The 72,089-nt window shown below is 42.4% G+C and overlaps 3 protein-coding genes across 3 annotated transcripts; all 3 read right to left on the reverse strand.

Annotated features, from left to right (window-relative positions):
• Window positions 1-9,684: 9,684 nt before the first annotated feature.
• LOC127299361 (rapid alkalinization factor-like) lies at window positions 9,685-10,419 on the reverse strand. The gene has a single exon (XM_051329315.2). The coding sequence runs from the start codon at window positions 10,338-10,340 to the stop codon at window positions 9,951-9,953; it is 390 nt and encodes a 129-aa protein (XP_051185275.1). The 5' UTR covers window positions 10,341-10,419; the 3' UTR covers window positions 9,685-9,950.
• A 7,312-nt stretch (window positions 10,420-17,731) lies between these two features.
• On the reverse strand, window positions 17,732-59,026 carry LOC127299362 (DNA-directed RNA polymerases II, IV and V subunit 6A-like). The gene is made up of 6 exons (XM_071819907.1): window positions 59,022-59,026; window positions 19,633-19,667; window positions 19,377-19,546; window positions 19,250-19,301; window positions 18,117-18,184; window positions 17,732-18,023 (listed from the first exon to the last, which is right to left on the reverse strand). Exons 1-6 carry the CDS (start codon window positions 59,023-59,025, stop codon window positions 17,954-17,956), a joined length of 399 nt encoding a protein of 132 aa, XP_071676008.1. The 5' UTR covers window position 59,026; the 3' UTR covers window positions 17,732-17,953.
• Window positions 22,864-38,559, reverse strand: LOC127299363 (helicase and polymerase-containing protein TEBICHI). The gene is made up of 28 exons (XM_051329317.2): window positions 38,450-38,559; window positions 38,061-38,368; window positions 37,791-37,959; window positions 37,690-37,743; window positions 36,728-37,600; window positions 35,725-35,789; window positions 35,410-35,515; window positions 35,120-35,320; window positions 33,222-33,422; window positions 32,430-32,591; window positions 32,106-32,345; window positions 31,541-31,753; window positions 31,068-31,418; window positions 30,843-30,995; window positions 29,699-29,890; window positions 29,309-29,527; window positions 29,103-29,217; window positions 27,757-28,748; window positions 27,406-27,603; window positions 27,072-27,331; window positions 25,300-25,489; window positions 25,105-25,218; window positions 24,665-25,017; window positions 24,063-24,171; window positions 23,851-23,991; window positions 23,672-23,768; window positions 23,451-23,588; window positions 22,864-23,260 (listed from the first exon to the last, which is right to left on the reverse strand). The coding sequence occupies exons 1-27, from the start codon at window positions 38,483-38,485 to the stop codon at window positions 23,518-23,520; spliced, it is 6,183 nt and encodes a 2,060-aa protein (XP_051185277.1). The 5' UTR covers window positions 38,486-38,559; the 3' UTR covers window positions 22,864-23,260; window positions 23,451-23,517.
• Window positions 59,027-72,089: the final 13,063 nt, after the last annotated feature.

Consider the following 72,089-nt stretch of genomic DNA (forward strand, 5'->3'; position numbering starts at 1 on the left):
AGCCAATCACTGCCTTCTCCGCGACTGCAAACCCACCCTTTTGTCCACCCGTACACCTCCAGTAGACTTCCCCCGATAATACGGCTTTACTCATGGTGTACTTTGGACAATCCTTCATAGATCGTAGAGCCATCATCACTAATGGATGGGGATTTAAAAGGCCATCCCAACCTACGGTAGTGCCTCCAACACCCCGCCGGCTCTACCAATCCGTTGGCGTGCAGAAGGGAAAAGATACAGCTGACTTCCCCAGAGCCATTATAGATCTTATGGATAACGCGATATGTACGGCGCTAGAATCACTAGACGGCATTGGTAATTAATCCTAGGGTGATATAACCCATTGCAATGGAACCTCCACCATATCAACACATACCATGGTTTCATTGCCCACCACATAGTCATATTCATAATTGTAAAATAATACTTTGCTTTTCAATGCATGAGTGATAAGTATAGTACTTTGCATATAGTTTGATAAAAATAATCAAATGACATGAGCAAGCGATGAACTTGCCTTTCTTGACTGCAAGATTATGCAGGCAAAAGCTTTGATACGTGAGAAGTCCAAATGCTGAAATACCATCATCGTCCGGTAAGGACAATGTTTAAAGAACTGGCAATAATGCTATAATGCATAGTATGAGATGCAATTGTCCCGAGCGTAACCTAATCCCAATGATTTAAGATTGATGAGTTGTAAAGATTTCTTTAGGGTGTGTTGCACTTTTAGAATGGTTCTCAAACAAGGTTCTTATTAGGGTTTGGTTATATTAGCATCATAATCAAGTGATATAAGACATCATAACAAGTACACACATAAAGAATAGTGGTGGAACAATATGTAAAGAACAGTGGTCAATTTTAAGTTCTATAAGACATGGTTGATAATTATTTATATTATACTTCAAAAGAATAACTTTTGAAGAACATGTTAATTAAGAACTAGCAAGTATTTCAAATAAGAACTATGGCTTCTATGGTTTGATTAACATTTGTACTTCAAAAGAATAACTTTTGAAGAACAGATTAAATAAGAAGATGAACTACTATACATAGGAGCTATGGCTTTCTAGGGTTTACTATTGGATTCATTTAGTTCACTAATAGGAACTAGTTGGGTTCTTTAAGTAGAATGGGTTTATATGTAGCAAGTATTGATAGGGTTATTACCATGGTTTCCCATATACACCATATTAAAGGATGGTTATTAAGATAGTTCTATAGGTTTGCTATTAGTTTTACTATGGCTTCACATTTGCTTTATTAAATAACCTCTAATGGTTTCTAAGCTAAGTGACTTATCATTTCCTAAGTAGGGTTTAGTGGAATAGGAGCATGGGTTGTGAATTACTACACAAGGTTGATACTAGGGTTCATCATTATAGTTCTACTAGGTTTTGATGGTTAAGGTTTATCCTAATGGTGTGGTATAATGGAGTGGTAATTAATGGTACTAATCCAATTAACAAGCTAGGGTTTCTACCTAGGTGACATTAGTGGATCATATAGGTTTTAATTAAGAATAGGAACATGAAATGATAATCTCATGTGACTTGGTTTATGCGAGTGGATCATAAGCATGCATTCATTGGTTGTTTATTAAGTTTCTACACCTAAAGGTGAGGTGGATATAATTGTATGGGCTAAACCCCTAGGGTTTCAGGGTTGCACTAATTTAGGATGATCACATGAAATAATGGGATCAAGGTCTTTCTGAAATTGAAACTAGGGTTTCTAAGCTATGGTATAACTCCTAAAATGATAATTGGTAATAGAGTTGTGGTTACTAATTACTTTGAATCAAAATTAGTGATGGTTTGATAGTTTATTAATCTTCACAAGATTTAATAATTAGAGTACTCCTATTTTGGTTTAATTAAGAATCAGGATTTAATAATTTTTTATTAGGGTTTAAAATAATTAACTTGTTAACTAAAGATGTTTAAGTAAATAAGTTTTGATTTACCAAAATATTATTGACTTATAATACTTTCTGGAGTTATTACTATTTAAAGAAAATAGAAAATAGTAATTTGCAAATTAGGGTTTATGAATTACCACTAATAATTAAGTTAATGTAAATATGATAAATAAAATTAATCTTACCATTTTACTTAGTTACTGAATAGTTAAAATTTAAATTTGAAATTTCACTAATTATTGAATTCCAATTGTATTTTGAATAAATGAAATGGCATAATTAATAAGGTTAAAAATAAGTGAAATTTTATTTTGACACACATTTTTGTTTTATATTTTATTTGAATAGAGTTTATTTTTGTGAGCATTTTGATATATTATTCATAGTTTTCTGAGTTAATATGAATTTTCTATGATTTTACAAAGTTTCAACTATTTACTGGATTTTGAAATTAAGTAAAAATACTAAACATACCGATTCGAGCTGTACCCATAGTCACTGACTGGTGGACCTGTTGACTGGGTCAATTGCCACGCGGGCAACGACCAGTCAACAGAGCTTAGGTGGCAGTGCCACGTTGATCTCGCCGGAGAGGACGCCGGTGACGCTCCGGCGAGCGACGGAATGGCCACCAGGAACCCCCAGAGACTATCTAACCTAGCGCGTTCGAACCAGGACTCGATACTGAGCTCGCGAGCATCAACGCCACCACCCAAAGGTCACCGGGGCATCGCCGGTGAACTCGTCTGCGGCGGCGCGACTCGGCCAAAATGGAAAACGAGGCTAGGATGCATGCTAGGAAGCGAGAGCTGGCCCTATAGACGCGCAAACTCACCCTGAATCTGATGGCGTGGTCGACGGTGACGTTGGTTGACGGAAACGGCGAGGACTTCGCCATTCCCGGCGATCTGCTGCAAAGGGAATCGAGGAAATTAGCCGGCTTGAGGAAGATCCAGGTCGATTCCTTCCTCCCAGATGATCTACGGCGCCAGGCGCTTCTCCTCGACCACGCGCCTGAGGCTGGGGTGGCCTGTACCACCGTGTTCTTCCTCGACTCCGGCGAACTGGCGCGGATGGAAACGAGAGATAGAGAGGGACAGAGAGGGAATGGGGTGGTGAGTTGAACAAGAGGAGCACGGTGATCCTCTTGGTGGTATTTATAGTGCTAGAGGAGGTCAATTTAGGAAGTTCACCGCCGGCGACGGCCGAGATGTGGCGGTGACAATGGTACTGTAAACGAGCACGAATCGAGATGCTTTTGGATAGGCTCGGACGCGAGAGGAGTTGGGCGCGGTTCTGAGAGGTCTGACGACGTCCGGGGCGTCCATATCCAACACGGTGAGGTGGCCGGGGTGCTCCTGTGTGCTGTCGTCGTTGGAGAAGACGACGATGCTCCTTTTCTTCCTCGGCGAATCGGTAAGGTGGGTTGGGTCGCTTGCTTTGGTGGGCTGGGCTGGTGCTGGGCCTGGTCAACGTGGTGGTGATGGGCTGCACGGCCAGGTAAGCCAGGTGAGCTTTCCCTCTCTTTCTTATTTCAAATTTCTATTTTCTGTTTTTATTTCCTGGTTTCTATTTGGTATTTGAATTCACATTTGAATTCTGCTTTGTTTTGCAGGTTTTAAAATACTTGAGTATCAAGATAATTTGATAATCATGCCTACTGCATGGTTTTGTTATTTTAAACAAATAGTTTGGTTAGGATTTAATTGAGATCTTGTGTGGCTTAAGTAAAATAGAAATGGTTAGTTACTTATTTTAAATTCCCTTTTTTAATTTAAAACTAGATCTATTTAAGTGGTTTGAAAATTTATAACCTGTGCATAATGAACACATGATTGGGTTGAGCTAGTACTTAACAATATGGATTATATAATTTCCATTATGGCTAGAGTTTAAATTAGTAGTGAAAATGAGGATGGAATTGGGTTCATTATTTTATGTGAGGAATTTATTTTTAAGAGTTTAAGAAGATGGTTAAGAAAGTTCTATAATCACTAATCTGGTTTTAGTAAACTTTATCTTGAACTAATTAAGATGGATCCTATGTTTATAATTAGCAATGCATTTGCTAATGATGGTTTAATTTATAGAACACTACTTCATTTGGTCTACTAGGATGGAAAGGTAGGGTTTAATATTTTATGTGAAGTGATTCCTATGTGAAAGGTTTAGGGTTTTGGTGATGCTTCACTAATTGAAGTATTAAATAGGCATGAGGCATGGCAGGGTTATAATTATAATCCAAAGTAATCCATGGGTTGGAATTCACATGTAGTTTAGGGTTTAAATTGTGATCACCAATATGATACACAACTAGAATTAGGATATGGCATAAGCTTTGGTTATGTTTCACTAATGGAATATGGCTCTCATCTACAAGATTAAAGATTGGTTTAAACAACTAAGATTTAATACTACTCTAAAATTCTCTAGGATAGACATGTATGGTTAGCATCTATAATCTCTCTCACTTCTCAATATCTTGGAATATCCTAAGATCCTACTCAAGAGATGATGATATGATCCTCTAAATATATGGTTTGCCTAGGAATTCTACCTTGCAATCTTATGTAGCTTGTTCTTCAGGAAATCTGATAAACCTGCATCTTGTGGTATGCCTCCACCTCCTAGCTTCTTTATCTTGATCCTAGCTAATGCATGGAGTGGCTCTATGTGTGTGCTTCCTTGTATCATGCTACAAGGTGATGAAATGGATGAAGGGTGTGGCTCTATTTATAGGCTTGGGCAAGCTCTAGTATCATGACACATAGGTGGTGACTCTTGTGTTGGTTTGATGAGTAAGGTGCTTGGCTGTCATGCCCTCATCCATAGCAATCCTTTGAGAATGAGGTGGCAAAGCTTGGAAAGCAAGTCATGTAGATATTTTCATCCTATGTGGCAAGATCATTATCCTCTCATATGATTTATTTTTGGATAGCCAAGTGGCATTTGCTACTAAATATCTTGTGGATGGTTTTATTATTGTTGATGAGTCACTATATTATATTTGATTGGATTTATATTATAATATTGATGAAAAGGTGGAAGTTGAAGGTTATTCCTCAAATTTGGATAGTTGTGTTTGATTTCACCAAGGGATGATCATATGAGTTTCAAAATACTCATAGTCAGTTTGATTCAAATAGTTTGAACTATAAATCGTAATGCAAATGGATTTAGTTTTATGATATTCCATATACTTAATAAGTTATGATTTAAATAAGAATGTGTGGCTTTTATGCACTTTAGACCCTGTGGTTTACCTTATTTGGTAATATGTTTAGAAGTGAATTAATTTACACACAAAGGTAGTTGCTAACTTTTAAGTGTTTAATAAGTTAGGGTTTGATTCTTAAAGAATGTGTTGTTGTAAATATAATTCCATTTGATCTAATCCATAGATCAAATCATCTCTACCCAAAACAAGGTTTTAACAAAGATCACAGTGAAGTTTATAGCGCTTGACTTGATGATCTACTTCAATTCCAGCAAGTCAAGTGAAACTTCAGTTACTGTGGTAAGTTTTATTTGAAAGCGCGAAAATTCCCCGGATTTTCTATGCATGAATGCAATGCACACTTTGGTGTTCTCTCATTTTATTGCCTCTAAACCTGGGATATTACAAGAAGTTCCGCGCGGAGGTCGTTGACTCCTCTTCCGACGAGGAGTCCGATCAGTTGACGAGACATTGGCAACTACTGCAGCCTCCATGATCCGTGAGTTCACCTCAAACCCGGGGCCGGAGCACCGGGGCTCTATGAAGGGGCGCTCCAAAAACCTGCCGCGCAACAGAGTGGCAGGGCAGGCCCGCCTCTACAAGGACTACTTCCACCTCAACAATCTGGTGTTCCCGGAAAAAGTGTTCCGGCGCCGGTACAGGATGTCGAGGGACCTGTTCTTGGTCATTCTACGGGGCGTCAGAAACTATGACCCCTACTTCCAATGCAGGCCCGATGCAACAGGTGCGCTAGGCTTCACCTCCTACCAAAAATGCTCCGCGGGTATTCGCATGCTCTCATATGGAATGGCTGCGGATATATTCGATGAGTATCTTCGAATGGGTGAGAGCACCTGCCTTGAGGCCATGTACAGGTTTTTCCGAGCCATGATTGCCGTGTTCGGAGAGTATTACTGTAGAGAGCCAACTGTTGAGGATACAAGGCGGCTCCTGTCTATCAACGAGTCTAGAGGGTTCCCAGGAATGATTGGCAGCATAGATTGCATGCACTGGGAGTGGAAAAATTGTTCATTTGGAAGGCAGGGTCAGTACAGCGGGCATGAGGAGGGACGGACTGTCATTCTTGAAGCTGTCATATCTCAAGATTTGTGGATTTGGCATTCATTCTTTGGCATGGCCGGTTCCAACAATGACATCAATGTGTACCGATCACCAATTTTCAACCGGCTCATGCAAGGCAAATCTCCCCGGGTGAGCTATGAGATCAATGGAAATGCATATGACAAGCCATATTATCTTGCTGAAGATCATGCATGAGGTGATGACATGCTGCGTGATCATGCACAACATGATCGTTGAGAACGAGCTCCTGATGGCCACAATGAGAACCACTGGAAATTCCAAGGTGAGCTGATTGCGCCACTTCCTGAAGCTTTATCTTGGGCGGACTATCTACATATGAATGTAGAAGTCAATAACGGTGAACGTCTGCAAACAGCTGCAGACGGATCTGATTGAGCATCAGTGGACATTGGCTGGCCATGAAGATCATACCTAGAGGAATACTATCTTATTTTTATGTAGACTTTTCAAAATTTAAATGTAATAACTATGACTTTGTTGAATTCCTTATTTTGTTGTTTGGAAACTTCATAATTGATGCAAATGCGGAAATGCGTCGGGCCGCTGGAGCCACCCCTAGGTGCAAACGAACGCGCGAATAAAAACGGTCTGTCTCGCTTCCGCCGCGCGACGCAAACGGATGCTGGCGAACACCGAAATGTGTCGCGCCGGCTGGAGATGCCCTAGTCTTTCAGTTGAATAATCAAGCCAGCTGAATGGCGAGTCGTTTCCGAAAGCCCAAAAAAGGGAATGGTTGAGCTCACATGCTCATGGCTGCAAAAATGACTTAATCTTCTCAGGTTTACTTTCCTCGCCAAATGACATTTCAGTACTTAACACGGAAATTCGAAAACTAATCTCTCCAAATCAATGGGTAACTAAGGGTGTGTTCGGTTCCAGAATATGGAGGAATGGGATGGAATCGTTCCGCACCTAGAGCCTGTTCTCGTGTTCGGTTCGGTAAAGGAACGGAATGAACTGGTTCCCCGAAAGGGAATATTCCTCAAATATGCGGAACAGCCTCGTTCGGCCAAATCGGCGGAATCGCGAGGAACGGCTCGTAATGCGAAACTAATCCCTTGTCGCGCTCCCTCTCTCCTCTCTCTCTCCTGTGGTTCTTCTCCAACACCGAGCAGCGCGGCGGCCAGGACAGGGTCGAAGCAGCGCGGTGGCCGGCGGGGGCTAGCGGCGCGGCGGCCGGCGAGCAGACGCGGCGACGCGGCGACCATGCGAGCAGGCGCGGCGGCGGCCGACGAGCAGAGCAGCACGGCGGCGGCCGACGAGCAGCGCGGCGGCGGTCGGCGAGCGTAGCAGCACGGCGGCGGCCGGCGAGCAGGCGCGGCAGCGGCCGGCGAGCAGAGCAGGCACGGCGGCGGCTAGAATCCGGCGGCAGCTCGCAGTCTCTGTTTAGCTCGCGAGGTTGTCCTTCTGTTTAGCTGCTGTGATTTAGAGAAACAGTCAATTAGGGATAGAATCTAGCCAAATCTAGCCATTCCATCCCACCTTTTTCTTTCCAACCGAACAAAAAATGGAACCGTTCCGTTCCTCGATTTTGTCCGAACCGAACATGGGGTCGGAATCGTCCCATGACCTCGGAATGGAACCATTCCGTTCCGTCCCCTCCGGTTCCAGAACCGAACACACCCTAAGTAGTATGAGCGTTGATAGTGGTTTGCACGCATTGTTGGCTTGAAGAGGCCCAACCAACCGTACTGTCCAAGCATGAACAAGCGAGGCAGCGAGCAACATGGCCTCCACTTACTGCTGTCTGTTGCTCAACCAACCTCCAGAGAGAGCACTTAAAAAACCAGAAAACAATATGCGGAGAAACAGCAAAAAAAACATAGATTATCTTGCTTCTCCCATGGCAAGATCTACGAATTTAATGAACACCGTCTAGCACTTCATGTTCAGATGGGAAGAAGGGTCACGGTTCTGTGCTCTAGATCCACCTGAATGCTAGTACAAGAGAAACCAGAGTTTGTTTACTTATTTTTTGCTTCCAAGTTCCAACAATAGCTAACAATCATCTCCATTTCACAATATCAAAGTAGAACAAACAACAAACAAAGCATCATGGTGCTTCATGAACTTGCATGGAAGATCTAATCTTGAAAGAATAACAAATATCTCCTATTCATCATATTAAGGTAGTAGTACAACAAATCTCTCTTTTACTTTACAACAGCAACGAGAACAAAGATCTCAACAGGGCAGGCCAATACAAGAGCGGCGGCGGCAGAACTCGGACGGACGGACGGATCGGCAGCAGACAAACTGGCCACCGGAAATTCAATTCGGTTCCAAGTGCACATACTCCCCCTACCATCTATTTCAAAATGACAAAAGAATTTGACAAAAAAATGTACATGTGCATCTCCACAATATATGTGGGATCATCAAGTTTTATTTGGAACCAATATTTTGCGTGGTCTATGTAAAAGAGAGAAAATTTATTTTTTGAAGTCTTATATTTAGCATTGGATTTTGTCATTTTTACACACCTCACACGATAAGTCGATTTTTCGTGAAACAACTTTGTGAACATGTAGCATGTGAAGATGTATGTATTTTTCTTTCCAAATTTTTTAAATTTCAAAATATATGTAACATACATTTCAAAATAGAGAAATCATATGCTCTCGCTGCCAAAACACCACCACCACTCTGCTGGCCACCATTTATACAACAGTCCGGTAGACACGTGGCCGGACAAAAGAATCTCCACTTCATAGCTCCGCCCAAGGACACGGCATTTATTCCTCCCAAACAACCCATATCTAACTATATACGAGCACCGGTTGCTGTATAATCTTTCATCACTTGAATAATGAAGAAAACCGAGGGAATGGTTGTACTCACATGCTCATGACCCGCTACAAAAACCACTTGATAATTTCAAGTCTACCTTCCTCGCCAATTGACTGACACTTCACTATAACCATCTCAACATGGAAATTCGAAAACTAATCTCCCCAAATCAAGGGGTAAGTAAACTAAGTGGTATGAGCAGTGATAGTGGTTTGCACGCATTGTTGGCTTCAAGAGGCCCAGCCAACCGTACAGTCCAAGCATGAACAAGCGAGGCAGCGAGCAACATGGCCTCCACTAACTGCTGTCTGTTGCTCAACCAACCTCCGGATTAAAAAATCAGAAAACAATATGCGGAGAAGCAGCAAAAAAAAAAAACAGATAAATTATCTTGCTTGTCCGATGGCAAGATCTACGGATGTAATGAATGCAGAATAGCTCTTCATGTTTAGATGGGAAGAAGGGTCATGGTTGTGTGGTCTAGATCCACCTGAATGCTAGTACAAGAGAAACCCGATTTTGTTTGCTAATTATTTTAATTCCAGCACCGGCTCATAATCATCTCCATTTCACAACATCAAAGCAGAAGAAAGAAGAACTAAAGCATCTATCTTTTGGTTGATGAACTTGCATGGAAGACGTAATAATGTTGAAAGAATAACAAATATCCCTCTTGTTCATCATATTAAGGTAGTACAACAAATCTCTCTTTTACTTTACAACAACAGCAACGAGAACAAAGATCCCAACAGGGCAGGCCAATACAAGAGCGGCGGCAGCAGCAGCAACCAAAGCAACTAACAAATATACTGATATAGCAGTCGTACCGCCTGAACCGAAGAACACAAGACGAGGAGAACCAGCAGCTTATTATTCCTTTACTTAACTCTGACGGACGGATCGGCGGTCGCGCGCTTAGCCGCGGCAGCGCGTGATGCGTGAGCAGCCGCGGCGGTAGGGGTTGGCCTGTCCGCCGGGGCGGCAGTTGTAGTAGCTGGCGCCGCGGCGGCTGCAGGGCACCTGGTTCCGCCTGAGCGCGCCGTAGCTGATGTAGCCCCGGCCCTGCAGGAAGCGGCGGTGCGACTCGGCGGACGCGGAGCCCAGCTCCCCCTCGGCGTCGTCGTCGCCGTCGGTGTCGCCGCCGTCGGCGCCGCACTCGCCCACGGTGCCCCTGCACTCCCCGCGGGTGGAGAGGAGGCCGTGGAGCTGCATGTGGTGGTCCCCGCCGGCGATGGAGGTGGCGGAGAGCGCGGAGAAGGTGAGCGCGAGGAGGAGGAGCAGGGCGAGGGCCTTGGCGCCGGCCATGGCGCGGCGGCGGCGGCGGGCGGCGGGGTGGGAATGAATGCGCGTGGGGGAGCGTACAGCGAGGCGCTAGCTGTCCTGGTGTGACGAGAGGAGAGAGAGCTGTGGGGTGAACGGAGAGATAAGTGATGGTGGGAAGCAGAGGTGTTGAAGAGGCGAGCGAGGTGGGACTAAATAAAAAGCGGTCCTAGCCTCGATTCTCAAACTAGAGAGAGCAGCGCGGCCGCGTTAAGGAGGGAGGTGCAGAACAACTGTCCACAACTCATGAGGAAGGGAGGAGGCGTGTAGCAAAAGACTATGGCCATGTGCGGCCGCCGGCCATGGATGAGCGTAACAGCAGTGGCATAATCGTCCAGGTGTCTCGAACTAATCAATTAGTTTATATGCGAAGCTTGTTGGATGATTAGATTGAACTAAGTGTAATGGGACAAGGGTCGTGACGAGTGAGGAGGGTGTCCCGTGGGGTGGCTCGCACCAGCTTTTCAGCTGGGTTTACTGTCGAATTTCAAGACTATTAATTTTTCAGATTTTGTCAATCTCGTGTAGCCTAGAATACAAATCTATTTGCATTAAAAATTTACAGCATTGTAGCATGCATCGTTGGCTACCTCAAGGATTTTGTTTCAGATTATTTTGAAACTTTAAAATACGAATTTTAAGTCCTTAAAAATAAAAATAAAGACTTGCATATAGTTCGACCTCCAAAACACCACGCTCCAATACTTCTAGGTAAAATGTGTCTACATTTAGCAACATTTATTATAGAACGGATCGACCGCTACCTGTTCGGCAGGTGGAGTTCCAATTCATATATGCATACGCATTTAATTATGAAAATATGTTACAAAACATACTCCCTCCGTTTCTAGATATAAGGTGTATAGTTTCTGGCACAAAAATTAAGAAATGCACGTCAAGGAAAAAATACACAAGGTTTTGGCGGGATTGATCATGGGCAATTGACATGAGAAGGTAGAGGAGTTTCCAAAAGATAAGGAAACACAAAAAAATCTCTAAAAAAATATCCACACATGTTGCCCAACATAATATATCTTATATTTTGGAGACTTTTCTCAAAAAAAAAAACTATAAACCTTATGTCTAGAAACGGAGGGAGTGTTTTAAAATGTTAAAAGATTATGGGTGGGAAACTTGCAAGAACATTCGGACAATGAAAATAACGTGAACAAAAAATATTACAATAGCATGTGTAGAAAAGCCAAAGAAAAGTCTTGTGAATATTATTTTTGGAGTATTGAAAAGAAATTTAACTCGAATCATAAAAATTGCTTATTTTCCTCAAACTTTGGTGTTTATTCGAGATATTTTGTATATAGCTCTTGATATAATTCCTTATTTATTTTTATCATCTTATAGACCTTCACAATAATTTTGGTTGTGCAAACCAAAAGGAATAGTGGTTTTGGGGGCGCACAAGTATAAAATTGACTGCATTTCATTATGTAAAATATGTAAAAAAAACATATTTCAAAATGTGTAAGAAATTCACAGGAACACCAGACATTCTATGATCGCACGCAAAATATCGTGAATATTACTGCGGCCCGTGTAAAGAAACAAAAAAAAATCTCGATAATAGTATTTTTGGAGTAGCGAATTGTTTTTAACTCAGCCCACAATTTTGTTTCCTAAAATCCACTTTTTCCTATTCTTTTTATATGTAGTTCCTGATACAATTCCTTATTTATTTTTCCATTCTGTCGACCTTCTGAATAATTTTGGCGTGTAGGACGAAAGGGATGGTCGTTCTTGGGATGTACCAAGTCCCAAATTAAGTGGATTTAACTTTTCCGAGCATTTCTCCATTCCATTTTTACCAGAAATTGAAATCTCAGATGAATCTAAATATTATTTAACTATGTCCTCGAGCCTGACGTATGGATTTCTTTTCTCATAGTAGTACTCCTACTGACTTTCGTCTCCAGTGAGGAATAAATTTGTTTTGTCAAAATCTCTAAAAATGAGTAGCATTCGCCGTTGCCAAATAAACCCCTTTATAAGATAGGATAAGATGCTCAATAAGGCATGATGTTGGGTACGATGATAGTTTACTCATAGTAACACAAAGCGAGTCTTATCAAAAACTCTTTGCGCTTTGATGAAAACAGACATATGTATATATATTTTTGTGTTTTGAAAACTTGCTCAAACTTAAGTAAATGATTGGTTGGAACTTTGCTTGCGAGTTACCTTAGCTCGCCTTTTCTTATTTCATATCTTAGAGATATATTTTACTAGTTTGAAACTTCTCATAAAAAGGTTATTCCCCGTCTAACTTTACTTTATTTTGATTTGAATCCTTTGTTTATTCTGAATTTTAGTTAATGACAAAATTATAGAATTCTTTCTTGTATTTTCATAACTCATGAAATGTCGAGCAGGCACAAATTCCCCCAATTTGTGATCTACCATATGATTTGTAATGTAAATAGGTATATGTGAATTTCCATGGATTATAAATCATAGAATGTCCAAATGTACGCTAGCCGGTTTCTTAAAAAGTTCTTCCCATAAAATAATCCTCTGTTTACGATTTTAGGGTAAAACATGACAATTTCAGATACCACTTAGAGCACCTATTCTGGCCAAATTTTTGCCACGCCATCTCGATTCTAAAAAGTCTTCCTCGTATTCCATAGCACACCCGTTACTCTGATCGATTCAGACAATCGCAACAAAAAGGAAGAGGAAATAGCCGCAACAATTGGAGAGGAGTGTCGATCTTGTACCATGCGACCATGGTAAGGCCGACATGCATGTTTGCCGCTTGAGGTGAGGAGTGAGGCTCTGGAATACAGCGGCGGCGACTGAGGGGGAGCTCTCAAACCGCACGCCAGAGAAGGGGTAGGTGTCATGCGTGAGGGGGGCATGCCTGCATGTTGCTCTTTTTCTACCGTGGCATGTTCTTGTTCCTCTATCTCAGCCAGAGATTGGTGATGGGTGACCGGATCACGCCCGATCGACATGAGGAAGGGCGGTCCCTTGACCGGAGTGGACGAGGAAAAATGAGGGAATGGGGACAATAGGATGAGGAGATGGAGGGGAAATGGAGAAAAAAAAGTAGAAGAACTGAATTTCCTATGACATGTGGATCCTGCATATAAAAATAACATGTTTTTTCCTTTTTGCGGTATATGTCCTCCCTAATTCGTGCAATACCGTAAATTTGTATTAGGGTGTACCATAAACACATTTTAGTAGTACACAATATTTTATGGAATCTACTAGAGTTATGTCATTGCGTGTACCACAATAGGCCAAAACATTTTGCAACATTGTGAGGTTTCCTCGCCAACTTTCACATTTGAACATAAGCACTCACATGTATTATCTATATCTATATCTATATTAATCAAAGAATTACTACATTATTTATATATATTTTTAGCTATATCTATATTAATCCGAGACTTAGTACATTATCTATATCTATATCTGTATCTATATCTGTATCTATATCTATATCTGTATCTATATCTATATCTGTATCTATATCTATATCTATATCTATATCTATATCTATATCTATATCTATATCTATATCTATATCTATATATGTATCTATATCTATATCTGTATCTGTATATGTATCTATATCTATATCTGTGTCTGTATCTGTATCTGTATCTGTATCTATATCTATATCTATATTTAAATCAAGACGAGACCATAAAGCACTTAGGGTGTGTTCGGTTCTGGAACGGTGTGGGATGGAATGGAATGGTTCCGTTCCAGAGGAATGGAATGGTTCCATCCCCGCGTTCGGTTTGGATAAAAAGGAGGAACGGAATGGTACTGTTTTTTGTTCGGTTGGAGGAATTGGAGAGCAGAACGGAATGTGGTTAAACTAAACTTTTGTCTCAAAATCGTAATTAACAATGACAAATAGCCTTTTAAAATCTCAAAATCGTAATTAACAGCGCTTAATTGCCTTTTCATCTCAAAATCGTAATTAATATTATTTTTTTGTTCGGTTGGGGGGATTTGGAGAGTAGAACGGAATGAGATTAAAGTTTAATATTTTGTCTCAAAATCGTAATTAATAGTGGCAAATGGCTTTTTTAATCTCAAAATCGTAATTAACAACGGCTAATTATTTTTCGGTTGGACTACTGAAGTGCTTTGTAATTAATAGCGGCTAAGTAACAGCCGTTCCACCACATTCCACCAATTCGGTGGAATGGGTGCCTTCCGCATATGGGGAGAATATTCCCTTTCGAGGAACCACTTGGTTCCGTTCCATTCCACAACCGAACACAAGAATTGACTCTAGGTGTGGAACGGTTCCGTTCCATTCTACTTGGTTCTGGAACCGAACACACCCTTATTCTTCATGTGTAGATTTGCCTGATCCATATGGTTAGCCATTTAAATAGGTTCTACCTTATATCCACCATGAAACGTTGCAAATATATACAACAACTGACTTAATGGTGTGGATCCTAGGTTTAAGCCACTTATTAGGGTGGAAACCATTGTTGTTATTTGATCGCTTTGACTACGTAAAAATGACAAGGTTTTTAACAATAAAAAATACTTCTTTTTTGCATGTTATCTACCGATGCACAGCTACACTCCTTTTGTGGTTGCCTTTATAGCATGTGGAGCATCGTGGTCTTTTTATGGAAGTGTCTGCACAACTGGAGGACACAGCGAGATTTTTTTTTCAACATGGATTGCATCGTGATATGCGAATTGGCCCTCCTTCGCCTTAGGTTGTTTTTACTTTCACACTCCCTTTTTTGGTTGTAACTTGTGGATTGGCTCATCTTAATTGTGCAGAAACCGGATGTAATACTTAACTTTCAAGTAATTAAGCGTCTACTATCAAAAAAATGTATTAATCTATGACTACGTGCTAAGCGCTACATCACACTTGCAATTTCAGAAGCCTATCGGATTCATTATTTATATGACTGAGCATTCTTTTGCTATTCTTTCTTAAATTCGGTAATGTCCTTTCCCTATTTTTGTATGTTTTCCTATTGTTAAAGATGGTCATAGGCACATAGCAGTGGCATAATCTATGCATAATCGATCCACGTCTCTCCTGCTAATCATTCGGCTGCAAAAGCTGTAATGGGACACGAGTCATGGGAACATGGAGGATCGTGGGCTGGACGGTGGTGGCAGCCTTTTTTTCCGGTGGGTTTTCTGTGCGACTTGGCCACTGTCTGTTGGTTTGCTAAATTTGTAAAGTGCTTGTCCTTTTATATAAAGCGGCTATTTTCCACAGTAGCACAAATGTGCCGGAACTTTTTGGGACCGTGATGAATTTAGAGAAAAAATGACCTATTCTTTCAACTTTTGAGAAAACATTAACTCTTCCAGCTATGGTTGCTACGACTGGTGTAAGTTTCTTTTTGGGACCTAGCTCAGCGATATCACTTCTGTCTATTACAACAAACTCTTCTACGATGAGCAGTGATAGAGGGACGAGAACGGTGGCCCATCATCTGCTCGCTAGTGTCTATGGTTGTCTGTGTTATCACGATACAAACTTTCGAGTAATAAAGTACATTTTCTAAAATAAAAAATGTGCAAAGACATTTTTAATTATTTCTAAGGTTGTTAAGGATTACTAATAGATTAGCAGAATTTCCCGAAAAGAAAAACAGATACAACATGCTATTATCTTCGAATCCAAACAATTTGATAAGATATCTCCAGGGGGAATACAAATAGGGCAACTGGCGAAAGGTCAGCTGGTAGAATGTGCTATAATAGTATGCGTGCAACTTGTGCGTCCCTTCCTTCCGTAGCACGTTGCACGTATATCTAGCCAACCATTCCCGCTCCTTTGTCAGCACACCACTAACCCTTTCCAAGGGCAGCAAGCAACTCTTTGCAAAGCTATGTGGTTTTTGCCCTTGCCGTCTCTGCCATATCAACATTCAACAATTCAACATACGCATTTATATGTGTTCTCTTAAACTATACCATCTTCCACAACGTGCTAAGCTGTACATGACACGTACAATTTAGACTCATGAGATTCAGTTTTTATGTGGTTGACAAATCCCTTGGTTATTCTATCCTAATTTCTCTTACGTTCTTTTTTCACATTTTTCCTGTTTCTTTAATATTGATGAGGTCACCTCCCAAATCTCATTACTATGGAACTGATAGTACACCAATATTTAGGTACCATAAATTTTTCCACTTAGTGTGTCCATTTGAATGGCAGTTTAAATTGCACATGATGCCGAGCGGAGTAATGGCGCTCGGGGCGAGGAGTAACATGGAGGATCTGCTCGGTACTTCCGAAAGGATGCTAACATTAAGGAGCCTTTTGTTTGGTTTGGAGGTTCTCGAGGCGCAACTCGGCTGTTCCGGAGGGATCCTGAGATAAATGGTGTGTTGTTGAGTCTGGAGGTACAAGGTGATTGACTTGTGCTTAGTCCTAGCACTTCTGTAGGGATACCAGTTGAACTCCCATCGAGAAGTTCCAAGTGAAAGCAGATATAAGGAACTTGTTCTTCTTCCACCTCCATGTTTTTCGCTTAGATTAGGACAACTTAGATAGTGATTATATATGCACGAGTGAGATTTCCACACTTTCTAGTTACGAGTGCGCCACACACAATCTGCAGAAAGTCGATGTTTAACTAAGGTGGCTCTATGTTCTGGATCTTGGATCTCCATATCAACGACATTGTTGCGACATGCTGGTTAACATTGTCTTTGGCACAAAAAGTTGACCGAGATGAGTATTCATTTTCATGCAAGGATCGGAGGGAAGGAGCTTGTTCTTCCTTTGCTTCCATGAAAGAGAAATGTGCCAAAGACTTGCAACGATGAAAGGATCAAAGCAGAGAACCTAAATTAGGAGGAGTGCACTATAAATAGCCCTCCAAACCGATCAACAAACACGTAAAATAGAAAATGACAAAAGACGTACTCCAAACCTGCATATCCACAGACGGGACAACGAGGTGCCCTTACATCAACATCTATACTAACATAAGCAGAAAGCGTGAGGCTCCCATGTTTACGCATCCACAAACATATGACACTGGTGGTGTTACAAGTCACCAAAGAATGGTAAACCTACGGTCTTTTAGCTAGTGTGCTCTCTTACATAAGCCGATAGTTGTGAATTTCACAGGAAGATCAGGGCAACAAAGAGCGTAGACTGACGAGAGAGAAAACATAAAAAGAATTAATACAACAGATCAACAAATACAGAACATACTAACACATATTTGAAGTATTATAAAGATGTACTTGCCGATGTACTTGCTTTCTTTCTTTGTCCAAACTGCCAATATAGCTTAACCTGCAGGAAGTCCTGTACCGTGAGCACAAGAAGCCCAGCATTTCACTTTTATATAACAACATTGGCCACCAACGGAAAAAAGCACCTACTAATGTTAAAAGTCCAAGGATATTCACATAATTCAGTTCAACTTGCGGCTGCATGACAGCAATGGTTCAAGCAAACTGACCCAACTATGCAATTCGACTACACGCATGGTACAGTAACATTGTTCATACTAGTTCAGTGCTAGACTTGCATATAACCAAGAGGATACTACGAGGGCTAAGTTCAGATGCAGCACACAGAGCCTTTCATGTTGAACAGTCTACCAGCTTTAGCCCCCACCAACTTGACGCTTCCAGGAGTCCTCAACAATGAGCTCATCGACTCCCCAGTCCTCGTAACTATTTCAGAACAAAGTAAATAGCAATGAGGTTATATAGTAGTACATGGTAGGCAGCAAGAGAAGTGAGGATTGCTTTTCCTTCAAATCTCACCTTCCATCAGGTAAGTACCGCCTAATGGTGAAGGGGATCTTACGTGCTCTCAGTTCTTTCATGGCAATCTGAAGACAAAGACATGAGGATCATCAGCAGAGCAGACGATTTTACAACTACAGGTGACTTAACTGATGGTAACATTTACTACACTAAGCGAGAAAACCAGCTGTGTGTGTTTGTAATGAATTATTGACAAGTGAGGTCAAGTTTCATTTCAGTTACCCTTTGCTCCTACTAAACATATTTATCTCATTCCCAGTTTTAATGCTCTCACCTAAAACTATTCAGGTTACTTTTGTTCTGATAAACATAACACAAATTGTAAACTGTGTTCCACAGAAAGGTAGAACTATAGACGATTAGCAAGGACGTCCTTTTGGTTTAAGATTAGCTACACACATCCTTTGCTGTATTACCATGTAATACACATATCTAGGTATATCCGTATATGCTTTATATCCATATTTACAACGTAATACAACAAAGGATGTATGTAGTCTACGCCTATACAGTGTAGAAAAACATCAATGCATATATATTTAGCTGCACATAAGTACATTTCCTTGTCGATGGAACATTTAAGCTTCAAGAGAACAACAGATAAGGTGCATAATTAGATGTACAATATTAAAAGCAAGCATTCTGGTAACCCATCCATAACTTCATCAGTAACTGGTGCATTCCTGAACCAATCTTAAGAGTTTATAGACTATCAATTGTTCAGCTATCAAACATATGTATATTAACAGATTCATAAATACTTCCAACAATACTGGATAATCATTAGCTCAGAGTTGGATATGAAGTACATCCCTGGATTAAAAGATGACATGGCCATACACATCCAGAATGTCAATCTTATAATGGTAGGGTATATTCTTAAGTTTACAGCTGGACATAAAGTACGTTCATAAATAAGCATGGCTTTTTAATACCAGGGGCATGACGATCCATGGTATCAAGATCAATCTTTATTTACAAAGTAAAAAAAAAAATGACTGTAATATACTATCAGAGTTTGCTCAGCGTGACAAGTGTAACTGAAATAATGAAAGCAACCAATCAAGGTTATCGTTATCTGGAAGCCTAGATTAAAAGTATATGCAAGCAAAAGATCAGTGTAGCTTTACCTCAAGAGGATCAGTTTCTCCCTCAAGCTCAACCATAACTGGAGCATTCATGCTACAAATACCAAAGGGTCAATTACTTGGATGAATGAACTCGTTAACTGTAAGGTGTACTCAGCTAGAAGTATACCTTATCTGCAAAGCACGTGTACCGAGGATGCGTGCGCGCTCATACTTAGTCATATATTTTGTTGTATGGCGTGGACCCTGAGTCCTTTCCTGTTCCTTTTCTCCACCTTCACCCCCTACCACATCGTCAGGGCCATCCTCATTGTTCTCAAGATCTTCTTCAACCCCGTCCTATTCAAGAGTAGTACATCAGTTAAGCTACAAGCTCTTCCTCTGAAGAGTAACAGCAGTATAAAAAAATAACGATGGATCCACACCTCAATCTCAGGTTCTGGAGGCTCATCCTCATATCTGCATAACAAATGAAGAATCGTAACACAGTTAATTCAGCAAATAATCTGTAATCTTTTTAGTTTGTGCAGTTAGACAGATAGTGTCACATAATGACAGTGGAATCCTGAAAAGATAGACTTGACCAACTATTTAATTAATCTCGAACGACCAAATCACCAAGCAAAAAACAAGCTCAAATTCTTATCCCAATTACAAGCACAAGGCCTTACAGCTCCTGCTAACTTTGATGGAGCTTGTGCAATTAATCTTTCAACTAAAATACTTAACCGCCGCCTCAAAACAATTCAGAGGCACGCAAGTTTCGACACCAGATGAGGAACAAACACCGAGATCTTGTCCTCCAGACGCTAAGAAAATATCTTGCACAAACTGCTTCGAGTTGCCACTCAAGACAAAAATACGCCCTCATAGATTGACAAAGAAACATTCCTCTTACATGTGAGAGCCAGTGCAAATTCGACAGCAAGAGCGCGTGCTTTCGAAACCGAATTAACCGTAACTAGCACCCGTGTAACCAAATAATTACTTCCATGCTGAGCACCAAATCAATCGTCCAGGAACAACCCCCAGCAGCACATATGCTATCAACAAACAAGCAAATACTACCAGTCGGAAACCCTAGCGGTGATCACATGAAACAAGCATGAAAGAGAGAGGCGAGAGAGGGGACGAACCCCATCCCCATGTCATCTTCATGGTAATCATCGTCCGCCATGGCTCCCGCCGCTGAGTGCTCCTGTCGCTAGGGTTTTGCCGCCGCGGGGTGTGCCTTCCTCTTGGGCGGCGTACGAAGAGGTAATCGACAGTGGCTAATGGAGAGGTAGTGGGCGGCGGCGATGGGCGTTCGCGGCGGGGAGTTGGTCGACGGCGGCGCCTCCTTGCTCAGGTGAGGTAGTCGACGGCGGCGGGTCTCTGATTGGAATTCTGACCCTCCTAGGGCTTTTGAAGTTGGGGGAACCGACGGATTCTGACGGGCCGAAAACTGGGCTTCCAAGCGGCAATTTTCCGAAACCGAGCAGTTTTCTAGGACTGCAACTAATGCTGGTTTGGGCCTTCAAACAGGGGAGGTGCTACCCACCGAGCTGGTCGGTGCCGATCGGGATACCGCACACCCCGCGCGCCCCGCGTTACCAACTGGGCCGCAGCCCAACAACAGGTAAACCGTTTTTTTTTCGTTTCTTTTTTGTTTTCTGCTGTTTGTTTTCTTTTTTAAAAGATTTTTAAAAAATCTGAACATTTGTCAAATTTTAATATTTTTCAAATTAAGAAGAAATCACTTTTTAAAAATCTGAACATTTTTCAGATTTGAATTTTTTAAATTTGAACAAAAATTATTTTTTTCCATGAACAATTTCCAAATTTGAACATTTCTGAATTTGAACAAATTTTATATTTGAACAATTTTCGAATTTGAACGATTTTCATATTAGAACAACTTTCGAATTTGAACAAATTTCATATTTGAACGGTTTTCAAATTTGAACATTTTTGAATTTAAACATTTTCGCAATTTGAATGTTTTACGAATTTGAAAAAAAGGAAAAGGAAAAATGAAACAAAAAACAGGGGAAAAACAAAAAAGAAAAGAGAAAAAATATACAGAAAACGGAAAAAAGAAGGAAAAAGGCCGAAATGGGCCGGGCCCAATAGCCGACCAGGGGTGTGCGGCAACCCGCGTATACACCGACCTGGTCGGTGTATAGGATCCGCCTGCAAACAGGCTATCCAAACGAGGCCTTACCGGTCAAACCTGCAATGTTTCCTTCCAATCCAAGCAATTTGGTACGAGTTTCTCAACAGCAACAAAAAAAAAGCAATTTGGTACTACGACATCTCGAGGAGAAAACACCAGTAGGGCAGGTGGCAAATGATGAGCTGGCAGAATGATGTACTGGCATGCGTGCAATTTTTGTGTCCCATTCCTTGCATAACACTGGTTTTCCCATTCCAACTTTGACATGTCAACAGTTCAACATACTTATTTTGTTTATGCAACGGTTGTCTTAATCAATGAAAGCATAGTTCAAGGAACGTGTTCTTCCTAGCTTCCATGCGTCTCTCTTGCAGCAAAAGAGCACATGCTTCTTCCTTCGCACCCATGCTTGGATGCTCCTCTCGAATGACTTCCCAAACCTGAGCATTCGAAGAGTCCACACATTATGTAGCTTGTCATCTTGATACGATGACCACATATATAAGGAGAAGATTCACCTTTCATAGCATGACATGATATGATTATGTGTTGACCAATAATTTGCGTCACTTGCACTTGAAGTGCGTTTGATGCCCATGGAGCTCTTCGTATCACGTCATCATCGTAGGGGCTAGTCGATCATCAACGTCGTCTCTTACACATCGTAGGGACTAATATATACGACATGCCAAAGAATATAGGAAAAATTGCCAAGCCAACCAAAAATACCGACATGAACAAAGTACGAAGGTTCTAGGTTAGATTGCCCTTGACATCGGTGACAAACCCTGAAACCACACCTTTCCACCACTCATCAACGCAAACTCCACCAGCTTTGAGGTGTGCACACTGCTGATGGGAGAAGGCAACGAACGCCAGCCCCCTTTCCCATCAAGGACGTATGGCCAACACGATAGATGCCGCTCTATACACTAGATTCCCAAGCCACCCATTTGACGCGGGTCGATAACCAATTGCCCGAAAACAAACCAAGATTCATCTTGCTGTAGGTGTACAATGTAGCCGCAACATCGCCAATAGCAAGAAAAGAGGAAACATACAATCAACCTAAGATAAATAGCCCTACAAACCGATAGGCTAAATCTCCAATGACAGGAATCTTGGCATCCTCCCAATCTACGTCATGTGCTATCCCATCGACTCGTCAAGCAGAGAGTGAGAACAAGACTCATACCTACAGCGACACGCCCCATGGATGGGACAACAAGGTGCCTTGTCCCAACACATATACTCAAAGCATAAGCAGTAGATGTGAGGCCGCCATGTCAAATTAAATGAGGCTTGTGGGGTTCAATCTTATCTTAACGAAACATAATATGCCTTTGTGTTATAAAAGCACCTTTTATAGCCTTCAATGAACACAACACCACAGCAATTACAATTATCTACACAGTGATTACCTCCAGGGGCAATACGTATGCGTCAAAACTATTTTTCTGCCCCTTCCAGCAATTCAGTTGTACAATATGTACAGATTTACTTTTATGTACAGCAACACAAGGGTGCCAAGGCCAAGGGTGCACAAAATGCAGCTCAGACGGGATCAAAGGGAATGGAGCCCCAAACTAGGTTTCAGTGGGCGGCCTCATCCCTAATGATGGAGGTTTCTCAAGATGGGAAGCTCTTTCTTGTCGCCACGAGTCCGCTCTCTCCGATTTCTCAGCAAGCAAGAAGCCATACACTTCAGGCAATGCATTCATAGAATATATGAAAGCTTGCTCAGTGGATATCCTCGAAGTTGGAAGGACTGCGCATGCTCTTGCCACCGAGAATCTCTGAATGATCAATGGCAGGATAATCACCTTCATAGGGCATCACAGCATCCCTTGCCATGATTTGATACTGCACAAAAAGGCACTAGGCAACCACCAGCCCATCTGACAGAGAACCAGAAAGCATGATCAATTCAAGTTTCAGAGACATCCAAAGTAGATAAAAGACGAATAATTTCATCAAACCAAATAGATAAAGCATGCAGTAAGCCATGTGTTTTTATGCGAAGCATGTTCATAGCCGTAGTAGCATTAACGGTAGATCAACCATTGCTTTAGAGAAAGCAGAACTTACCGGTTAGTCCTAATGTATGATGAAAAATATGATTCATGGGTAATTGGAAGTGGCATCTATCATAGCATCAAGGCTCTGGCTGGAAAGGCTCAAGAGAACCCCAAGTTTTTCCAACCTTTATTTTGGTACGTAAAGGTACTGGAACAAAAACAAACAACAATCAGTCGTCAGCTTTCAAATGCAAATCAACCAATAACATACAGTTCGGCCAAAAATGATACCCAAGAGTGAAGCTGCATTTTCCATGCATATCTGTAGCAGCTTTCCAGCCTCTGCTACCATAGAAGGGTCAACTTCAATCACAAGTTCATCATGCACCTACAAAATGCAAACACAATTTAAACCTATCTATACTGAAAATATAAATACAGGAATCCACCAAAATGGGTGATGGCCATACCTGCAAAAGAAGGTGACAGTGCCCTCTGATTCCTGAAAACTTCTGCATAAGCCCATCCATGGAATCAACTGCGCTACTCCCATTGGTAATTACAGAATGAAGCTTAAGCATGGCCACCTTGATAATATCAGCAGCAGAACCCTGCATATAATAGCGCATTAATACAATGAACATAGCAACTAAAATAAGATTGCACATAATAGTGTGCTAACCTGGCAAATAGAGTTAACTGCTTGTCTTTGTGCTTTTGCTTTTTCTTTGCTATTTCCAGCGGTAATTTTTGAAAGAAAACGTCTCCGTCCCATCAAGGTCTCCACATATCTGGAAGAATATTATAATTTACCTCAGTAAACTTGGATGCACAGGTACTAAAAGAAAGTGGAGTGTAAACCCATATTCCATAATAAGGTGATGCATGTGAATGCAGATATATTTTGAGAAAGCACATGTGTCATTGATTTTGGATAGACCAACGGGTCAGAAAAGCAGTGGCCAGTACCACTGCTTTTTGCCTAAAACAGTTGGTCCCTCCTTCAAAATGCTCAAAAACGCGTCTAGAATCTACTCCAAGCTTCAAATAACTGAGAAGTTCTGAGAATTCAAAACGAAAAGAGATAACTAGGTCCTTGAAAGTTGCCAAAGAAGGTGTATGCTAATGTTGGAAAAGCAATCAGGAGATACATGTGAATGCTTAATAAAGATGTTTGGAGTGCCATTATTTTCGTTGACCTAATGAACAATTCTGAACTAACATCAACAAAGTGAACATGGATCAGATATGACGAGCAGAAACACTATAGAAAACCAAACTCACCCTTTTTGACGACATGATGCTACAGCTTCTTGTAGCCATGAAGAAACGCCAGGAAAGAATCTCTTAAAACTTTGAATTTTCTGTGCAGCTTCCTCTGGCCTGCATTCAAGTTGCTCTGCAAGGGAGTTGGCACCCATTCCATAGAGGATGCCATAAATAAATCTTTTTGTGCTTTCTCGGTCCTTAGAAGAGATTAAGGACTCTTCTTTGCCAATCCATCTTGAAGCAATCATAGTGAACACATCAACATCTGGTTTACTTAGAAGCTCGATCAATACAGGATCCTTAGAAAAATGTGCCATAAAACGCAGCTCAATCTGTGAGTAATCGGCTGTTACCAACAACCAGTTATCCTGTTAAAAGAAAGAGAGGCCATGAAATTATCATTATAGCTGTTTTAGGAGTATTCAACAAGCAAACAATCGTTGAGTGAGCAATACTTGAGTCGGAACAAAAAAATCACGGGCATTGATTTCATGATGATCAACCATTGACGTGCTTGTGAAATCTTCATCATTCTTTCTTGTTGTGAAATCCACCACATGCTCAACACACTACAAATGATGATTCAGACAGTTCAGTCACTGGTAATATATTAGAAAATCAAACCAAACAAAACATACAAGCTACATAACCTGGAGATTTGGCTCTTCCATTGATAGACGGCCAGTAGCAGTTGATGTTTGCAGCCAATTTCCATGTATGATGTACCTTTGGGATTGACTGCACAACTGAGCCCGTGAACAGATAGACCCCAATGTGCCATTCAGCAGTTTGGCCAATGTTCTATGTTCCTTAATAATTGGGACAATTGGGTGCAGATCCCTGAAAAAAATGACACATAATATTAAAACAGGAACTGAATAAGGTGTTCACATATACTGACCTCCTACCACAACAAATATACTGGTATAACAGGCAGGTTCAGCTACAGCTACTCTTGTCTACTTTGCGGAATGCGGAAGTGCCGTCCATGGCCCGCCCAGGCCGACGGATGGCGCGGCAGCTCAGGAGATGTCTGCATCACCATCACCCCCTCCATCGCCCACTCTGGCACCTCTGGTGGTACAAACCACCCCACAGCCTTGGTGATGCCTATCGTGGCCAGCGAGGCCGATGAGGCAGATCCCGCTTCTGAGGTGTTTGGGCAAATGTTCGTCAAGTAATTTTTTGTCTCTTCTTTTCTTCTTTCTCAATTTCTTTGTGATGTATTCCAAATGTCTAGTGTTGATATTTCTTTGTTGGTGGATTTTTGCATTTCAAGTCCCAAAGTGGAAGAGATCGAGTCACATCGCAGAAAACAAAGACGTCGGACTACAAGCTCAAGGAGTGGAAGATGAAACTTTGTGCTGTGCTTGGATGAGCGTCGGGGCGTCAAGGTTTCATCCAACTAATGAAGGTTCCTTTTGGAAGAGGATTTTGGAATACTATACAAGCTATGTCCTGGTTCCGTCCAACCTAACTCGAGGTTCTATCCCAATGTTGGAGTGTTAATTCAAGACTGTTGCAACTTGCAACTGGTGTTCAGATTGTGTTGGCCAAGTGAAAAATGGAGAGTACATCTACATCCAAGAGCTATAGAAGCAAAAGAAGAGAAATTGGAACAAGCCCTTGACTGTGATGCATTGTTACACAGTGCTCAAAAGAGGTGAGAAGTGGCGACGCGAGCCTCGTGGTAGTGGTGGTGGTGGCTTTTGATTGATATTGTACGTTGCTTAAATTCATAATTTGTTACATTTATGCACTTTGATGTTCTATGTTATTGATTTGGACTCCATGTTGTGTTAGAATTTTTAAATATGAAAATAATGAATTAGAAATGTTGCCGTGTGCATTAGAAGTATCAAGATTTGGATTAATATGTTGGGAAAATGTAGTTTATGTATGAAAAAGGGTGAGATAAATACCGACGAATACTTTATTGGGTGTTAAGTTTAGGGGAAGGACTAGGTGCAAGCCTTCCAGAGACCCAGACCCATCAATTTTTTGAGAAAACGCAAAAGGTGGTAGTCGATGGTTGGGCTTTCTCGAAGACGCAGCTGTTGCGATGCTTCTAGATCATCCAGGGGATGAGCAAGGTCACGGACGCAAGGCCCATCAAATTATTGGGAGTTAAGTTCAGGGAAGTGGTACAGGGAGTTTAGTTTAGTGAGGTGATGTAGGGAGTTAAGGTTTAGGGGAAGGGCTAGAGATGCTCTTGTGCACTGATTTGAGAGAGTTTGGTATGCTCCCTAAAAATCAGTAACTCATGCATTTTTAAACTAAATATAGTGTAAGTTGTAGATATAAATTCCTCTAAGACTGTGACTAGTGTTTTAGCCTGAATGATTTACAAATCCACTTCAGAATAATGGTTACTAAGCATGAAAAGTGTTCACCTCCCAAACAATGAGGAAAAAAAAATTACCTCAGATTGTCCAGACACTGCTTGTCAGTGCTAGGATGCAACTTCCCTTTCTCGCAACCTTTTGGGACTGGCAGTTTTAAGTGTGTAAAAAGAATGTCAGCGATGTCAGCATTTGCATTCAGCGAGAAGCTCTTGCCCACTAATTTGTATGCTTCTTTCTCTAGCTCCTTCAGCTTTTTTATTATAATATGCCTCCCTCTGAGACATGCATCCATGTCAGCACCAATTCCCCAGAGTTCCATATCAGCAAGAACATTTACCTGTCCAAATAAATGTATTAGTACTATTAAAGCATTCTGTAATAATTTTCATTATGGAAAGGTACAGAATATACCAATGGACCCTCGATGGTTTCAACCAAATCATTGAGCTTTTCAGAAACAAGTAACTTCCTCAAAACAGAACCGAGTGCTCTTGTCTGCGCAGCACGCCTACAGCAACCATTATGAGCTGCTTTGTGCATCTGATTTCTCCATCTGCCATCCCGATTTACTGCTGCTGCGGCCTCACTATGTAGCCGCCTCTTCACCAACTATTTATCAGAAGAAATAAGTTAAATCGCAGAAAAACATTTGAAATAGCTGACATTAAAAAATAAGAAACAGTTCGAAGAAATCAGTTTTAAACATTTTGGAAAAATGATGCATTATAAAAGGAATTGCGGATCACAACATAAATATTATACCTTCTCAAGGTTTGGCGCTGTTTTGCTCTCCTCATCTGGCCAGAGAATCCACGCCACCAAGCATATGTCTAATCCATTATAGACAGAGATTGGTGGTAGTAACACATATGTGCTGTCAACGACATCAATGTTGTTCAATGTTTTATGGTCGAGGCGAAGCCTAGCAAGCCGTTGACAAGAAACACAGGGAGATTTAAGTGCCTGAATCTGGATTTTCAAATTCCAAGTCATTTTCCTGACGCTCTTTTGCTGCATGATGCCAATTATTCTACTCCATCTTCTCTTAAATTCTTCCCACATTTCAACGGACTCATTGATACCAGTTGGGGTTAGGTCTTTCGGGAAATTGCAGTAGTAGACAGGTGAATTTTCCCAACAAACAGCCAACCCAAGAATTTCAAAAATGGTCAAAGATCGTTTAGTTGATCTTCTAACAAAATGAAGATCAAAAGAAAAATCATTAACAGATGACCATTGATCAAGGAAACTATTGAACCCTCCAGGGAAGTTGCATGCATTGACAGGACCTTTGTCGGCCACATTTCTGCTGAGCGACTGACTAATAATTGTTGTCGACAAAGGTGATGCTTCTTCTTGCATAGTAGCAATGTTGACACTGTTTGCTATTCCCTCGCTTTCTTTTACTTGAATGGAGAAAACAGGGTGCATATCCTCCCTTACAATCTCTGTAGACGCTCTTTGAGCAACATAATTAGAGCACATGTCCCTTTCATCACCAATATGTGTCCCTAAAGCTGACTCGTGGCACTTAGCATGATCTCCAACAGGAGACACCATGACATCTCGAGGTGGAGAGTCCTCACTAGCTGGAAGGAGAGGTGTGGTAAACTGAGGAACTTCTACCCCAAGTGATTTGAAAGCTGAGAATGCTGCTACTCTGGCTGCTTCTGCCTCCTCAAGAACAATTCTGCGAGCTCCATTTTTTATTTTCTTGGCTATACCAAATTGCATTCTTCGTAAACCATGATCATCTAGTCAACAGAACAACATGTCATAAGGAAAATGCACAAAATATAGAAAAATGATGGATATAGTAACTTCACCCTGAACTGATCAAAATACACTACGTAACAAATGATGAAAAACAAAAGAAGATGAACGAGGTGAATGCTACTATGGAAGTACATTTGAAGTTTTGAACTATATGCAGGAAATAGCAAAAGGTCCTATGTTCCACAGTAATTTGTCAATTCCATTACAACTGCTACTCTGCTACTAAGCACACCACCACTTGACAGTACTACTGTTTACATAAGACTCAGTAAGTAACATGAAAAGGTAGACCAAAAGTAAGGCAAAAGCTCAAGTATAGATGGAGCACCGACCTTGACCAGACCAAGTAGATTCGAAAATAGCTTTTGCTATTTCAGGAACAGATGCTTCAGCAATGGTAACAGGGGTACGCAAACCAGAGTTATAAAGAGCCCTTGCACGTGAGCCCTACATCCATGTTGCATACAATAAGGTAAGAATAGGCAGTGGGAAGTGGCAACACTTGGATAAGTCATATTTGCATAGTGACACAACAAACCTTGACGAATGGAATTGATGTAAGTTCTGCGATCTCTGCCCTAACTCCAAAGGAGACGCGGTTCTGAAACTTGGCAACAAGGCCTTCTAAATCCTGCCAACCAAGTCTCTGACAAAAGGCAGAAACCATTGAAGCAAACCTGCCAGCATTTTCCTGCAAGCCTTGAATAGTACCTCTGGCAACTTTAAATGATTCACAAACATCAGTGACAGGAACCTCCTGAAAAGTTCAGAACTTCAAATGCATTAAAACTTCAGATATTAATCACACTGTATATGTAAATGCAAAAGGACTCTGAAACATTAAAACTATATCACGTGACAAGTACAATATATAAATTCAGGAATAGTAAGCTAACTGATAAATAATCAACTAGAAGTTGAATTATACCTGAGCAAGCCTGGATATCATCAACGCCACATAAAAGCGCTTTGATACTCTAAGCGACTGATCATTAATAAGAGCATTTCCACCAGAACCTCCACTGGTATTTCTCTTAGGCCTTCCATGAATAGGCATTGCTCCCCCATGAGCCATGTGCATCAAGAAAGGTTCTATTACTCCAACCCTATTGCCAACTGACTGCATTTATAATTACCAACAAAAATCAACAATCCAGAAATTAACATAGAAAAGCACTATGTAAAATAAATTGCTAAGTGTGCAAATGTTTGATTATACAAAGTATGCCCCAGTCGTCGTTGTTATGATGAAGTTGTTATTCAATGCTGCTGCCAAGATACCATAACTGATAACACGAGTATTGGGAAATGATAGCAAATTTGTGATAAAGCTGCCATTAGATGGCTAATGGCTAATGTGCAGCAAGCTTAACTGCCTGCTAGTCCAACAGCCTTAACTTAACAAGAGAGCACTTATAATGCAGAAAAAAGACCAAAAGGCAATCTGATCTATCAGATTCGGTTAATATACTGACCTAACTGGAGCAATATCTTTGAGGGGTAACTTTCACCTATATTTCTCTCTTCTCACTAGATGATAGAGGTTCTAATAATGTCCTAAAGTGGCATGAATGGGATTATCCAAATCCTCAAGGCCACAAATTGAACATTATTTCACTAAGATTTTTCTTTTAGATTAGTATCAATGCTAATTCAAAGCGAAGGTTGTTAAGTTTTCCTAGTAGAGTCGCAGTAATCAGTTTTTTACTCCTGTAAATACTGGATCGAGAGTGATGGCAGGTCAATCTCTCAACGATGTCCACCTTGGGGTTTGTCAATATGCAATATAATTAAAAAAATATATAGTTTTGCCATTTGTAACTTTTCTGATTATTTTATGGCCTAAGTCAAATGTTCTGAACATCTGTATGGAGATTGTTGTGCCACATGAATGGAATAGTTGTATTACTTCAGAAGTAGTGTGTAAGCATTCAACATTTCAGTTAGTGGTAAACATAGAAAACTTATCTTGGCATCTGTCCAACGAAAACAAGTATTATTCGAAAATAGTACAGAAGATCAAACCAAACGTCAGATAACAAATTTCGTAGCAACAGAACATATGTGTGTACCTGCTCAAGAGTAGACAGTTGCATGAACCTCTCATAATATAATTCCCAATCAGGTTCAACATCTACATTTATCGGGGTTACCAAGTAGACTAAATGCAAATCAGATGCTAGAACAAAACCTTCTCTTGCCCTTGAAAGATCATCAAGCACAACCTGTAGTCAGAAAGAATGATTAGTAACATTTAATGAGAAATAAAGAAAATATAACAATGAAAAGGTACCTACCAGTGATTCCTCAGGATTAAGAGAACTGCCAAAAGATGCTCGCCCAAGTGGAGTGGCGGAGTATATTTTGGTTTCATTATTCCACTCAACAAACCTTTTATGGCATAACCAACGAAGAGAGTCTTGAGCAGACTTAACAACATCGTCAAAAGGTTTGGTAGAGTTAAGCAACGTACACCTCACATATCGATGGATATCACTTGCAGTTTGCACGATCCCACCAGCAACAACCTCCATGATTGCATGAGTCATTCCATTTTTGTCTTCCGAGAGGCATGACTGTAAGGCAGGGCAATCACTTTTAACAATACCTGTTATCCTCTTTACCTCTTCAGGCCTACATACAAGTATCTGTATTTCAAACGTATGTATCAGAACTAACCTTGTAAGGTGTCCACAAATCAAAAAAAAAATCCTAGTACATAAATGAGTAGTTACAAACTTAAAATGCCAATGTAAGTTCTATAGCTTACACTCTCTCCTTTTGTGTCTATTCCAGTTCGACCAGCGCGGCCAGCCATCTGTCTATAGCGAGTCCCATCGATGAAATCACGACCTATCCTTGGTTGCCTGAATATAACTCGTCTGGCAGGTAAGTTTACTCCAGCAGCTAAAGTTGATGTGGCAGTCAAAACTCGGACAAGACCTTTACGGTAGCATGTTTCCACAATGTCTCTCTCCTCAACCTGACAAAAGAGCCAGGCTGTAATAGTTACTAAAGACAGAAGGAGACATAGATTATGAACTCTATTATCTGGTGGTGCATCCTCATCATGATCATAACAAAATATGTATTTGCATTTGCACTGAAAACTAAAAGAGAAAAGTTGCATGAAGTCAAAAGGGCAATGTTCTCAACAGCAGTAAGAACTGGCATGCAAATGTCCACAGCAGTGAACAGTAAATACAATATCAAACTAAACTTTCTATTCACCATAAATTATATGATGGCGATAAAATATTAATGTAAAAATAAGTACCATGAGACCAGCATGGTGGTATATGACGGAAATAAAATGTTAATGTAAAAATAAGTACCGTCAGACCAGCATGGTGGTATGCAACACCAAATGGAATGGTTTCTTCCAATACAGGATCTAACCCAGCAGGACACCTCTTCAAGGCTTCAACTGCAGATGCAGCATCTCGAAACTCTGAGCCAACTTCTTTGGAGCAACCAGAAGCTACTTTCAGGTACTTTGCAATATGTCTTGCAGTTGATTCACAGCCTTTTCTGCTAGAGCAAAACAAAAGAACAGAATGGCCCTCCAACACAACCTGAAGGGGTGAAACAAGTCAGTTATGATCTTACAACCTATAGTAGGAAACTGAGAATTACTAGAGAGTGCCTACTGAATTTACCTCATTACACAATGCAACAATATGGTCTGGATCCTTACCACCAAGATCAGCTACTTTTGGAAGAACGCGAACAATATTCATGTCCTTATCAAATATTTGATTACCAACTTTGATAAATTCCTCCAGTGGGACAGGTCGAAAGGAAGTTTGATAGAGTGCGGCCTGGTGTTGCACAAGAGACATCAAATATCGAGAAGTTTGCAATGAAGTATAATACCACTTCGTACAGACACTAACTTTCTATGACCTCGCAACAAAATTTTCGTTTAATTTTGTGTAGATCATCACAAATTGGGTTTTGGATTCTGGGAACTAGATTATAGTAAATAAACAACAGCGACCAAATGCCATAGTTCAGCAAGTTAGAGTGAAGCTGATCACAGGCTAGGCTTCACCAGATATGAATATCACTACTAACACCACTCGTTGTTCCAAGGTAACAGACCATAACATAGTTGACGCTGAATAAATTTAAGCTCACTACTGATTAAAATAATGTATGCCTCAACTTTATTTGTAGAATTTCTGTTCTTTTATTATGTTTTTGCTGCAATGTGCACTGCATATCCACTGTCTGCTGGGCCGCCGCCTAGGCGCTAGCTCCCATCTACCTAGCACCGAGCCCTTTATAGCGCAATGAATCATACGAGTGAATTCCTCTAGTAATATGGTGAATGAAATCCAATTGTTGGATTGAACATCTCTGGATTATTACACTGCATGTCTGTTTAAGGTAGATAACAACATTGACTAAAAAGTAGGTATGTATGAAAGCAATAATAGAGTTCTCACTTGAAGCCAATCAGCTACGGCTCCAACGTTGGGCATAGTAGCACTCATACCAATAATCTGCAATCCATGAGTGGCACCCGTCTTCCCACTGCTAGAACCTGAAGTTTCTCCACTAGATGACTCTGAATTTCCTTCACCAGCGGCATACCGAAGCTTTGTCAGCATCAGCTCCAAAAGGTACCCTCTGTGCTGATCACCAACCTATAACACGGTTGTATATTAGAGAAACTTTACATGCGTAAACGGGGGAACTTTACATGTTCTTCAACAATGAGAAAGCCAAAGGAGAAAAGAGGATAGAACTACTTCACATAACAAGAGGGGTCTGGATGCAATAGATAAATATGATCAATTGCTCATTACATTATAATGGCTGCTTTAAAGGCAGTTATATTTTAAGATTATTACTGAGGTGCAGCCATGCACAGCACCTCATCCTCCTCCCTGTGCATGATGCATCGAAACAACCTTAGCCACGAAACATGTACTTGCGACCCATGTCCGGGCATGAGTTGACGGCAATGAACCGCCCTTGGCCACAAAGCATGTACTTGGCTACTTGCACTCCATGTCCACACTCCACCGCATGGTGTTCACCTCCCCCTCCACCAAGGAAAGGCACACCTATAGCGCTGCCCCTCTTATTGGCCCAAGCTGGCAAATTAAGGAGCCAGCTACCGAGACAGCATTTGGAGGAACCCGCAGACCCTGTGAACAAGGCCCCAGCAGGATATTTGTCCCGAGGAGTCACTGACCTGCCATCAGAGAAGGAGGACACGACGGCATGACACCCTAAGCTGAAGCTGCTGCACTGGAACAAGGAGTGTGAGAGCTCCTACCAGCTGATGGTGTGTGACCAGTGAGAGAATGATGGAGAGAGAGCAACAGAAGGCAGGTGAGGCAACAACTCTGCAGCCACCGGAAGTCCTTCAGAGGGGGCGGCTATCAAAATTAGAAGTGGCAAGCAGAGGAGAAGATTGACGTGTATGTGGCACTTACCTTAACGGGGGAGATTGAGACAGAATTTCGAAGACAAAGACATGAGAGGGATGTGATGTGGAGAATGACAGATCTAGAAGGTAGGAGAGATAGATCTGCCTCCTTCCCATGCTTTAACTTGAGTGGGTTGGCAGAGTGAAGGAATATGGAAGATAAACTGGAACTAAGAAACCAAACAGGTCAAAAGAGGGGGTGTTCTGTCATTCTCGAAAATCTGACAAGATTCAACCATGCAAACTAACAGATGCTCACAGCAGTAGCTGAAAAATGGATTGTGGCCTCTTCAGTGGCATAGAAAATAAGTGCCTCTTTCTAGTGGCACAACAAACATCAGGTACTTATGCAATGACATGGAAAGAGATGTCTCTTTTACTACCAACTTGTGAAGGGAGAGAAAAACTAGGGCATATTTACAGAAAGAATTATCGGTCATGTCAACCAAGTAGAAGTTTTGATTGTACAAATAATGTATGATTGACACTAGTATAGCAGAAAAAATAATGAAGAACCATGTAGGAGGAACATGTTTCATTAACAGAGATGACATAAGAGACCAAATTCAAGTCCACGGGTACTTGAATCTGCGTGGCGGCATTGTACACTACATTCAGGCTCACTTCCTAGTTCCTACAGCTGAAAAGGGACAGGAAATAGAGCATAATCCACACCCTTATCTTACTATTTAATTGCAGAATTAGTTAGATATGATAGCATGCCTATTTTTAATGGTGCTAGTGTATTTTTATAACCTCTAAGCATACAATTCTAAATCAGTTTTGATGTATAAGTTGAATCCCAGGAATATTGGATGTAACTTTGTCATGTGAGCAAACACAAAGAACAAAAGGTGAACCAAAAGAACAGATCTTAAGAAGCATACTGGGTTAGATAAAACTTACCATATGAAGCTCATCTATTACAATTATACCAAGTTCAGAAAGGCGACCATCCTCCAACAATTTGTTTACCAAAGAATTAGCCTTCTCTATGGTACATACAGCAACTGACGTATCTTTAGGAAGTGACCCTCCCCCCTGATTTCCATAATAGCTACGGACATGCCTACCCAGTGGCGCAAGAAGTTGCTCGAGATGTTCAGCCTGCAAAAAAAGTTGAATAGTCAATTAATCATAAGAGTCCAACACAAGTAATCAGCACAAATATCGCCAAGCCCAGTACAGATGTTTACCTTTTCAGCGCATAATGAAACATAGGGAAGGACCAAAATTGCTATCTTTTGACTGGATAATATCCGTCTCAACATCAGAACTTCAGCAACAAAACTTTTACCAGCGCTGCAACATAAGAACAGCAGAATGCACATAAGGAGATATAAAAATTAAATGGAATAGGAACTGTTCTGGCTTAACATTATTCATGGATCATGGGAAGTACATATTTAGAATAATGGAATCAAACATCTACAGAAAAGCAACAAAATAAGGTTCAATCATTGGGCACTGCGATTAATCAACAGAAAGAAAGCAACTAAACATCCAAGTACCTCGTTGATGCACAATATACAAGATTGCGTTTCTCCAAGACACCATCCACAAGTAAACATTCCACCTGCAATAGACATGGAACGTAAATTAATAAAAGAAAAGTAAATACAGTAAAATAAAAAGTATGCAACTATAATCAGTGAGCAACAGTATCTTGTGTACATTAACCCAACCAAACACAATAAAAATGAAGTCAGCAATCGCAACAATAACATTACTTAGGGATTATGACAGTTTGCATATTAGATATTTCTTTTTGGATCTATCATTTAGATATCTGTTTAAACAGTTTTATCTTCAGATCTAAAGCCACTATATAAGGAGGTCATTAATTGCTTATGATGGTAAAGTATACTTCATAAGAAAAGTACATCTTTTGATTAGATAAGTAGTTTTAAAAGAATCATTTGTTCCCCATCAGTGGATAACAATTGGTTTTGGCACAAAATAACCCTAATATATCAACCCACTGAAATATATAGTTGAGTGCACAACCACACATACAAAAGTAAAAGAAGGGCATGCATAACTATGACATATACGTACTATGCACCTGATAAACAAAGAGAAGTGTGAATCCCACAAAGTGGAAATACTAAAACAGCAATGTCAGTTTCGAACATTGTAAAATAACATGATAATACAAAATTGTGATGGTACCATGGTAGTAAATTGTTGTTTCTACATATGAATCATTTGCATAGAGTAGAGAAGTAGCTCATGGCATGTGTACCACTCAGTATACAGGATGTTTAGGAAATAGGTGGTTTGCATGTGACACGAAGAACATAAGTTATGAGTTACAACATAAATTCCTTAGATAATTTTTACAAAGATGATTAAACTAACAGTATAGTCACACAATCTTAGTAAACTAGGTGCAGAGTTGACATGATTGGTTAGTGTGGAAAATATTGCTTGACAGCGGCTGCAGTTTTATGTTGACCTTTAATGGAGAATGTATGTGACATTTGAAAGAAGAAGAAAAAAGTAGAAACTGACCTGCCATGGATATAGCCCCGGAATGCCCTTTTTCATGTATATAGCACAAAGCTCAGGAGGGAGCCAACTGGAGAGCTTGGAGTGGTCCTTTGGAGGAACAGAGCTAGTAGGAGTGCTAGATTCCACTCTTTGAGAAGCAAACACGCTCTTGGAATCTCTGTTAGGCTTGCTTGCAGCAATCGATTTAGTACCACCCTGGGTCAGTTGATTGAGGTCACCCCCTGCAGTTTTTGACTTGAACAGACCTTCACCAGGAATCATGACCGGAGAATCGGTGTCTGGATCAGAAATTACTCTCTTCATGTCATCTACAGAATCCATGAGGTTTTCTGTCCTATGAAAGCTACTCTTCGTCACTTGACCCTTGTTCACTTGTACACTTCCAGGAACAGGGACACCTTTTTCTTTACCTTCCAAGCCTGAAACTTGAATCTCATCCTCATGAAAGAAGTTCAAATGCTTCACAGGCAAAGGAGAGTTGCTTTCATGCTGTATATTTGCTGCCGCTAAATGTACCGTATTTGAGAACTTGTCTATCTGCTTCATAGGATTGCTACCTACTGTACTTTCACAGTTTAATTCATCATTTCCTGATCTAGGAAGAGCCTTAGAACCGAGTGCAAGCGCACAGGATGACTTGTCCTCAGCCACATTACAGTGCCTTTTAGGGCCCTTATCAGCCAGAGCAGAGACGCCATCAGCAAATTCCATCGCGGCATTCCAGAAGTCCTCCCCTGGTGATATGAGGGAGGACGCAGATTTGGGGGTCTCGCCAGAAAATCCAACCTTTTTCTGCGCAGTATTTGGGGTAAAGCTACATCTTTGCACGGCCGCAAGCCCCTCGCCGCTGGCCTTTGCCCCTTGGCCTGATTCCTGTAAAAAATGAAGGTCTTGGAATCACCAATGGCTATTAAAACAAGGAGCTTTAATCGAAATTTGATGATATTTCAGATCCACCGTACGTGGAGAGACTCTGAACCACCGTGATTAGCGACAGGCATGTTATCGCCTACATCCTGCGGTGCATCAAACTGTTAAGTACATACAGCTCCCGCAACACCACCTTCATCGAAGGATAATCATTCAGTCTTACCTTGAGAACATTGGGAAGACACTGCTTCTTGGCAGATCTCTCGTCGCAAGGAACCAAGAACGAGTGGCCTGCGCTCCTCTTGTGCTGCTTATCGCCTGGTTCGGCCTTGCCAGCATCAGGCATAGCAGGCGGGATAGCACTGCGGCAACAAGAGAAGATCACAACCTGAGAACTTTTTCACGCAAGACCGATTCTTGGCAGGCCCCAAAATTAGAGCTTCCGCGTGAACGAACAGCTCACCTGCAGTAATGGGACAAGAACTCCATCGTGAACCTCTTCATATCCGCGTCGTCCCCACAGCCCGCCGCGGAATTGTCGACATTCATCGCCGTCGCGGAATTGTCGACATCCATGGCCGCCGAAAGGCTCCTCCGGGCGCCCGCGTCCCCGATCCCAGGAGAGCGGGCCGGGGCCGCCGCCGCGGCGGCGGCGGGAGGGGACCGGACAAGGTACCCCGCCAGGGACCCCTTGGCGGCGCCGGGACTTCCATGGGTCGACGAGGGCTCGTCCTTGCGCGCCGAGGGCCGCCGCTTCTTGGCCGCGAAGAACTGGGGAGGGACGGATCCGGTAGATGGTTAGGGGTGTGGAGAAGGAGACGGTGGATGGAAGAACTAGGGTTAGGGTTTTACCTGGTCGACGTGACCTCGGGAGGAGCCCGACGCCATTGTTGCGGCGAATGGGGGCGGCAGCGCAGCGCAGGGGCGGTGGCGGTGTGCGGCGGTTTTGGTTTGAAATTGGGGAGAAGGACCTGCAGAGGAGCGAACTACTATGCGGCGGCTAGCAGATTCGTCCTTCCCAAACGAGGGTGCGGCCCGACATCATTTTGGGCAGCTGGCCACGGTCAGGGAAAATCAAAATTGGCACACACTCATGTCAAACAAAAATGGCACAAACTATACTCTCTATATATTGACACTTGGTCTTACTTTTGGTAATTTGAATTCTGGCCAGACCCGACATTCAGGCCTCAAATCAGGCCCAAATCCGACCCGACATGCAAACAGGCTCCAAATCAGGCCCGAACCTGACCCGACATGCAAGCCCAACCCAACCCGACAAGGGATTTTGGGTCAAACTATACTCTCTCTATATATATTTATATGGGGCTTATTTCTGGTAATTTGCTTTTTCTTTGATCAAACGTGTAGATAAATTACTAATATGTATGATATCAAATCAAATATTGTTTCATACGGTATTATATTTTGCATCCTAGAAGATGGTCCCACCAATGGAGGGTGGAGATTTGAGATTTGTCGTAAAAACAGTGTTTTTGATACAAGGTAAATTTATCGTTGTCGAGTCTCCTCCCCACCCACACACACCTACATACACACACCACCCCCACCTAAATATGGAGTGGTGCTCTAGACACCATGTGTGTGATTGTGTGTGCTTTTCTGTAGAGGCGGTTCTTTATTGATGTTCATTGTTTTGTCACTACCTAGTTGTTCATCTAATCGACCAATGATTAAAATGTGTCACATTTTAGATAAAATATGGTATTATTGTATCACAAGCTATGTAGTAGCCCATGGCTTGTGCATTTCCTCTAGATCAATTCTTAGAATTATGGGACAATTTATTATTCATGTTCATTATTGTTACGCCGATGATTAAACTACATGTGTCGTGTCCAAGGGTAGGTTTAGAGTACCTTGTTCTATGTAGGCTCTTAGATTCAGCTCTTAGAGATACATTATGTGTGGAGCAGGGTCGGCCCATAAGGAGGGGCAACGGGGCGACCGCCCTGGACCCTCGGGAGGGAGGGGCCCTAGTCCAGGTAGTAATTTAGTAGATTGCCCAAGCTACTACTCATGGTTGAACACAATAGATCAGTACTGCTAAAAAATCCAATCGATCAATTGACCCAGCGCATTCATCGCTCTCGTCTCTGTACTCGTGTCATCTACTCGTCTTCTCCCGGGTTCCCCAAATCATCCAATCCATAGAATAGTGCCACCCCGTGCCTTTCCAATTCCAATGTCGTCGCACGGCTGCAACAATTAATGGATACTAGTGGTATGTCTCCCTATCTCCCCTAATCCCTCTCAATCTGATTTGTTGTTAAATATCATGTTCGTTCTTCGTTGGCTTTGACTGATGACTGCTCCACATCTCCAGTTCTTGAGTTCCTCAAGGCTTCATTGGATCTGATAGAGGGGACGGGGAACGACCGGGCAATGTTCTCCTACGTCTTGGTGCTGAGTGTTGTAGGCTGCAGATCAAGGACCGTACATCAAAAATTTCGATATCGATCCATATGCCCACTGTAGGATAACGTAGCATAGAAAACAAAAAATTTCCTACGGCGAACACGCAATCCAAGCCAAGATGCAATCTAGAAGACGGTAGCAACGAGGGGATTGTCGAGACTCACCCTTGAAGAGATTCCAAAGCCTACAAGAGGAGGCTCTTGTTGCTGCGGTAGACGTTCACTTGCCGCTTGCAAAAGCGCGTAGAAGATCTTGATCACGATCGGTTCCGGTGCCACGAACGGGCAGCACCTCCGTACTCGGTCACACGTTCGGTTGTTGATGAAGACGACGTCCACCTCCCCGTTCCGGCCGGGCAATGGAAGTAGTAGCTCCTCTTGAATCCGACAGCACGACGGCGTGGTGTCGGTGGCGGTGTAGAAGTCCGGCGGAGCTTCGCTAAGCTATGCGAGCAATATGAAGTGGAGGAGCAAAGCTAGGGTTTGGGAGGGGGTGGCCGGCCACTCTATGGGGGGCGGCCAGCTTGTGGTCTTGGGGTGGCCGGCCCCCTCCCTTGGCCCTTGTTTATATAGGTGGATCCCAAGTGTTGGTGTCCAAGTCTTCGAATAAGACCCGAAACCAAAACCTTCCATATGGTGGGAAACTTTCCCTCCCACTAGAGGTGGGAATTCCACCTTCCATGGGGGGGTGGCCGGCCCCCTAAGGGGGAGTCCACTTGGGACTCCTCCCCCACTAGGGTTGGCCGGCCATGGAGGTGGAGTCCCATGTGGACTCCACCTTCCTTGGTGGTTTCTTCCGGACTTTTCTAGAACCTTCTAGAACCTTCCATAGAACCTTCCGCATCATTTTATTCACATAAAATGACATCCTATATATGAATCTTATTCTCCTGACCATTCCGGAACTCCTCGTGATGTCCGGGATCCCATCCGGGACTCCGAACAAATATTCCAACTTCATTCCATATTCAAGTACTACCATTTCAACATCCAACTTTAAGTGTGTCACCCTACGGTTCGTGAACTATGCGGACATGGTTGAGTACTCACTCCGACCAATAACCAATAGCGGGATCTGGAGATCCATAATGGCTCCCACATATTCAACGATGACTTTAGTGATCGAATGAACCATACACATACGATACCAATTCCCTTTGTCACGCGATATTTTACTTGTCCGAGGTTTGATCATCGGTATCACACTATACCTTGTTCAACCTCGTCTCCTGACAAGTACTCTTTACTCGTACCGTGGTATGTGGTCTCTTATGAACTTATTCATATGCTTGCAAGACATTAGACGACATTCCACCGAGAGGGCCCAGAGTATATCTATCCGTCATCGGGATGGACAAATCCCACTATTGATCCATATGCCTCAACTTATACTTTCCGGATACTTAATCCCACCTTTATTACCACCCATTTACGCAGTGGCGTTTGATGTAATCAAAGTACCTTTCCGGTATAAGTGATTTATATGATCTCATGGTCATAAGGACTAGGTAACTATGTATCGAAAGCTTATAGCAAATAACTTAATGACGTGATCTTATGCTACGCTTAATTGGGTGTGTCCATTACATCATTCATACAATGATATAACCTTGTTATTAATAACATCCAATGTTCATGATTATGAAACTAATCATCTATTAATCAACAAGCTAGTTAAGAGGCTTACTAGGGACTCTTTGTTGTTTACATATCACACATGTATCAATGTTTCAGTTAATACAATTATAGCATGGTATATAAACATTTATCATAAACATAAAGATATATAATAACCACTTTTATTATTGCCTCTTGGGCATATCTCCAACAGTCTCCCACTTGCACTAGAGTCAATAATCTAGATTACATTGTAATATACCTAACACCCATGGCATTCTGGTGTTGGTCATGCTTTGCCCTAGGGAGAGCTTTAGTCAACGGATCTGCTACATTCAGATCAGTGTGTACTTTGCAAATCTTTACTTCTCCATCTTCGATGTACTCGCGAATCGAGTGGTAACGCAGCTTGATATGCTTCAGCCTCTTGTGTGACCTTGGCTCTTGTGCATTGGCGATGGCACCCATGTTATCACAGTAGATGATAAATGGGTCCAATGCACTAGGAACCACACCGAGCTCTACAATGAACCTCTTCATCCATACCGCTTCTGATGAAGCCTCTGAAGCCGCTATGTACTCCGATTCTGTTGAGGATTTCGCCACCGTGCACTGCTTCGAGCTTGCCCAGCTTATCGCAGCACCATTCAATATAAACACGTACCTGCATTGTGACTTAGAGTCATCGGGATCGTTGTTCCAACTTGCATCGGTGTAACTTGTTACAACGAGCTCTTGGTCACCTCCATAACAAAGAAACATATCCTTAGTTCTTTTCAAGTACTTCAGATATTCTTGATCAGTCCAGTGTTCCATTCCTGGATCACTTTGATATCTGCTAGTTAAACTAACAGCATGTGCTATATCCGGTCTTGTACATAGCATGGCATACATGACAGAGCCTACTGCCGAGGCATAGGGGATTTGACTCATCCTTTCTCTTTCTTCTGCCGTAGCCGGTCCTTGAGTCTTACTCAAGACCTTGCCTGGTAACATAGGTAAGAATCCTTTCTTACTTTCGTCCATTCTAAACTTCTTTAGAATCTTGTCCAGGTATGTACTCTGTGATAGCCCTATTAGACGTCTTGATCTATCTCTATAAATCTTGATGCCTAATATGTATGATGCTTCACCAAGGTCTTTCATTGAAAAACTATTATTCAAATAACCCTTTACATCGTTTAATAGTTCTATATCATTCCCAATCAATAATATGTCATCTACATATAATATCGGGAATGCTACAGAGCTCCCACTCACTTTCTTGTAAATACAGGCCTCTCCATGACACCGTATAAACCCGAAGTCTTTGATCACCTTATCAAAACGTCGGTTCCAACTTCTCGATGCTTGCTTCAAATTCCATAGATTGAACGCTGAAGTTTGCATACTTTGTCAGCATTTTTAGGATCGACAAAACCTTTGGGTTGTACCATATACAACTCTTCCTCAATGTCTCCATTAAGGAACGCCGTTTTGACATCCATCTGCCAAATCTCATAATCGAAAAATGCAGCTATTGCTAACAAAATCCTCACAGATTTTAGCTTCGCTACAGGTGAGAAAGTCTCATCGTAGTCAACACCTTGAATTTGTCGGAAACCCTTTGCGACAAGTCGAGCTTTATAGACAGTAATATTACCATCGGCATCTGTTTTTCTCTTGAAGATCCATTTATTCTCGACAGCCTTGCGGCTATCAGGTAAGTCTACCAAAGTCCATACTTTGTTATCATACATGGATCCCATTTCGGATTTCATGGCTTCTTGCCATTTGTTGGAATCTGGGCTCATCATCGCTTCTTCATACGTCGCAGGTCCTCATCATTGTTATCCACAATCATGACATTTAGACAAGGATCATACCAACTGAGTGGCACGATCCCTTGTCGATCTCGCGAGGTTCAAAGAGCTGTCTCATTTGAAGTTTCATGATCATTATCATTAGCTTCCTCTCGTTGCGGTGTAGGTGGTACAGAACATTTTCCCAGATCGCGCTACTCGATCAACGAGTAGAGATTCTTCAATCTCATCGAGTTCTACTTTTCTTCCAAATACTTCTTTAGTGAGAAATTCTTTCTCAAGAAAGGTTCCGTTCTTAGCAACAAATATCTTGCCTTCGGATCTGTGATAGAAAGTGTACCCTATAGTTTCCTTAGGGTATCCTATGAAGACGCATTTCTCCGCTTTGGGTTCTAGCTTGTCCGGTTGTAACTTTTTTACATAGGCTTCGCAACCCCAAACTTTTAGGAACGACAGCTTAGGTTTCTTATTAAACCATAATTCATACGGCGTCGTTTCAACGGATTTTGATGGTGCTCTATTTAAAGTGAATGCGGCTGTCTCTAATGCATAACTCCAAAATGATAACGGCAAATCAGTAAGAGACATCATAGAACGAACCATATCTAAGAGAGTTCGATTACGACGTTCGGACACACCGTTTCGTTGTGGTGTTCCCGGCGGTGTCAATTGTGAAAGTATTCCGCATTTCTTTAAATGCATGCTAAACTCATAACTCAGATATTCACCTCCGCGATCAGATCGTAGAAATTTAATCTTCTTGTTACGTTGATTTTCTACTTCACTTTGGAATTCCTTAAACTTCTCGAAAGTTTCGGATTTATGTTTCATTAAATAGATATACCCATATCTACTTAAATCATCTCGTGAAGGTTAGAACATAACGATAACCACCGCGCGATGCTACACTCATTGGTCCACATACATCCGTGTGTATGATTTCCAATAAGTCGATCTCGCTCCATCATACCCGAGAATGGAGTCTTAGTCATTTTTCCCATCAGACATGCTTCGCATCTATCAAGTGACTCAAAGTCAAGTGATTCAAGTAATCCATCAAGATGGAGTTTCTTCATGCGTTTCACTCCAATATGACCAAGACGACAAGGTTGCCACATATAAGTAGAATTATCATTCAATTTAATTCGCTTAGCATCAATGTTATGTATATGCGTATTACTACTATCGAGATCTAACGAAAATAAGCCATTCTTTTGTGGTGCTCGACCATAAAAGATATTATTCATAAAAATAGAACAACCATTATTCTCAGACTTGAATGAATAACCGTCTTGCATTAAACAAGATCCCTGATATAATGTTCATGCTCAACGCGGGTACATAATAACAATTATTTAGGCTTAAAACTAATCCCGAAGGTAGATGTAGAGGAAGTGTCCCGACCGCGATCACATTGACCTTGGATCCGTTTCCAACGCGCATCGTCACTTCATCTTTCAAATAGCTTGTCGTTTATTCTTTAGTTCCTGTTTCGAGTTACAAATATGAGCAACCGAACCAAGATCAAATACCCAGTACTAGAACGAGAACTAGTGAGATAAACATCTATAACATGTATATCGTATATACCTTCTTTCTTCTTCTTGACAAGGCCGCTCTTCAGATCTGCCAAATACTTGGAGCAATTACGCTTCCAGTTGTCCCTTCTCCTTGCGAATAACACTCAAAGATCGTGCTTAGGGCCGACTTAGGTTTCACAGAGGCGTGGCAGCTTTCTTGCCACTCTTCTTGTTCTTGCCTTTAGACTTGCCCCGTTTCTTGAAGCTGGTGGTCTTGTTGACCATCAACACTTGGTGCTCTTTCTTGATCTCAATCTCAGCAGCTTTTAGCATGCCAAAGAGTTCAGAAACTCCTTGTTCATGTTCTGCATATTGTAGTTCATCACAAAGTTCTTGTAACTTGGTGGCGTTGATTGAAGGACACGATTAATCCCCGCCGTTAGGAATCACTATTCCCAAGTCATCGAAGTTTCTTCGCATGCCCGGTCATAACGAGCATGTGCTCACCGATGGAGCTGCCTTCTTCCATCATACAGTGAAAAAGTGTTTCGATGCTTCATAGCATTCCACGGCCGCATGAGTCTCAAAAATAGTCTTCAACTCTTTTATCAACTCATGAGGATCGTGGTGCTCAAAACGTTTTTGAAGATCGGATTCCGCATCGCATAAGATGGCACATCGAACTTGAGAGTACCGAGTTTTTCGAGTCATGTAAACATTCTTTACTTCATCGGTTTCAGTTTCTCGCAGGAGGGTCACCTAGCGGTGCATCAAGCACATATTGCAGATTTCCGCCATTGAGGAAGATCCTCACATGACGGAACCGCCGGTGAAGTTGCTACCGTTGCTCTTAAGCTTTTCTTTCTCTAGGAACTGGTTAAAATTGATTGAGGACGCCATATCTACAACATATTTGCAATAGTTTAGACTAAGTTTATGACAAATTGAGTTCAAATTTTAATTCTACATAATTAAAAATCTAGGTGAACTCCCACTCAAAACAATATCCCTCGCATTGTCTTAGTGATCACACGAACCAAATCCATCACACCTATGCCCGATCATCACGAGACAAGATGTAATTTCAATGGCGAACACTCAAAGTGTTCATCATATCAATCATATGATTCATGCTCTACCTTTCGGTATCACGTGTTCCGAGACCATGTCTTTACATGCTAGGCTCGTCAAGGCCACCTTAGTATCCGCATGTGCAAACTGTCTTGCACCCGTCATATGTACTTATCGAATCTATCACACCCGATCATCACGAGATGCTTCGAAACGATAAGACTTGATAACGGTGCTACTAAGGATGAACACTTTATTATCTTGAGATTTTAGTGAGAGGGATCATCTTATAATGCTACCGTCGCGATCTAAGCAAAATAAGATGCATAAAAGGATTAACATCACATGCAGTTCATATGTGATATGATATGGCCCTTTTGTCTTTGCGCCTTTGATCTTCATCTCCAAAGCACGGACATGATCTCCATCATCAACAGGCATGATCTCCATCATCGTCGGCGAAGCACCAAGGTCAATGGCGCCGTCTTCATGATCGTCCTCCATGTAGCAACTATTACAACTACTTTGAAATACTACTCAACATGAAATTTAAAGACAACCATAAGGCTCCTGCCGGTTGCCACAATACAATAATGATCATCTCATACATATTCATCATCACATTATGGCCATATCACATCACCAAACCCTGCAAAAACAAGTTAGACGTTCTCTAATTTGGTTTGCATATTTTACGTGGTTTAGGGTTTTCGAGCAAGATCCAATCTACCTACGAACATGAACCATAACGGTGATACTAGTGTTGTCAATAGAAGAGTAAATTGAATCTTCACTATAGTAGGAGAGACAGACACCCGCAAAGCCACTTATGCAATACAAGTTGCATGTCAAGCGTGGAGCAAATCTCATGAACGCGGTCATGTAAAGTTAGCCCGAGCCGCTTCATCCCACTATGCCACAAAGATGCAAAGTACTCAACTAAAGATAACAAGAGCATCAACGCCCACAAACCATTGTGTTCTACTCGTGCAACCATCTATGCATAGACACGGCTCTGATACCACTGTAGGATAACGTAGCATAGAAAACAAAAATTTTCCTACGGCGAACACGCAATCCAAGCCAAGATGCAATCTAGAAGACGGTAGCAACGAGGGGATTGTCGAGACTCACCCTTGAAGAGATTCCAAAGCCTACAAGAGGAGGCTCTTGTTGCTGCGGTAGACGTTCACTTGCCGCTTGCAAAAGCGCGTAGAAGATCTTGATCACGATCGGTTCCGGCGCCACGAACGGGCAGCACCTCCGTACTCGGTCACACGTTCGGTTGTTGATGAAGACGACGTCCACCTCCCTGCTCAGCCGGGCAGCGGAAGTAGTAGCTCCTCTTGAATCCGACAAAGACGACGGCGTGGTGTCGGTGGCGGTGTAGAAGTCCGGCGGAGCTTCGCTAAGCTATGCGGGCAATATGAAGTGGAGGAGCAAAGCTAGGGTTTGGGAGGGGGTGGCCGGCCACTCTATGGGGGGCGGCCAGCTTGTGGTCTTGGGGTGGCCGGCCCCCTCCCTTGGCCCTTGTTTATATAGGTGGATCCCAAGTGTTGGTGTCCAAGTCTTCGAATAAGACCCGAAACCAAAACCTTCCATATGGTGGGAAACTTTCCCTCCCACTAGAGGTGGGAATTCCACCTTCCATGGGGGGGGTGGCCGGCCCCCTAAGGGGGAGTCCACTTGGGACTCCTCCCCCACTAGGGTTGGCCGGCCATGGAGGTGGAGTCCCATGTGGACTCCACCTTCCTTGGTGGTTTCTTCCGGACTTTTCTAGAACCTTCTAGAACCTTCCATAGAACCTTCCGCATCATTTTATTCACATAAAATGACATCCTATATATGAATCTTATTCTCCGGACCATTCCGGAACTCCTCGTGATGTCCGGGATCCCATCCGGGACTCCGAACAAATATTCCAACTTCATTCCATATTCAAGTACTACCATTTCAACATCCAACTTTAAGTGTGTCACCCTACGGTTCGTGAACTATGCGGACATGGTTGAGTACTCACTCCGACCAATAACCAATAGCGGGATCTGGAGATCCATAATGGCTCCCACATATTCAACGATGACTTTAGTGATCGAATGAACCATACACATACGATACCAATTCCCTTTGTCACGCGATATTTTACTTGTCCGAGGTTTGATCATCGGTATCACACTATACCTTGTTCAACCTCGTCTCCTGACAAGTACTCTTTACTCGTACCGTGGTATGTGGTCTCTTATGAACTTATTCATATGCTTGCAAGACATTAGACGACATTCCACCGAGAGGGCCCAGAGTATATCTATCCGTCATCGGGATGGACAAATCCCACTATTGATCCATATGCCTCAACTTATACTTTCCGGATACTTAATCCCACCTTTATTACCACCCATTTACGCAGTGGCGTTTGATGTAATCAAAGTACCTTTCCGGTATAAGTGATTTATATGATCTCATGGTCATAAGGACTAGGTAACTATGTATCGAAAGCTTATAGCAAATAACTTAATGACGTGATCTTATGCTACGCTTAATTGGGTGTGTCCATTACATCATTCATACAATGATATAACCTTGTTATTAATAACATCCAATGTTCATGATTATGAAACTAATCATCTATTAATCAACAAGCTAGTTAAGAGGCTTACTAGGGACTCTTTGTTGTTTACATATCACACATGTATCAATGTTTCAGTTAATACAATTATAGCATGGTATATAAACATTTATCATAAACATAAAGATATATAATAACCACTTTTATTATTGCCTCTTGGGCATATCTCCAACACCCACATCCATGTGCTTATGTTCCATGTATTATCTGTTCTCTGCAAATTACTTTGGTGACATGATTTATAGAAAAAAAAATTATGCGCCAACGAGAAAAAGAAGAGAAAAAACAGAGACATGAGCTGGTAGAATTCCAGAGAGGTTCAATTGACATTTTTTTTAGAATTGTTAGTTCTTCCAGAAACTCACTGCAATTAGCCCTAATAAATGTTAAAGAGCACAAAACTGAAAATTTACGCGGCAATTATGATACCACCGGTCATCCTTAAAACCTAGCCGGTTCACCAAATCTGGAAATTCCAAGTGTCGATGAACAACCATCTTTTACTATTGATTGAGGAGCATAGAAACTAATGTATATATGTTCTCCGAGATCTCATCGTCGTAGCATAAACTAATAAACAAGATGTCGTAAATTTCCTTTACTATGCCTTTTACAAGAAGCTTTGGAGAAGTATTATTTGGGTGAAGAGATATAAACTGATGTAATTTCTCGTTCATTAGCATCATATCTCATGGTAGCGCAAAGCCTTAAAGTAGCAATTAGTTTTGATAATTGATGAGGACATCCCTACCTCACTACTACCTCCGTCATTACAAGCTGAAGATGAACCTGCTGTGAAGATCAAGTCCAATGAAGTCAGGATTGGACCAATGACACGAGATCGTGCGAAGCTACTTAAACAACAGGTGAACTTGTTCCTAAACGATACCTTAATTGATGAGAACTTTATACTACCTAAGTCCTATTACTTATGTATCATCAGGTATGAAGAGGAGACAAGCATCGCACGAGTAGGAGAGGAGCAGCTGGACGTGAAGATGGACGTGGAGCTGGACAAGGAGCTGGACATGAAGATATCTCATGGACGCGCGAGGGAGGAGCGGGAGGCATGCGCGAGAGGAGAAGATGAAGTCCAGGCCGGCCCAGCACCCGGTCAGACCGGCCGCCACGCCGGCGCGCCCGGTCCCTGGCCCGGTCCAACCGGACGCCTGACCGGATCCACCCCGGCGCCAACCGGATGCCCTGCTGACTGCAACAGGACGGGTTACTGCGCGGCAATTTCAGCATCCGGTTTGCACCCGGTCCCTGGCCCGGTTTGAACCGGCCAGCCCGGTCCCAGGCCCGATCGACCGGCCCCCAGACCGGCCGTGTCCGAGTCTGTCTCGACCAGATCTATTCTAGGTCGGTTATTTTCGTACTTTTTCGACCTGAGGTTGTCCCGAACGCCTATATAAGTCTCTGGGACGCCCCCAAAGTTGCTTTAGACCACGTTTAAGATAAACCCTAGTTCTTAGTTGTTTGCTCTGCAAAACTATTGAATTCCCTACACCATATTGCTTGATATTGTGTAGATCTGAAAAGTCTTGTGTGATCTGTTGTTCCATTGGGAATTAGACGGTTGCAACTTACCGCTTCGTGGTCGGCGGCTACGTGCGCAAGTGTGTGGAGTTGCGAATATCTTGCAGGGTTGAGAGCTGTTGCATTGGCGACAGGGACCAATCGAGAGATCTCGTTGCGTCATACAAGTTATCATCCACTCATCCAAGTTACCTCCGCTGCAATCACCCCGTGATCATCATCACCACCATTGCTTACTGAGAAGATCGGGCTACCCCTTATCATCTTGGTATCAGATTTCAGTGTTTCCTCGGTAAGCCATCCACAATCCACCCCATAGTTGAGTTGTGAGTGTTTTCCTATCCAGAAAAAGCCAAAAAAAAATAGGGTTAGGGTTTTTCCATAGCCATAGCTTGCACTAATTTCGAGGTTTAGTTGCTTTTCGTAGTTGTTTTGCGTACCTTTATCTTTCTTCTAGTAGAATTGTTAGGGTTTGTGTTTCTTTTTCATCTAGTTAATCATCTAGAGTCAGTTTTTGTTTACTCCGAGTACACATAGCATACAGTGTGTTTGTCCAAACCATAGCTACAGCCTTTCGATATACGTGACTAGGAACTTTTCCAGAAGAGACTAGTTTAACGCTCGACAGGTTGCTCATTAGGGTTTTGGTGCTTTGCATATCTTGTTGGCCGTGTTATCAAGGAGTTTGAGTTATAAAAAAACAAAAAGAAGCAAAAAGAGCTACATAGCTGTGTGTGTTACAAAAGAAAATACAAACAGAAAAGTGAAGTGCTAGTAGAATCAAAGTGAAGGCCTAAGTTTTCTTTACTGCACCTGTAGTTGAGCAATCTTGTGCCTGTCTCGTTGAGCTTTGCTAGCGTTTCTCGAGTGCATTGCAACGTTTCATCCATATAGTTGCATTGCCATATTTATCGCCTTGTGTGAGTATCTTTGGTTGTCTACGGTCAGCGCTAGAGCTTGTTATTGGTGCAAATAGGTAGCCTACCTACAGCCCCACATATATCCTGCTTTATCGTGTGATTGTTCTTATATCCTTGATATTCGCTTCGCTACATCCGTGCACTAGTTGTTACTACAAGTGGTAAGCAACACTAATTTACTTTGGAACGGTAAGATCTCCTTTTCTTATCAGTTTTGAGTGGGTTGTGAGAGTACCACCATATATTTTTGATTTAGTGTACTAACCTACTAACCATGGCTTCTAGTGATGCTAAACTTGTTAGCCAGAAAGACAAGGATGCTGCAGATCTGATGACATGGAGGGACTTTGAGGCTCTTCGTAATGAGATGTGACGTGAATTCCGCATTGAGGATGATGAGCTTAGGGGTACGATTGATGAGATCAACCAAAAGATGGATGCTACTAATGAGACCGTTACTGCAATAGCGGATCAAATGACCGATATTCAGCGTACTCTTCAAACTTTATAATTGGTTGTTGACAATCTCACAAACCAACAACAACAACAACAAGATGAAGATCCTGATGACGTACCTGGTCGTGCTAATCGTCCCCGTGGTTGTTGGAGATATGCCCAAGAGGCAATAATAAAAGTGGTTATTATATATCTTTATGTTTATGATAAATGTTTATATACCATGCTATAATTGTATTAACCGAAACATTGATACATGTGTGATATGTAAACAACAAAGAGTCCCTAGTAAGCCTCTTAACTAGCTTGTTGATTAATAGATGATTAGTTTCATAATCATGAACATTGGATGTTATTAATAACAAGATTATATCATTATATGAATGATGTAATGGACACACCCAATTAAGCGTAGCATAAGATCACGTCATTAAGTTATTTGCTATAAGCTTTCGTTACATAGTTACCTAGTCCTTATGACCATGAGATCATGTAAATCACTTATACCGGAAAGGTACTTTGATTACATCAAACGCCACTGCGTAAATGGGTGGTTATAAAGGTGGGATTAAGTATCCGGAAAGTATGAGTTGAGGCATATGGATCAACAGTGGGATTTGTCCATCCCGATGACGGATAGATATACTCTGGGCCCTCTCGGTGGAATATCGTCTAATGTCTTGCAAGAATATGAATAATTTCATAAGAGACCACATACCACGGTACGAGTAAAGAGTACTTGTCAGGAGACGAGGTTGAACAAGGTATAGTGTGATACCGATGATCAAACCTCGGACAAGTAAAATATCGCGTGACAAAGGGAATTGGTATTGTATGTGAATGGTTCATTCGATCACTAAGTCATCGTTGAACATGTGGGAGCCATTATGGATCTCCAGATCCCGCTATTGGTTATTGGTCGGAGTGAGTACTCAACCATGTCCGCATAGTTCGCGAACTGTAGGGTGACACACTTAAAGTTGGATGTTGAAATGGTAGAACTTGAATATGGAATGGAGTTTGAATATTTGTTCGGAGTCCCGGATGAGATCCCGGACATCACGAGGAGTTCCGGAATGGTCCGGAGAATAAGATTCATATATAGGATGTCATTTTATGTGAATTAAAATGATGCGGAAGGTTCTATGGAAGGTTCTAGAAGGTTCTAGAAAAGTCCGGAAGAAACCACCTAGGAAGGTGGAGTCCACATGGGACTCCACCTCCATGGCCGGCCAACCCTAGTGGGGTGGAGTCCCAAGTGGACTCCCCCTTTGGGGGCCGGCCACCCCCCCATATGGAAGGTGGAACTCCCACCTCTAGTGGGAGTCCTAGCTTGGGAAGGTTTCCCACCATATGGAAGGTTTTGGGTTCGGGTCTTATTCGGAGACTTGTAGTCCAACACTTGGGGCTTCCACCTATATAATGAGGGGCCAAGGGGAGGGGGCCGGCCACACCAAGACCACAACCTGGCCGCCCCCTTTAGTGGCCGGCCACCCCCTCCCAAACCCTAGCCGCCCCCTTCTCCTCCATAGCTCCCGCGTGCTTTAGCGAAGCTCCGCCGGAGTTCTCCACCGCCACCGACACCACGCCGTCGTGCTGTCGGATTCAAGAGGAGCTACTACTTCCGCTGCCCGCTGGAACGGGGAGGTGGACGTCGTCTTCATCAACAACCGAACGTGTGACCGAGTACGGAGGTGCTGCCCGTTTGTGGCGCCGTGATCAAGATCTTCTACGCACTTTTGCAAGCGGCAAGTGATCGTCTACCGCAGCAACAAGAGCCTCATCTTGTAGGCTTTGGAATCTCTTCAAGGGTGAGACTCGATAATCCCCTTGTTGCTACCGTCTTCTAGATTGCATCTTGGCTTGGATTGCATGTTCGCGGTAGGAAAATTTTTGTTTTCTATGCTACGTTATCCTACAGTGGTATGAGAGCCGTGTCTATGCATAGATGGTTGCACGAGTAGAACACAATCACTACAAGAAAAGTTCTGATAGACAACGTCCCAAAATCGTCCACTAAGGGGTATTTTTCGTCACCTATGGGCCTAACCCGACGATATGGGTTCTGTTGTCGAAACTGCGTCAGGCAAAGTCCAACGACGATGTTTTCGGTCCGTCGCGCTTGGGCGCCCTTCCGCCACGGAAAATCGGACCGTTGCGGAAGTGTTTCCGGGAGCCCGTTGACTGCTGACGTCATGCAAACTGACACGTGGCGTGACGCCAGACCGGCGATTAACGGCGTTAACCGATCGAAACCCCGTGGTAGATGGTAGGCCCACACGAGGCCCGCCACGTCTTAAGCGGGTCGGCGTATGACATAGTTTGACCGGTCAACTATATAGCCGGGCTGGTCCATTAGTTACGTGGGCCGGCCTAACCTCTAATGTTGATCGGTCAAAGGTAAATGGGCCGCCCATTTAACAAGTGGGGTCCCCTTACAAAGAATCGGGCCGGCCCAAGAAGCAAGTGGGCCGGGCCAAAAACACAGGTGGGTCCCACTATCCTGTTAAAAGGCCGGCCCATTTAGTTTGTGGGGTCCACCATATAGCAAGTGGGCCGGCCCAACAAGCTAGTGGGCCGGGCCAAAAACACATGGTGGGTCCCACTATCCTGTTAAAGGGCCGGCCCATTTAGTATGTGGGGTCCACCATATAGCAAGTGGGCCGGCCCAACAAGATAGTGGGCCGGGCCAAAAACACAGGTGGGTCCCACCTTCCTGTTAAAGGGTCGGCCCATTTAGTATGTGGGGTCCACAATATAGCAAGTGGGCTGGCCCACCAAGATAGTGGGCCGGGCCAAAAACACATGTGGGTCCCACATTCCTGTTAATGGGTCGGGCCATTTGTTATGTGGGGTCCACCATACAGAAAGTGGGCCGGCCCAACAAGATAGTGGGTCGGCCAAAAACACAGTGGGTCCCACCTTCCTATTAAAGGGCCGGCCCATTTACCATGTGGGACCACCATATAGCAAGTGGGTCGGCCCAACAAGATAGTGGGCCGGCCAAAAGCACAGTGTGGCCCCACTTTCCGTTAAAAGGCCGGCCCAATTAGTATGTGGGGTCCACCATATTGCAAGTGGGCCGCCCAACAAGATAGTGGGCCGGCCAAAAACACGGTGGGTCCCACTTTCCTCTTGAAGGGCCGGCCCGTTTAGTATGTGGGGTCCACCACAAAAGCAAATGGGCTGGCCCAACTAATTAGTGGGCCGCCCAAAGAGTGGGTGGGGACCACCTTAAAGCAAGTGGGCCAGCCAATTAGAGTGTGGGGTCCACCGTAACTCACATGGGCCGGCCCAAGAAGTAAGTGGGCCAGCCCGTTTAGTTCTTTGTTTATATGCCGGCATAATATGCGCTTTAGGATTTTGCGGGCGGCACATATGTGATTTCGATTAATTGGGCCGTTTAAGGGATGGGAATTCGTGATTTAGATATCGAGAATATTTACGCAAAGATTGATTTACGTCGGATAGCCTCACTTACCACAAGCACCAAAGAAAAATGCGCGAAAGAACTATAAAAACTAACTAAATATTACATCACCGTAAGGCATTGAAAAAATATATTACAGAACCCAGAGAAATTGAATGGTAATTAAACCTAGCAATACAATGAAGCGATCCGGCAATCTTTTAAGTTGTCCATGCAACACCTATATCTGAAACAAAGACATTACAAGTTAAGACAGCAACAATGGAAAGGCAAAGACACTACAATATTGTTTGCCAAAGAATTTGGAGCTCATCATTTCGTCGTTAAAACAAGATCATTGTAATGTGCACAATAAGCAAACAAAGAGTGCATGCCGCATACCAACAACCAATATAACAGAGCATGTTAGAATGAAACAAATAGACTTACTACGTCGAGTCCCATGCAAACCAACATGTTCAGGAGTACAAAATAGGCATGAACAACATAGTAGCAGGCTAAAATTTTTTTAACAACGACTGAGCAAGATGAAGTTATGATGGCTACATCTACATAGCTGGGAATGTAAACCAAAAATAGAAGTTACGATGGCAAAAGCTAAAGAGGAGGGAATGTGAACCAACATGTGCCAAGTGCAATTACTTCATTTTGGCCGTGAACTAAATAATACTCCTGAACTTATAGTGAAGGGGATGCAAATCAAGATGTTTCAGGATATAAACTTGTAATGAGCAACACATAGAGGATAGTTAATGCTGGAGCTTAGGATGGACCAGATAAAGAATATAGTGGGATCACCTGTGAACTTGTATAAGAGGGAATGCAAACCAATATGTTCAGCTTTCCATATGTGAGCGTCATGCCAAGTCAGAGAAACAAGTCAATAATGCAGCTTTTGAAGAACAAGATGGCACGCAAAATTATTATCTAGTAGTATGACAAGTTTATTTGTACTACAAAGCTAGATAGCAGAGTGATAGCATGCCAAACTAAGTCCTTACTTTGTTAGCTTACAATGAACTAGATACAAAACAATGGCATCACCTGTAGTACAGGGAATGCAAGCCAACATGTTCATGGAGTAAAAAATTGGCACAAACAACATAGTAGCAGGCCATAATTTTTGTAACAACGACTGAGCAAGATAAAGTTATGATGGCTAGATCTACAGAAAGGGAATGTAAACCAAATATAGAAGTTACGATGCCAAAAGCTATAGAGCAGAATGCGAACCAACATGTGCAATTACTTAAAATTGGCCATGAACTAAATAATAGCAGGATGTTACTATAATACCTATAATTTTTGTAACAACGATCGAGCAAGATAGAAGTTATGATGGCTACATCTACAGAGCAGGGAATGCAAACCAAAATGTTCAATCGCTTAAAGTTAGCAATGAAGTAGAAAATAGCAACGTGTTACGGTCATAGCTAGGAATGAACTAAAAGAGCTTCGTACAAACAAGAAACTGAACCCGAACATGGCGCTAAAACAAGGGACTTACATTAGGAGAAGCACTGTGGGAGTCACAGCAGATCTTCCCCGGGGTTGATAGATCCGGTGATGAAGTACGCTACATGTGCTACTTGGGGTTGGAGAGACGGCCATTACACTTCATGGTTACTCATCTCATCCGCAAAAACGTAACGGCGCGTCGTTAGCACAAACAGGTTCCCCCAAGATTAAACAAGAACTTGCAGGCAAGCAATAGAAAAGCGACAGAGAAGAGTTTAGATCATGCACTGCGCCGGTGAAGCAGATCCGGTTCATGCACAAGCAGTTGTCGGTGAGCAAGATCCGATGCGGTGGACGACGGATCCGGCGAAGCGGCTCCGGCGGGTGGACGATACCGCAGCTGAAGCGATCGCGGTAGACTGCTGGATGAGCATATGGTTTCGAGGTTCGGCGGGGATGATCCGGTCCGGTTGATGACAGCGTCGATGAAGCGGCTCCGGCAGTGCCGGATGACGAGGATCGCGAGGCCTCGGGTAGGCCAGGGAAGTCCGGCGGGGATGTTCCGCGGTGGTCGTGGAGGTGGGAGAGAGGGACTTGGGAAGTTCCGGTGGGTGGTCCGAGGGAAATGAATTTTTTGGGAGGGTTTCCGGGCTAGGGAGGTGGTGATCCGTAAAATGACGGCAGACCCCCACCAACCGACTTTGCTGCCATCTCCACAGGGGTAGAATGGGAATTTGGAAGCGTGTGAAATTTTTGTATTTTGTGGGCGGGAAGTTTTGCCGCTATGAGATTTTGAATTTGGCCACCGTCCAAGTATAATGATAAAAAATTGTGAGACCGTACTAGTACCTCCCTCTGTTCAAGGCCGAGTGCAAAATCAAATCATCATCACGTTGAAAATTTGTTACCAACTTACCATGATCATGATCTACCTCTCAAAATGGGCGCATCCACTAAAACTTGCAAAGTATAATGATACAAATTTGTGAGACCGTACTAGTACTTATGTTCAAGGTCGAGTGCAACATCAAATCATCATTATATTGAAAATTGTGTTACCATGATCATGATATTTCTCTCGAATTTGGCGCAACCGCTAAATCTCGCAAAGGATAATGATAAAAAAGGTGAGATTGTACTAGTTCTTATGTTCAAGGCCGAGTACAAGATCAAATCATCATCACGTTGAAATTTGTTACAATGATCATGACATATCTCTAAAATTAGTGCATCCGCTAAATCTTGCACGTGGCGCATCTCGGTGCGGAGCAACAAGTCGGTGCTATCAAGGTTGAGGCGTCGGTAGCGTCATCGGGCTCTCATCTCTTGATAGATCTTCTACATGGCGCGGCGCACCACCCGCCGATAAGCAGTCACATGTGAGACCGAGGTGGAGACGTCCCCGGCATCCTCGAGGCGCGTCCGCCCTTCTACGAGCCAGCGTCGACTCAAGGTATGAATCCATGTGGTGTCTTAGATTTATTGTTCTTCTCTTATGATTATTTTGAGCCGAACATGTGTGCTCTTTCTCTGAATATATTGCTTGAAAAGCTTACCAAGTTACTTAAATTCACTTTGTTCTTAATCTTGCGAGCTAATATTGTTATTTTTAATGAACGGTGGTGTGCGCAAGCGAGTTATTTGTGGATGTGTTGAGCTGTTAGGCATAAGTCGAAATCCTCATCTAAACGAGGCCTCAGATTAACACATAAAAAAGGTGTTCAATCTCGCCCACAATACCCTCTTCTTTCCTCTCCCTTTATTGGAACTTGTTTTGCAGACAAGGAAAGTGGCACGTGTAATGTGAGTAAAACCCTCTTAGCCAAAATCATCTATGAGCAAGATTTTCTATATTGTAGATGCCCCAATTGACTCTCATCCCCAAAGTAGTTTTTTTATGTCAAGATAGACTTCTTTATCGGATGTATACTATCGTACATGGCATGCATTTGCCTAATGAGCAACATTGTATTGCTATTCTAGCCAACCCGATCGATATGTCAAGCTTCATGCACGAGATGCCATGTTTAATTTACTCCTCGCTTCGATCCATATTTCTTGATGTGAAATGAATGTGAATCGGAGGGAGTACTTTTCTTAGATAGTACTATATCATTTCAAAAAAAGTACTACTACATCACAAATGCATCAAAAGAGTACTACATCACAAGACCACCACGGTTGTACTAGTAGAGTTTAATGCTGAACTTCCAAAGGGATTAAGATTACACATATGAACTTTAAACATGACCAGGAGCATGAGGGCCAGCAGCAGGGGCGTTGACGTGGAGCAAGCTAGGCAAGACGTAATTCTGGAGGAAGAGGCCATATGATGCGTACTTGGCCTTGGTTGCAGGGCGGTGTTTCCCCCTATGTACTTAGGCCTACACCCATCGCATGTTGGATCAGCCGTGGATGTCCTTCTAGAGAAATTTGCCACATAATGGGCAAAATAGCTCCCCGCGCATGCAGAAACGAATTTCACCACCCTTCAGCCGCTTGAGAACATAGCGGCTTTTCCGGTCCCTGTGCGCACCTTGTTGTTGTCCATGTCATCAGAATACTCCTATGAATTATTAAGTACTACATAATCAGGTTTTTTATGACAGATCGAATAAATACTCCACTAACATAATCAAACCTTAGAAACCCTAAAATTAAATGTGTAGAACAAGTAAATGGCAGAAGAAATCGTAATAAATCATGAGAAACCCTATGAACAACCATGAACATTAGCCACAACAATTGCAAGTCCACTAAGTATGAACACATAAATTGATTATATGACTACATGGCAGATTAGTCGAAATTAAACTAGAATCTGATCTTACGAATCGTAGAATCAATTACATCTACAAGAACAAGGTAGGATATCAAATCAATCAAGAACCAGGCTCGTGCAAACCATGTGAACAGCAATATGACACAAAGAGGGTTGGGACAGTTTCGGTAAAAGAGAAGTACCTCCTCGTCATCACCCTCAACATCCTCCTGGAACTGAACGTTTGGGCCGAAATCGTCGAAGGGGTCGAGGTTCGCGTCCAGCATCGGGCCTAGGAAGACCTCGCCGTGGTGGCCTGCAACGCCGTGCACATCTTCGGCGGGATAAACAACGTTGGTATCCACCTTCTGCTCGACGGCCAGGACGCCCGTTTCGACCGAGGTTGAAGAACCCGACAAGCAGAGGAGACGAGCGGCATGGGTGCCCGGTGAAGCCTCACCCGTCGTGACGGCCAGGGTGCCCATTTCGACCGAGGTCGAAGAATCCGACAAGCAGAGGAGACGAGCGGCTTGGGTGCCCGGTGAAGCCTCACCCACCACGACGGCCACTACCGTAGAGGCATCCTCTGCGTGGGCGGTCGCCTATTGCTCCGCCTCGTATGCAATACCTATCTTCATGCTGTTGTGGTTGGAAACGGGAAAGTCGATGCCTCAGAGGTGCGGTGAGTGGATGGGGGTTTTCACAGTGTGGGGGAGGCAAGTTGGGGGAGTGGAGAGGACGAGCTCGCGAGAGATGATGAGGCCGATTATGTTATAGCCTCCGACTCCCTGTATCCAGTAGTGGACGCGTGAAGTCATGCATGTACTCGACTTTCCACTTTCTGGGAGACGTGTACGAAACTTTTTTTTTTGGACCATTTAACTTCATGTGGGACTCATGTATACCAATACTTCCAAACGTCATAAGTAATTCAAAATCATTCAGAATAATATGAGACCTTAACATTTTATTTTTTGTGTCAGATATTGTCTATGAAAAATAACATCCTTCAAAAAATAAATCGCCTATGCCAATCCGATCATGCCCGTCTACTCCAACTAGCTTCCTCGAGTAATTTGTCACCTTACATTCTTAAAATGAACCAAAATTTGGCACAGGGGTGCATCATCACATGGAAAATGATGTTACCATTCTGTCTTCCCCTTTTTTTTGAATTTTTCAAAATTGTCATGCCCTAACGGAAAAAATGTACTCCTTCTAAGAAGCATGTATCAGAATGGCATTACCAAAACCTAGGGGTGGGGTGGGGGGAGGGGGGCACATGGTGGTGTGATGATACATCACATTTGGACCACACAACACCATTTGGACCAACCAAAAAAAAAACACCCTACACAAACCCTGGTCAAAACTAGTTTGACCAATATTACAAAAGTTGTACGGAGTACATAATTCAGAAACCGTCAGAAATATACGAAGCATTCACGAGTCCCCAAAGTCAGTGACTTTGAGTCACTTACAACTGTGGTCCACATATCGCTCACCCAAAGTCATGGCAAAGTCAGCTTGGCAAAGTCACCGACAGACAAAGCAAGCAAGGAATGCACAACTCCGTAGCACCGAAAAGACATCTCACGTAAAAGGCTAGTACTACCTTTTCTTCCCGGATAAGCAAAAATAGCTGATCGGTACTGACGAAATGCACCAGGTCCGCAATGTACTCCAGCTATAAGTGAAGCATGCCTACCACTGAAGAGGAAATTCAAGATTCCACCAGATCCCCATATCACTCTTTTGCATAAAACACGGACATATCTTTTGCACAATTCACCACTTGTTGGTCTAATCTATCGCAGCCTTCCATCGCTTGGTCATCCAATTAACGATTTAACGGATTAGAAAAATAAGCGGTGGAATTAGAAGTACTAGTAGCGAAATGTGCAAAATATACCGCCCTTCCCGAGGGGGTTTGTCCGTAAGAGGGCCGGATGACAATGTCCCGGTGCATCCAGAACGAGAGGGGTAGTTTCTAATACATGTAAGAAATTATTTTACAAAAAGGTACATATTAAGTAGTACAACTATTAGTACAGTACTACTATTTCGAGGGAAAATGCCATGTCGTGCGACCTCTAATCAATGAGTAGAAGTTGTAGGTGCGCCTAACATGCATTGCTGAAAGCTGGTTCCGCTGGAATTTGAGCTCAGCCGGGGCGGATTCTGCGAAGTTCGCCCGACGTCACTCATGTATCCCACCAAACTGCTCACTTCTTTCAATGTCTCTTCTCTTTCACTGCAGCTCTCCAACATCAGGTGCATCAACTTATCTTGTGCCTTCTGCCTCTCGAGAAGGGCAAGGATGGCGATGTCAGCATATTCAAGGTTCAACTTTTGGAGCTGTACTTTATCCTGAAGAAGGATTTTGTACTCTATATCAGACTTGTCTCTGTCGAGGCACACAGTCTTGAGTATGCTGCTGGCTTTCTCCGCTGATGCTTTCTGCTTAATCAGCTCGTTCTTCAACATATCGCGCTCATTTCGAAGGCTGCAAATGAGCTCCACAAGAGTTTTCGAATTCTTCTTCTTGGCAGCCAAATCGTCTCGGAGGCGATCACACTCTAAGCTGAGCTCCTCGTTTTTTTCCATCAAGATGGCGACAGTGGTGTCGATAGTCGGCGCCGCTTCCTTCAGGGCGAAATCATCGGTAGCAAATAAGCGCAAAGGAAGAAGAAGAAGAAGAAGAAGAAGAAGAAGAAGAAGATAACTACACAGTGCTTGGTGCTACCTCATTTCGCCGGGGTAGGGCCGGGTTGAAATCATCGGACGACGATGATTCCTTGGTCGTGGAAGTTGGTGCAGTAGGGGCGTCGTTGGAACTTCCAACCCTTTAAGATGTATAACCATAGAGACTATTAAAGAGCTTGAGCCCGGGCAAGAAGAAACGAAAGTACATGGCGAAGGAAACTAACCCGGTGAGCACAGCACGGACGCGTTTTGGCGGCGGCGGCAGCGGCGGCGACGGCGAGCCCACTTGGTTTCTGGAACCGTCTCTCGAAATTTCGAGCCGGCGTTTTTTATCCGCGTACTTGACCGCCGGCGACCTGAAGTTTGAACACATTAATTGCTGGAGGAGAGAGCGACGAAATAAACGAAAGTACATGGCGAAGGAAACTAACCCGGTGAGCACAGCACGGACGCGTTTCGGCGGCGGCGGCGGCGACGGCGAGCCCACTTGGTTTCTGGAAGCGTCTCTCGAAATTTCAAGCCGGCGTTTTTTCTCCGCGTACTTGACCGCCGATGACCTGAATTTTGAAGACATTGCTGGAGGAGAGAGCGACGAACAAATGTTTGTTAGGTGGAGAGAGGAAGAAAGTGAATGGAACGAGAGAGTTTAGCGTTTTGCCCTTATAGTCATAGTCGCTAACCGTGACGCGGGAAGGTTGGTCGTCGGCGTTTAATGGTCTCCCGCGTGGAAACCGAGGCGGCCACGAGGCAGCGGCTGGCCACGCGGGCGTCCGGCCGCCTACGCCGCAAATGAGGGTAGTTGCCTACCACCACCAGGTGACATGCACCTTTTTGCATGTCACCGTGTGACATGCGGCCTAAATTTAAATTTAAAACATTGCGAAAAAAATCATGCATCCGGTGACATGCCCATGGCATGCCACCGATGAAGAGTTCCGTGCCATGCACTCTGGCACTCTGCGCCGTCTTGGATCAGAAAATGAGCGAAGAACGAGGACGAGGCACTAGTTCAAATTTAGGATGAAGTTTAAGTTTTATTTTGGTTTAAATTAGATTAGAGGGAGTAGTACTCTTACTTTATTACTCGTACTTGTGTTAATGTAGTAGTATTATTATGGTGGTGTACTTGCGTTCGTGTACTTGTTTCAGCTGTTTTGGTGAAGGAGACATGCATCACCTTTTTTGGTGATATATCTAGTCGTCATGTAGCCCTCTACCATGTACTATTTTTGCTATGAATATATGTGGTATTGATTGTCAAAAAAAAACCCCAAGATCCTGAAAAATTGTTGGTCTATCCCGAGAAACGAGGAGGTTTAAGGAAACGAGGAGTCCAAATACGTGCGGAAGGAGCTTTAATCGTGCGAGCATGCAGGGCAAAATGAGGAAACTAGCGATTACTTTCTCTCTGCCAGTCTTATACCTTAATAAATGGGCAAACCGAGCACGTTGTAGCTAATCCTTTTATTAATTAAACAGCTATATTAGTCAATAAGATTGCCTTATGTTTTTCCTCGCTTTTCGCCAAGCCCTTATTTGTAACCCGCAGAAGGAGCTCGGACGGGAGGATTCCAGCTTAGTTGACCGTTCCCAGCTTAGCCGACGTGTGGGGCTAGTAGAAAGGGACCGCGTGGGACAGACGAGACCGCGTTTGGTTGTACGTGAGCAGGAGCTGGGTTCTGTCTCTCTCGGCGCGAATTGACATTTTTAAGAGCACCTTTTCCCCCTCTGTCTCTTTGTCTTTATTAACCAAATTAGTATCAAATCTAGAGAAGCTTGCATTTCTGTCTTTCTTCAATTATTTGTGCCTTTTGGCCCTCGTTGTTTGCCCAATATGGCAGCAAATCTAGTACTCCCTCCTGGTCCATATGTATGTAGTTAAATCTAGAAGCAAATCTCCAGGTAATGTACTCCGTACGACAAATTCGCAAGTAATAGTAAATCGAGAAAACAAAGTAGGGCCAACAAAATATACTCCAAGTAGAATAGGGATAGATAATAGGGATCCCTCCCTAGATAATAAGCTGCATACACAAAGCAGCCAACAAGGTTCGAGGTTCTTCACAACAACATCATACTAACAACATAACAACAAGGGATCCCTAGCTAACAACAAACAGAAGCTGCTTTGCAGCAGCAGAAGACACGTCCGGACTCCGCCTACCCCATCTGCCTCCACTTGTTGCTCCCCTTGGGAGCCTTGGGCTTGAGCGGAGGCATGCGCCCGGCGGAGATCTCCACCCGCGGGATGCTGCGGAGGTGCATGCCGAGCGCCATGTGCTTGGCGCGGAAGGAGTGGGGGTTCACCGACGCGCCGACCTTGGGGTTGGTGGTGCCGATGTTCTCGGCATGCGTGAGGAGGCAGTTGAAGTCGGTGCGGCCGAGCCTCCTAGTGCGTAAGGGGCACCCGTAGACACCCTTGGCGAAGTAGGAGACGCATCGGCCGACTCCGCAGCCTCCGCAAAGACTGGCGAGTCTTGACGTCATGGTGCTCGTCGTCGCTGCCGACGTCGCCGCTGCCGCACAGCTGATCCATATCAAACGGGAACTATTAGTGAATGAGATGCAACGATGACTAACGTGCATGATAACAAAGTAAGGAAAACAGAGCCAGCCTCGCTAGGAGTGGACACGATTATATGTCTACAGGGATGGTGTTAGCGAACCATAGCTCATGCACAACAGATTTGTACACAGCAATGGTTCGCTGAACCCACTCGTAAAAATTTGTGCCCAACGATTCATCATAGGCAAAGAAACAGATTCCGCATCTGATTTTGAACAGATTCCAGAATATTTGCAAAATTAAACGGTTGATATCTTTTGATTCCTGCATAAAATAACAGACCGAGAACCCATAAACTCACTGATTGAGATCCCATTATTACTTGCATAAATTAACCGAACGGCCGAACTCCAAATCTTAAACGAAATCAAGAAGGGATCAAAGCAAAATGGAATAAAATCGGCGCAAATATTAACCCAATACTCAACCATCTACAGATCGGCACTAATAGTTACTAGGGAACCAGCAAAAATAGGGTTCAAAAAGGAATGGGGGAAGAAAAAAGGGAGCAAACCATAGTTACCTCGTTCCATGGGTCGTCCATGAAGGTGTCGTAGGGGTTCGGAGGCGAGATGTACGGCACCGGCTCATAGGGGTCCGATCCCGGCGGGATACGACCGCCACCGGCGGCGGCGACGGCCTTTGAGGGGACGACGTCGAAGAGGGAGGCGTCGCGCTTGGAGCCGACGGCGTCATGGACGATGGGATTCGCATTCTCCATGTCCATCTCGCCTGCAGAGAGGGAGAGGGTTTTTTGCTTTGGAGAAGATGATGGGACGTGAGAGGCGGCGTTGCATGAGCGAGTGAGAGTGACAGAGATAGTGCGAGGAGGCGTCTATAAAGGCGAGGGGTGGTTAATGCGACCCGCGTCCTACGCGTCCACCATTTAACGTCTGCACGTCTTGGGCTTCTGCAACGCGACACGCGTCCACAATTGCACGTCTTCGACTTCTGCACCGCGACTCGCGTCGCACTCGTCAACAATTGCACGTCTTCCACTTCTGCACCGCAACACGCGTACTCGAGTCTAACCCTGAAAATTTAGATATACTCTCGAGTCTTATACTGTAGCATTTTTTGTGTGCTCGGTTTTCCCCTTGAGTACTAATACTGGCTAGTGCAATATACTCAGTTTTACCTCAAGTGCCTGGTCAACAGAGAGTCAACAAATGGGATTAACTAGTTAAATGAGTCAACAAATGGGATTATCGATTCGTTTTCACGTGTTAAACTTGTCGAAATATTGGACAAACCAATGATTTGAACAAGATTCCCATGGGCCTACAAATAAAAAAAATCAGAAAACTCAAAAACAAAAGCACATAGTCTTCTTATGTCATATAGTAAGCATTAAAGGTGATAAACAAGGTCTACACATATTCAAACCATACAAATCATGTATCTACTCCCTAACCCCTAAACTCTGTCTTATGAAGTCAAGCATGAAGAGAAGTGGTTTTGGGTTTCAAACATGGAAATTTCAAAAACCTCCCAAAAACTTCATTTTAGAGTGACTAAGAAGGATACATGCTTCCCTTTTCATTTTCATGTTTTAAACTTGTTTAAATCTTGGTCAAACCTAGGATTTGACCAAGATTCAAATGGGCATTAAAATTTAAAAATCAGAAAAATGAAAAACCAAAGCACATAGTGTTCTTATGTCATATAGTAAGCATTAAAGTTGATAAACAAGGTCTAGACATATTCAAACCATACAAATTATGTATCTACCCCCTAACCCCTAAACTCTGTCTTATGAAGTCAAGCATGAAGAGAACTGGTTTTGGGTTTCAAACATGGAAATTTCAAAAACCTCCCAAAAAATTCATTTTAGAGTGACTAAGAAGGATACATGCTTCCCTGTTCATTTTCATGTTTTAAACTTGTTTAAATCTTGGTCAAACCTAGGATTTGACCAAGATTCGATGGGCATCAAAATTTAAAAAAATCAGAAAAATGAAAAACCAAAGCACATAGTTTTCTTATGCCATATAGTAAGCATTCAAGTTGATAAACAAGGTCTATACATATTTAAACCAGACAAATCATGTATCTATAACCCTAAACCTTAAACTCTGTCTTATGAAGTCTAGCATGAAGAGAAGTCGTTTTGGGTTTCAAACATGGAAATTTCAAGAACATCCCAAAAGCTTCATTTTAGTGTGACTAAGAAGGATCAAGGCTTACCTTTTCATTTTCATGTTTTAAACTTGTTTAAATCCTGGTCAAATATAGGTTTGACCAAGATTCAAATGGGCATAAAATAAAAATATAGAAAAATGAAAAACCAAAGCACATAGTCTTCTTATGTCATATAGTAAGCATTAAAGTTGATAAACAAGGTCTAGTCTTATTCAAACTAGACAAGTCATGCATCTACCCGCTAACCCCTAAATTCTGTCTTATGAAGTCTAGCATGAAGAGAAGTCGTTTTGGGTTCAAACATGGAAATTTCAAGAACATCCCAAAAGCTTCATTTTAGTGTGACTAAGAAGGATCAAGGCTTACCTTTTCATTTTCATGTTTTAAACTTGTTTAAATCCTGGTTAAATCTAGGATTTGACCAAGATTCAAATGGGCATAAAATAAAAAAAATAGAAAAATGAAAAACGAAAGCACGTAGTCTTCTTATGTCATATAGTAAGCATTAAAGTTGATAAACAAGGTCTAGACTTATTCAAACTAGACAAATCATGTATCTATCCGCAAACCCCTAAACTCTATCTTATGAAGTCAAGCATGAAGAGAAGTGCATGGTTTTGGGTTTCAAACATGGAAATTTCAAAACACTCCCAAAAAATTCATTTTAGAGTGACTAAGAAGGATACATGCTTCCCTTTTCATTTTCATGTTATATACTTGTTTAAATCTTGGTCAAACCTAGGATTTTACCAAGATTCAAATGTGCATCAAAATTCCAAAAAAATAAAAAAATGAAAAAACAAAGCACATAGTTTTCTTATGTCATATAGTAAGCATTAAAGTTGATAAACAAGGTCTAGACATATTCAAACAAGAAAAATCATGTGTCTACCCCCTAACCCTAAACTTTGTCTTATGTAGTCAAGCATGAAGAGAAGTGCTTTTGGGTTTCAAACATGGAAATTTCAAAAACCACCCAAAAGCTTTATTTTAGAGTGACTAAGAAGGATCCATGCTTATCTTTTCATTTTCATATTTTAAACTTGTTTAAATCATTGTCAAACCTAGGATTTGACCAAGATTCAAATGGGCATAAAATTAAAAAATCAGAAAATTGAAAAACTAAAGCACATAGTCTTCTTATGTCATATATATAGTAAGCATTTAAAAGATGATAAATAAGGTCAAGACAATTCAAATAATACAAATCATGTATCTACCCCTAACCCTAAACTCTATCTTATGAAGTCAAGCATGAAGAGAAGTGGTTTTTGGTTTCAAACACAAAAATTTCAAAAACCTCCCAAAAGCTTCATTTTAATTAGACTAACTTATTAATTATGAAGGATCCAGGATTGATTACCTTTTCATTGTCATGTTTTAAACTTGTTTAAATCTTGGTCAAACCTGGGATTTGACCAAGATTCAAATGGGCATAAAAATTAAGAAAAAAATCGTAAGAATGAAAAACCAAAGCACATAGCCTTCTTATGTCATATAGTAAGCATTCAAATTGATAAACAAGGTCTAGACATGTTCAAACCAGAAAAATCATGTATCTACCCCTAACCCTAAACTATGTCTTATGAAGTCAAGCATGCATGAAGAGAAGTGGTTTTGGGTTTCAAACATGAAAATTTCAAAAACCTCCCAAAAGCTTCATTTTAGAGCGACTAATAAGGATCGATGCTTACCTTTTCATTTTCATGTTTTTACTTATTTGAATCTTGGTCAAATCCTAGGTTTGACCAAGATTTAAACAAGTTTAAAACATGAAAATGAAATGGGAAGTGTGTATCCTTCTTAGTCAGTCTAAAATGAAGCTTTTGGGATGTTCTTAAAATTTCCATGTTTGAAACCCAAAACCACTTAAGACAGAGTTTTTGGTTAGGCGTAGATACATGATTTTTCTTGTTTGAATATGTCTAGACCTTGTTTATCAACTTGAATGTTTATGACATAAGAAGGCTATATATGTGCTTTGGTTTTCCATTTTTTTCATTTTTTCGAATTTTTTATGCCCATTTAAATATTGGTCAAATCCTAGGTTTGACCAAGGTTTAATCAAGTTTAAAACATGACAATGAAAAGGTAAGCATGAATCCTTTCTCAGTCACTCTAAAATGAAGGTACTTGAAATTTTTATGTTTGAAACACAAAACCCCAGTTCTCTTCATATGTTTGACTTCATAAGACAAAGTTTAGGGTTAGGGGTAGATATGATACATGATATTTCTGGTTTGAATATGTCTAGACCTTGTTTATCAACTTGAATGCTTACTATATGACATAAGAAGGCTATATATGTGCTTTGGTTTTTCATTTTTTTTATTTTTTTTGAATTTTTACGCCCGTTTGAATCTTGGTCAAATCCTAGGTTTGACCAAGGTTAAAACAAGTTTAAAAAATGGCAATGAAAAGGCAAGCATGGATCCTTCTTAGTCACTCTAAAATGAAGCTTTTGGGAGGTTTGTGAAATTTCCATGTTTGAAACCCAAAATCACTTCTCCTCATACTTAACTTCATAAGACAGAGTTTAGGGTTAGGGGGTAGATACATGTTTTGTGTGTTTTGAATATGTCTAGACCTTGTTTATCAACTTGAATGCTTACTATATGACATAAGAATACTATGTGCTTTGGTTTTTCATTTTTCTGATTTTTTTAATTGTTAAACCCATTTGAATCTTGGTCAAATCCTAGGTTTGAGCAAGATTTAAAAAAGTTTAAAACATGAAAATGGAAAGCTAAGCATGAATCATTCTTAGTCACTCTAAAAATCTTTCGGTCTGCAGAAGAGTCTAATCTGCAATCAGTAGTTACAAAAGCGACCCACCTTAGGGATGGATAATAAGACTTGGGCAATATAAACGTTGATACTTACTTTGTGATACTAAAATATATGTATCTAGACATATTTCAGTTGTAGATACATCCATTTTAACATCAAGTAATATGGATCGGAGGACTAGCTAAAGAACAATGAGAGGCAGTGTTTCTCTCCCCACCTACTTGGCGGAGTGGCCCTCCATCGGGACGGTGGTGATTCCGCTTCTCTCGTTGGAATTCCTTATCCCCCAGCCTACTCGGCGACGTGCGCTCCTCAGTGACCTGCGCGAGGGCGCCTCGGCGACCTACGCAAAGGTGGCTGGACTCGGAGCGCATCGACTTCCTTCTGCGGTGCCTGGATTGGATCGACCATCCCGCGCGTGTCCTCCACCATATTGTTTTTCTTCAAGATGCTGTCATCCATCATCTTCTTCACCGCATCATGTTGGGTGTTGAGGCTCCGTTGAGAGCTTGAACGCACCTGTTTGATAGCTCGACGTTTTCTTCGCGAAGAAAGCCGCACTCGATCTTAAGCATCAAATTCTCGCCCTTGAGCTTCTTGATGACAGAGTTCGTTTCCTCACTTGATGGAACCCTCACATCATGCAGCTTGCCCCGGCCGGTGACCTCGTCCTGCAAAGTATCGACATCATCGCGAAAGTTGGAGGCGAGTTCCACGAGAGTTTTAAGCTCATCTCTGAAACACGCCGATGCTTCCTGCATGGCAATATCATCGATCGAAACAAAGTGACGAGAGGAAGACGAAAATGTCCAATCGGTGGTAACCTCTAAGCGCAGGAGACAGGGGTTGAAGTCGTCATGAGAAGATGTCGTGGTGCGTCGTGGGGCACCGAGATATGTATAAAAAGGATTAATACGGAATAAAGAGTTGGGACCTCCGGCCAGGAAGAATCAAGAAACATGGCGATGGAAACCAACCAGGAATCTTCGACCGCACGACCGACGCCGTTCCGAGACGAGCGCGAAGCAGGGCCTTCGTTTCGCGGGCCCTTTCTCGCGGCCAGCATCTGGATAGACCGCCGGCGGGAACTCTCCGCGTCCTTGGTCAACACTAGATGGTGCTTCTTCAAGCGAGATGGTGGCCTTGACTTCGGAGGCATCGCTGGAAGTGGAAGGAGACTGGAAGTGAAGCAAGAAGGGGATGGAAGAAGTACTCCCCCTATTAAAACCAGACAACCCTCTCCGCCCTCGCTTCGAGCAACCTGGTCCGCCCATCCTAAATCAACGGCCGAGAGGGGCTCCTTGCGAACCGAGATCCAGACTTTACCCAATGTGGTTACCATGAACTTTACCTATACGAGCCATCGTGTTAAGATCCAACGAACATGGTCGATCTAAAATTTGAAATTAAAATTTATGTAGCTCGAAAAAAACAGAAAAACTTTACATTAAGACGTATTCTCGGAAAGTTCCAGTCCATTTAAAATATTAGTTTAGTTTAAGTTCGAAATTTGGATCAACCGCGAGCGTTGGATCTTGATCGAATGGCTCACGTGTGTAAAGTCGCATGGTGACTTCTCTTAGTGAAGTCACTGGATCTCAGTCCGCGAGGGGTCAGGACGCGGGAGCAGAAGCAAATGAATCGAGAGCGGTCCGGAGTATCCTGTCCGTCCACCGTAAATCAACGGGACAGAGCGGCTACCTTCTCTTCGAAGGCTCTGGCGCGCAACCCGAGGAATGGACATCTGTCGGCTAGTATAGAATTTTATAGCACGCCATTAATCGAGCTAGCGATCGTACTACCGACTACAACTCCGATGGACGTCCAAAGCTCTGAATAGTCGTGGGAAACAATGAATGCGAGCTGTGGTAGTACTACTGTAGTAGTGAAGCAATGGGGATTATCTCGGAGCAAGTACGGAGTACCGAGTACAAGATTACAAAAGTGCTTTGTTCGTTGGTTTCGCAGTTCATTTTAGCGTAACGTCCAGGTTGTTGTCGAACCAGCTGTTAGATTTTGGGTAATTATTGTTAAGTTGCTGCTTCTTAATTAAAATTTATCAAAGTCATGTAGACTAGATCGATTTGTGAGAACATCCCAAAAGCTTCATTCATTTTAGAATGACTAAGAAGGATCCATTCTTACCTTTTCTTTTCATGTTTTAAACTTGTTTAAACCTTGGTCAAACCTAGGATTTGACCTAGATTTAAATGGGCATAAAAATTCGGAAAAAAATCAAAAAATGGAAAACCAAAGCACATATATAGCCTTCTTATGTCATATAGTAAGCACTCGAGTTGATAAAAACTCTGTCTTATGAAGTCAAACATATGAAGAGAACTGGTTTTGGGTTTCAAACATGGAAATTTCACAAACCTCCCAAAAGCTTCATTCTACAGTGACTAAGAAGGATCCAGGCTTACCTTTTTCATTTTCAATTTCTTAACTTGTTTAAATCTTGGTCAAACCTAGGATTTGACCAAGATTCAAATGGGTATAACAATTCAAAAAAAAACGGAAAAAAACCAAAGAACATAGTCTTCTGATGTCATATAGTAAGCATTCAAGTTGATAAACAAGGTCTAGACATATTCAAACCAAACAAATCATGTATCTACCCCCTAACCCTAAACTCTGCCTTATGAAGTCA

This window comes from Lolium perenne, chromosome 5 (assembly GCF_019359855.2).
Source record: "Lolium perenne isolate Kyuss_39 chromosome 5, Kyuss_2.0, whole genome shotgun sequence".
Lineage (NCBI taxonomy): Eukaryota > Viridiplantae > Streptophyta > Magnoliopsida > Poales > Poaceae > Lolium > Lolium perenne.

Coding starts and splice junctions, on each gene's coding strand:
- LOC127299361 (XM_051329315.2), bottom strand. CDS start 10,340: ATGGCCGGCGCCAAGGCCCTCGCCCTGCTCCTCCTCCTCGCGCTCACC.
- LOC127299362 (XM_071819907.1), bottom strand. Junction 18,185..19,249: donor GAGAAACTGATCCTCTTGAG/GTAAAGCTACAC, acceptor CTTTGTCTTCAG/ATTGCCATGAAAGAACTGAG. Junction 18,024..18,116: donor CGGTACTTACCTGATGGAAG/GTGAGATTTGAA, acceptor GTTCTGAAATAG/TTACGAGGACTGGGGAGTCG.
- LOC127299363 (XM_051329317.2), bottom strand. CDS start 38,485: ATGGCGTCGGGCTCCTCCCGAGGTCACGTCGACCAG. Junction 37,601..37,689: donor GTGGTTCAGAGTCTCTCCAC/GTACGGTGGATC, acceptor CATTTTTTACAG/GAATCAGGCCAAGGGGCAAA. Junction 35,516..35,724: donor GTATATTGTGCATCAACGAG/GTACTTGGATGT, acceptor CTTATGTTGCAG/CGCTGGTAAAAGTTTTGTTG.